The sequence below is a fragment of the Amblyomma americanum genome, chromosome 5 (genome assembly GCF_052857255.1).
Source record: "Amblyomma americanum isolate KBUSLIRL-KWMA chromosome 5, ASM5285725v1, whole genome shotgun sequence".
NCBI lineage: Eukaryota > Metazoa > Arthropoda > Arachnida > Ixodida > Ixodidae > Amblyomma > Amblyomma americanum.
Window position 1 is genome coordinate 29,351,274 of NC_135501.1, and position 72,089 is coordinate 29,423,362.

At 46.6% G+C, this 72,089-nt stretch overlaps 2 pseudogenes; both read right to left on the reverse strand.

Annotated features, from left to right (window-relative positions):
* Positions 1-8,375, reverse strand: part of LOC144133768 (uncharacterized) — a 9,666-nt pseudogene extending 1,291 nt beyond the window's left edge.
* Positions 8,376-28,179: 19,804 nt separating this feature from the next.
* Positions 28,180-35,554, reverse strand: LOC144133769 (uncharacterized; annotated as a pseudogene).
* Between the last annotated feature and the right edge of the window lie 36,535 nt (positions 35,555-72,089).

A 72,089-nucleotide genomic window follows, 5' to 3' on the forward strand; every position in this document is an offset into this window, starting at 1 on the left:
GGCGCAGAGCCCAGCGGCCAAGGCGACCCGATGGATCCTTCAACGATGACAGCCAGCACAAAGCGTGATGATCGGAGACTACGCCGAAGGGGTGGCCGTAGAGGTATGGTCGGAATTTGGTTATCGCCCACAAAATGGCCAAGCATTCTTTTTCTGTGACGGAGTAATTGATCTCGGCCTTGGACAGCGTGCGGCTCGCATAGGCGACAACGTATTCTGGAAATCCAGGTATTCGCTGGGTGAGCACAGCACCAATGCCCACGCCGCTAGCATCCGTGTGTACTTCTGTCGGGACGTTAGGGTCGTAATGGCGAAGGATGGGAGGTGAAGTAAGGAGTCGACGTAGGGTAAGAAAAGCTTCATCGCACTCAGAGGACCATGACGACAAGGAGTTCTGGCCTTGAAGCCGCGTCAAAGGCGAAATGATTGTAGCGAAATTTCGGATGAAGCGCCGAAAATAGGAACAGAGGCCAATGAAACTCCGCAGTTCTTTGAGAGTAGAGGGCTTTGGAAAGTCGGCAACAGCGCGAAGCTTTGCCGGATCCGGAAGAATGCCCGCTTTGGATACGACATGGCCGAGTACGGTCAGGTGGTGAGCGCCGAAGTGGCATTTCTTCAAATTTAGTTGCAGGCCGGCGGCGGTGAGGCAGGTCAACACTTGGCGCAGACGAGTCAGATGTGTGGAGAAGTCGGCCGAGAAAACAACGATGTCGTCGAGGTAGCAAAGACACGTCTTCCAGCGCAAGCCGCGCAAGACGTTATCCATCATGCGTTCGAATGTTGCGGGGGCATTGCAAAGACCAAATGGCATGACGTTAAATTCGTATAGTCCGTCGGGCGTGAAGAAAGCAGTTTTTTCACGATCGCATTTAGCCATGGGGATTTGCCAGTATCCAGAACGCAGATCCAGGGACGAAAAAAATTCCGCACCTTGCAGACAATCGAGGGCGTCATCGACGCCTGGTAGAGGATAAACGTCTTTCCTAGTTATTGTGTTTAGGCGGCGATAATCCACACAGAATCTTATGGAGCCATCTTTCTTTCGAACCAGCACGGCCGGGGATGACCAAGGGCTGTGCGACGGCTGTATAATCCCACGCTCGAGCATGTCGTCCACTTGCTCGTTGAGGACTCGACGCTCTGTCGCTGACACGCGATATGTGCGCTGTCGCAGAGGTGGATGGAAGCCGGTATCGATGGTATTGTGGACATGTGAAGAACGCCCGAGGGGAGACTGGCACGCGTCAAACGATGAACGAAATTGGCGTAACAGGTGGAACAGGTGGTCACGGTAGGGAGAAGTGAGATCTTGATCGATGGCGCTATGCAGAATGTCAGAGGGCGGTGGGGGTGACAGGGGAACAGGAGTAAGAGAGTCCAGCGATGGCGGGAGAGCAGTTCCTTGGTCGTCGTCAAGTTGCAGAAGTTCAACCGGTTCGACGCACCCAAGGCATTCACCATGAATCAGGGTTACTGGAGATGAGAGAGGGTTGCTGACGAGCATGGCTGTCGTTCCGGAGGTCACCGTGAGGACAGCGAAGGGTAGCGGCATGTTCTTGCGGCGAAGAAATAACTCCGAGGGGGTAAAGAGTACAGTCACAGCAGGTTGGTTGCGTGGTGAGGCGCACGAGAGGGATACAAGGACAGAGAAATTTGCTGGGAGCTCGACATCGTGAGACAGGTGTACTTTGGCCGGATATTCAGGAGACGGTGCGGCCGGGTAGGCGTTGAGCAGGGCAGAGAAAGTAACTTCGGCACGGGCACAATCGACGACGGCGGAGTGCTCAGAAAGAAGTTCCCATCCTAGAATTACGTCATGGGAGCAAGAGGAGAGGATCAGGAATTGAATGATGTACAAGACGTCTTGAATAACGACTCGCGCGGTGCAGGTTGCGAGCGGCTCGACCTGTTCGGCGGTAGCAGTGCGAAGAGAAACCCCCGAAAACTGCGTCATGACTTTCTTCAGTTTTAGACAAAATTTCGCGTCCATAATTGAGACAGCAGCTCCGGTGTCCACGAGAGCACAGGCTGCAACACCTTCGATAAAAACGCCAATAACGTTTGTTGGTGAGAGCAGAGGCCTTGTAGAGTTCCCAGGGGACGCAGCTCTTGCCCCGGGAACTGCGCTCATTAGTTTTCCGCAGCGGAAGGGCTGGCCCGACGGCGCATAGGAGATAGGGAACTGCGCCGCGGAGAAGAGGAACGATGAGAGGTGGCAGCCTGGCGGTTGGTGGAGAAGGCAGGAGGCAATGGGTCCGCTTGCACGCGGGGCGGCTGTATGTAAGACCCATACGCAGATGGTGGCAGGACGTCAGCAGGCGAAGAAGGGCGTCTGCGGCAGTAGCGGGCTACATGGCCGGCGAAGCCGCAGGCAAAGCAAATAGGCCTATTGTCGCAAGTACGCCACAAACAACCGTAGTGCGAGACTGCCGGCGTGAAGCGAGGCGACGGTTGTGCCACCTGAGCCCGATACGAGAAATCAGGCGAGGGCGTCGAAAGTGGCGGCGCTTGAGTAGCGTCTTGAAAAGGGCTCAAGGGATGGGATGGTGGTCTGGCAAGAACGGCGGCGTACGTAAGAGGGGCAGCCACAGGTTGCTGGGGCAGGGGTGGCAGGGCCTCCGCGACTTGGACTCGGATCGTCTGCTGAAGGGTGGGAGACAGCGCTGGTTCCGAACTCCAGAGATGAGCGCTAGTTGGCGTGCGATCTCCTCTCGAATGAACTTCTGAATGTCATGCCTGAGCTGCTGCCCTCTTGCGGTCTCGATATCAGCGGACAGGACGTCGGCAGGCTGTATGGTGCGACGAGTGAGGACGCGTTGCTTGCGGAGCTCCTCGTAGCTCTGGCACAAGCTGATGACGGAGGCCACGGTGGCCGGCTGCTTGGCTAGAAGCATTTGGAACGCATCTTCATCGATACCCTTCATGATATTTTGGATCTTATCAGCCTCGGTCATATCGCTGTTCACGCGCTTGCAAAGATCCACCACGTCCTCAATATAACTAGTAAATGTCTCGCCAGGCTGCTGAGCCCGTTCGCGTAAGCGCTGTTCGGCGCGAAGTTTGCGCACGCCAGGACGGCCAAATACCTCAGTGAAGCTCGTCTTGAACGTGGATCATGTGGCGATATCGGCTTCGTGGTTACGGAACCAGAGGTTGGCGACATCAGCCAGGTAAAAGATGACGTTGTTTAGTTTCATGGCGTCTTCCCAGCGGTTTTGCGTGCTGACCCGCTCGTAGGAAGCCAGCCAGTCCTCGACGTCAGAGTCGCCGAGCCCACTGAAGACAGCCGGGTCCCTTTGTCGAGGTGTGCCAGGGGAAGCCAGGGGAAGCCAGGGGGGCGTTATTCGGCATTGCTGACGTTACAGTGCCGCTGCGGAGCTCCAGGACGGAATCAGGAGCAACCGCCACCACTTGGAAGGGGGTTTAATAGCTCAGGCACCACCAGAACCAGGAAGGCAGAACCAGGCGCAGAACGAGTCCTTCTAGGCGTCCGCGGTTATTCTAGAGCCCAGCAGAAGCACGCGCTCAGCGATAGCACTGCCGCTACCTCGTTGTCACATCTTCGTCTTTACACATCATTTGCTTCCTTTTCCAGTTCCCCGCTGTCTCCTCGATAAGCTGCTTTATTCCGTATGTGATCAGGTTATTTCTCCTGCCTCTGTTTTCAAAACCGTCTATCTGGTTCCTAACTACTAAGCTGCTCTCGAAGTTCCGATATTGCCGATTCCATGTCTTTTACCTTCGTGGCTAAGACATTTAGGCCCGACAACTGCTTCTTAGTGCCATCATTTCGCTGGGCTAAACCGGAAAGTTTATTCTCAGTTATGTTTTGACACGCCTGCAGGCCCTCCATTGTTGAATTAATCTTGCTCTGGCCTTCTAGCAATTTCGATAGCATTTGATTTTCAATCGGGCCACGATTTGTTTCAACCCCACCACAAGACAACAGATCTTTTGATAATGCAATCACGCAAGAGAGGAAATGCGGAACACGCAATGGGTAGCGAAGTAGCACTATAAAGCGATCGTAACTCCTGTAGCAATCTGCTGGTTTGAAATCACTGATCTGCATTGCAAAGCAAAAAGGATTGCTTACCTTGCGGCCTCGTTTGCTGCTTCCGTGCCCACTGTGCTAAAATAGGCTGCTAAAATCATTCAGGGCGTTTTTCTGTCTGTTCACCGAAACTAATGTATGCCAATAGTATTTAGAAAACAATTAAGTAGCGTTTACCACGATAACTACAATAAGTGCTAAGCACAGAACAGACTCTGTGCAAGGAAATGTTGTAAGTCACTTAATTACCATTACCCGATGACATTTGCGATTGCAAACCGCCATTTCGTGCGGTTTGCTACATGCTCGTCTTATGACGCTTCCACGCGTACGGATGGAAGGTGATGAAGACCACGCTTTCAAACTACAGCGTGAGAGACTGGCACTTTCAGCAACTACTCTCGTGAACGCGGCTACGTGACGAAGACGACGACATTGAAAGCACAGCACGAGATATTGGCAGTTCGTACAGGCAGGGTGTTGGGATTTCTGCCAACTGATTGTTAAATTTAGGGAAATGTATGAACCGACTGACTTAAAACCGGAGTGGCAATCCTTCTTGGTGATGCGCTCAGCCTATACCTGGCGTCTACTGCACTGTTGCTGTCTTTTTGCGATGTGTTTCGGGGCGTATCCTAAAAGGTTTGTAATTATTTCAGTCAATGTAAATAGAATAAATTTTTAATCTTATAAATGTCATACCTAAAAAAACTGGGCGACGGCGTAGTGGTCTGAAGTAGCGGACAGCGGAGCTCATTTTTTAGTGCCACCGCAAGGTCGGATCCAACTCCCCCAGCTTAAAAATTTTATAATTCTTTAGTGCCTTCCCCTGTGCGGTGCCGCTTTCCTGTTGCAGTGAGGCTATTATGCGGTCGCTTAAAATAAAACATTATTGTGGCCACTAGAAAACCAAACGCTGGCCAAAATGCAGCATTTTGGCTGAATAATAGTAATCACTAACTCCCCGAGTCTGGAGGATTCCTGTGGCTGCCATTTGAGTGCTCTAGCGCTTCCAATCCGACGAAAGTGGTTGTCTGTCTGTCCGAAGCCTGCTTCTAGCACGTGGGCCACCTTGATCACGTGGCGTTGTGACGCCATCACAAGCTGCCCACCGGATTGTGAGAAAACTGCCCACCCTGGCAGTTCAATTTAATGATTAGTCGCGAGAGATTCCTCAGGAACAGCATAGGTCTCACAAGCCCCACCGATGGCAGCATCTGCCATCGCAGGGCAGTGTCGCGTAGCCTAACCGCTATGCGCCACTCCCAGGTATCTGTGAATGTAGAGAATGACCAATTCTGCCTCAGTACAAGTCTAAAATGATGCAATAACACGCAAACTTACATCACATGACATATCAACCAAAGTAAGCATGTTCAGGGGAAGCAACAGCATAGAAAGTCAAGATAAACCATGCGAAATAGGAATAACGGTGCTAGCACACGATTATTCATGGTTAACCCCAAGCGCAACCGCCCGTGTTTTTTTTACTTCCACATCTACGCCCTAGTCAAACGCTGAGTGCCAATTACCTACCATGCCTGCTAGAAATTTGGTTCATAAAATCAGGCGCGCGATTACGCGGTCACAGGTCTTACCAGGGACAGAAATAAACCAAGAGATGCCGATGTTATTTGGAGAGCAGTAAAACTTTTTCTTTTTTAGCACACCGTACAATGCAAGGCGGAGCGAGCGGTGATTCAGACCAAGGTGGTTAAGGTGCTGCTCTATTTTCATAGTAAGACTACATTGGTCGGCTTTGCCCACCACATTGCGGCACCACTTTCCTATACCGCAGTTCCACAGAAAATATAGAAATAAGATATGACTGTACTGAACTACTCACAGAGTGAATAAAAAAAAATTCCACACCAACGCCGCCAAAAGGCTTTGATTTGACAGTGGAATTTTGTAAAAACATTTTTTTTGCACTGCAGCCAATTCTTTGAAGCCTCACTGATCTGAGATCGGACTTCATTCCGGCAAAGAAGGCCTACAACTTGGGAACTGAACAGCCGTACTAGGTATAATTTCTACGTGTTTTACTCTACACTTCCGCTTTCACATGTTGGTAGACTGAAATCAGAGGTCGAATGCATGGGAGCTCAACAGTGACAGCCGTGGGGGCCAGAGATAGGCATCCTCACGAGGGCGAACCCTCATTGGACAGACTCGGGGCTCCTAATGAAAATTTTGACTACGGTACCATGGTTCCCGTTGGACTGGCAGCCACCCGCATGGTCCGGTCAGTGACCTCTCGTTATCGCATATACAGCGTGTTTCACTAAATACTTGAAACAATTAAAAAAAGTTTTTCGAGTTATAAGAGTGCTTTTTTTTGGCGCTGTAGTGCCACGGCGACGGAGAAGGTGTGCTGCACCCGCGTTTCGTGCTCGCCTCGTGTACCTCCAGAGTGCTGAAACTACGTCTTCCCCGGGGTCTTTCATTTCATTTTATTTATTTTTTCCCTTAAAGGCCCGAAGGCATAACATAAGGGGGGAGAAAAATCAAGGTCAAAAGAGAAAGAATAAACTGACAAAACAGAACAATAACAAAACAAAAAAGAGTATGTAACAGATAAATGATCTTGTCACGCGTATACAATGCAAAGTAAAATTCACGGGTTTGAAAAACAAGACAAATATACATGCATTTGCGGTTAGTGCATGATGCGATGGTATTTGGCAGGCCATTCCATAGTGCTATCGCGTCCGGAAAAAATGAAGACTTTAGAGCTAAGGTGCGACAGTTGATGCGTGCGGTGCTATGGTCATGGGTTAGGCGGCTAGATGTCCTGTGCGGGGGTTGCAGCTTTTCGTGTCTCGTGCGTGGGTTATAGTATAAATGATGAAGACAGAGGCGAGATATAACGCGGCGTGACTCGAGTCAAGGGATGGCCAGGGAATCTTTCAGTGCGGTGATACTGGTTTTCCTTGAATAGCAAGATGATATAAATCGGACGGCGCGATTCTGTATGGCTTCATGGTCAGCGGCGAGGTACGTTTGTGATGGGTGCAAAATGGATGAATAATTGGTTTTTTTGGAGGACAGGAAATGACGCAGTATCTGTCTCATATATCGTTGGACACCTGAACCGCGCCTTAAGGGAAGGGATAAAGGAGGGAGTGAAAGAAGAAAGGAAGAGATAGGTGCCGTAGTGGAGGGCTGCGGAATAATTTCGACCACCTGGGGATCTTTAACGTGCACTGACATCGCACAGCACACAGGCGCCTTAGCGTTTTTCCTCCATAAAAACGCAGCCGCCGCGCTCGGGTTCGAACCCGGGAACTCCGGATCAGTAGTCGAGCGCCCTAACCACTGAGCCACCGCGGCGGGTCCAAATGGATGAGGCATATTCTAGTTTTGGGCGAATTAATGTTATATATGCTACCTTCTTTATGTTGGGGGATGCAGCATTCAAGTTACGGCGCAGGTATCCGAGTGTGCGAGAGGCTGCAGCGCAGATGTTTTGAACGTGAGTTACCCATGATAGCGATGGCGTTAGATGGAGGCCAAGATATCTCTAGGATAATGCGGGATCAATGGAAAATGAGCCAATACTGTATTGATGCAGATTCACGGTGCGTTTTCTGGTAAACGGCATGGATTTGCGTTTGTTAATGTTTAAGGAGAGGAGGGATTTATCGCACCAAGAGGAGAGTGTCAAGATCGGACTGAAGCAAAGACGAATCGTTGGTTGCCCTAATCACCCTAAGAAGTAGCGCTTTAAAATGGGAGATCATAACAGGCGGCACAGACAAAAGCGTTAGACCGAAGAACGGTTCGGGCCACCACCCTCGCCCTCAAACAGTGAATTCTGCCCTCTCTCACCCTCACCTCATCATGTCTTTCCTCCCTCGCCCTGACCTGATCATGTCTTCCCTTCCTCGCCCTAACCTCAACATTTCTTCCCTCCCTCACCCTCACCTCACCATCTCTTTCCTCCCTCACCCTCGTCCTCACGTATTTTCATCCGCCCATCCTCTCTCACCCTCACCTCACGAAGTGAAATCCTCATGAGGTGAGGGTGGGCACGCCCTCATGAGGGTTCGCCCTCGTGAGGATGCCCATCTCTGGCCACCACGGCTGTCACTGTTGAGCTCCCATGCATTCGACCTCCGATTGCAGTCTACCAGCATGTGAAATCGGAAGTTACCAGGTAGAAAGTCCTCTGATCAGTGTCACTGCAGAGTGGGCAGTCCCCGGAGCTTTGCACGCGGTGTCACTCTCACTGGCCGAGAGCGGCAAAGTTGTACGCAGCGAGCGCCTTGTCGTAGAGGTAGGGTGGCTCGTAGAGGGGCCAGCGAGGCTTCGCGGGCATCGAGGCCGCTGTGAGACTGAGGTGCGCCTGCAACAGCGGCGGCAACGCGTGCCAGTATCTGAGAGCGCCGAGCCACGCCCGGAGGAAGGGCTGGCGCACGTCTCGCAGCGGCCACAAGAGGTCGTCCGTGGGCCTCCCCTCCGGGTAGAGCGTCAGTCTCGGAAACAAGGCAGAGAGCGCTGCGATCTGCTGGCAATGATCGGCTGAGGTCGGGAACACAGAGGCCAGGGTGCTTTGAATGTGCGTCGATACGCGAGTCGTCTCCGAGATGCGTGACGTGGGGAGGACTCCTGGGAGCATTCAATAACGCATGACCGACTAGAAACTGCCACGGACAGCTTCGAAAAAAAAATTAGCTGCGGTTTAGCTACTGCTGAACCTGGTTAAAGAGCGAAAGCTGTGGCGTATCGGGTAAGTAGACGCGGCTTGGCGTCTGTAAGGTTGAGTGCGCTCCGCACACTGGATAGGCAGCGCGTTCATCCTGCCACCCTGGCAGTTAAGTTAATGCGAGAGGTTGGTCACCCAATGAACGCTGCGGCCTAATACTGCAGTGCCGCGTGTCTGCCACAACGTTGCAAGCGCTAATGCATGCAGCTCACATTTCTCTCTTCCATCCCACGTATGTCAAGCGCGATTGGGTCGTCTATTGACCAGGGGGGCAAGTTATGCACTCTTCCTTTCCTCAACTTTTTATAAAACGTTGTCAACCCCAACGCCAATGAACACCATGAATGCCGACAGCCTATAACTTCAGTGGCGCGTTTCTGCCACTACGTTGTCAATGCAAATACATGAAGCACACAGAAAGAGAGAGAGAAGAAAAAATTTATTTTCAGGAAGGCGGTGATCATCTCGGATTGCTTCAGCCGCTCCAGGTGGCCGGCAGTTAAGTCTGTCGGCGACCTCGAGCGCTCTTTCCGTGGTCCGGGACTGAACTTCCAGGTCCGGCCTGGCGAGAACAACTTCCGATTTTTCAAGCGTGGGAGATGTGACTAGATCTGCCAGAGGCGCACCCTCCGTGCAGTCCAGATTATGTGGTCTAAGGTGGCAGGCTAGCCGCACAGCTGATTATACAGATTTACCAAATCGGGAAAGATATTGTAATACGTCCACGAATTTGACTGCGACCGTGTTTGCAGCCGCCTCCACGTGGTAGCCTGTTCGCGGCGGAGCGAAACATGCGGAGGAGGCAGGCTCGCTCTGAGCTCTCTGTAATAGTTGGTTATGGGACATCCGGGTCTGAGACCCCCTCACCTGGGGTCTCGAGCATACTGATGAGTGGCCTCGTTCACAGAAACACCCGCGTGGGCCGGGACCCTTACCAGATCAACTTCATTGCTATATTTTAGCATCGTACGAAGAGTTTTGTAACCAGTGGCGCAGATACGTCCCTTCGCGAAGTTGCGAAGGGACGTATTCATTTCATTTCATTTATTTTCTCCTTAAGGGCCCGAGGGCATTACATAAGGGGGGGCGAATTAACATGATGTAGAAAATCTTGAACGTGGAAAAATGTGAAGAGCAAAATACAAAATACAATGAAGGCAAGCAAAAACAAAAGCAAAGAAAAAATACAGTAAAAAATGCAGACATACATCTAAGTCAAATAACAGCAAACAAGCAAGCGCAAAAAAAAATTACACCAAGGCGCAGAAATGGAACCAAACTAAGTAACAAAAGAGTACAAAGGGGACAGTCTATTCAGAATGGCTGAAGTTTTAGTTTATTGCGGAATTGTTTTCTGTCTGTGCATTCGGCTATGTTATCGGGTAAGGAATTCCATAAGACTATTGCATGGGGGAAAAAGGAGGTACTCATTGCAAGGGTACGGGTGGAAATTCGTGCTAGAGACTGGCTGTGGCTTAAACGGGAAGATCATCTTAGTGGTGGTGTTAGTAGCTCATGTCTGGACCGTGGGTGATAATAGAATGTGTGAAGAAGGCACAAACGAGATATGATGCGGCGTGATGCGAGGGACGGCAAGTCGAGGTCTCTTTTCATTGAGGTGACGCTGGAATTTCTTGAATAGTTCGAGGTGATAAATCGTGCTGCGCGGTTTTGAATGGCTTCGAGATTAGCGGCGAGGTATGATTGTGACGGGTTCCAGATGGCTGATGCGTATTCAAGCTTTGGTCTGACGAATGTGAGATATGCTAGTTTTTTAATGTCTGAGGATGAGTCGGAGAGACTACGCCGCATGTAGCCGAGAACGCGTGAGGCTTCGGAGCAAATGGTTTCAATATGTGTAACCCATGATAGCGATGGTGTCATGTGCAGGCCAAGATATTTGTATGATGATGTGTAGGCAACGGGTGTAGAGTTGAGGTAGTAGGGTGTCTTAATCTGGTTGCGAAGGCGGGAAAATGTCATGACTTTACATTTGGTCGTGTTTAAAGGCATGAGCCATGTTTCACACCAAAGTGAGATAGCATTTAGGTCTTGTTGGAGGGAGCACGTGTCGTCTTGGTTAGTTATGGCGCGGTATACGATGCAATCATCGGCGAACAACCTCAGTTTAGATTTGATGTTAGAGGGCAGATCATTGATGTAAATTAAGAACAGTAATGGGGACAACACGGCGCCCTGAGGAACACCGTATGTCACGCTCGAGAGAGGAGATGTGTAATTGTTAGCGCATGTGCACTGAACACGTCCTTTCAAGTAGTGCTCTAACCATAATAACAGTTTTTGTGTTAAACCAAGGCCGGACAAATTTAGCAACAAGTGATTATGAGGGACACGATCAAACGCCTTCGAAAAATCTAAAAGATGGAATCGATCTGGTAATGGTCATCCATGTACTGCAATATATCATGGGTAAATTCGGCTAGTTGCGTTTCGCATGAATATAGTTTCCTGAAACCATGCTGTTGAGGATAGAAGAAGTTAATTGATTCAAGGTGTGCCATAAGGTTAGATGCTATAATGTGTTCAAAGAGTTTTGAAGGAATACTAGTCAGGGATATTGGGCGATAGTTAAATGGGCTTGAACGGTCACCTGATTTAAAAACCGGTATTATTCGCGCTTTTTTCCAGTCGTCAGGTATGTTCCCAGAGTCCAGTGATTGGGAAAAGATTAGGCAGAGTATGCGGCTCGACAATGATGCAGTGTTTTTTAACAATTTGCTGTTGATTTCGTCGCAGCCACCTGATACTGACAGCGGAAGTGAGCTAATGAGGTTTGATATGCCCTGTGCATTAATTTCTATTTCTGTCATGGGGTGCGAACGAATGATAGGTGTGTGATTGACAGGGGTGATGTTAGCGGGCGTGAAAACAGAAACAAAGTAGTCGTTTAGTGCGGATGCGCATTTCTCAGGGTCAAGAGTGTCGCCACCGGGATCTGCGAGTTCGATTTGGCTAGGACGGGATTTGTTCAATAGAAGACGCCAGAATTTGTTCGGGTTGGATCTCAGAATTAAAAGCAAGTCAGATGTTTGGAATTTCTTCTTAGCCTCAGTTAGCTCCTTTAGGTACTGTTTTACGCATAAGTGGTACTGGTTCCATGGTACTGAGAACTGTGATGGTGCCTTCCTGAAAGGTCCCTAGCGCTATTGCAGCTTCTTTGGCCTCTTTCACTCGGTCCGTGACCACTGTAGCCGCTACCCTGCGGGAGATGCGGTGATGCAGCGCACATCTTTCACTGCCGCCATGTAGCTTAAAGCGCGACTGAGGTGTCCACTTTCCCAGGGAGCCACTTATTCGCCTTTCATTTGCTTTCAAAAGCTCCCGCTCTTTATCGGTTTCGGCGCAGCTACACACGCCACGCGCTGAAGGTCACTGAATGTCAAATGTGCGGTGCGAGCGGCGAAATTCGCGGAACAGGCCGTAGTAAAGCTTGCTCTTTAAAAAATGAGAACGTTTGCGGTGCGCAGCCAGCTAGTTTTTCTCCCTGTAATCAAATCTGTGCCCAGGGCCTGTTTGCTTAAACGCCTTTGCGCAGCGTTCATGTAACATTAAAGAAGCGTAGCTTGTTGGGCCAGTTGCCGGTTAGTGCATGGTGAAAGCAAAACCAGCGGAAAGGATGCCTTCACAAGCAGAAGTACACAGGAAAACGCTGGACACAATTCGTAACACAATGTAACACAACGGGCACATGTAACACAACGCCGCTCCCTATCAAAATCTTTCGGATTAGACTAACTGTAAGCACGATTCGAACATCTCTTGACGTAGGCGGAAATAAATTAAGCTCGTCTGACGTGCAAGTCAAGGCTGTTCTGCGTCTCATCCGGCAAAATGCGAAGTTCCCGTCATTGCTTGTGCGCAGCATGATGCAGCATGTTGCTGCCTCTTTGGACATAATTTCAGCAGTGCCTGTAGTCTAACAACGTCCACCTAGTGGGTGAGGCACAGCGAGCGTCGTGTGGCCAATGGATCGCTGTGAATGAATTTCCACGCGCCCTTTATATATGTATATAAAATCCACTTCGCATTCTTCACACGGCAGTGCTGCGCACGCGTGCCTCTTCCCTTTGGCCCCAAAAATCCATCACTTAGCCCTCAGCTTGTACCGCGCATGCGCAACACGCGCTGGAGACAGAGGAAGATGGCGACAGCTGCAAGCACATATCTACCACTTCGCATACGCAGCTGGCGTTCGTGTAATCAGATGGTGCACGCGGTACCCAAGTGGGTTTTTTTTTCAACCAGCTTTCTGTGTAGCAGGCGGATTTGCGCGCACATCATCAAGGAGGCAATATATAGTGAAAAACGCGAACTGCGGAGCGCCAGGTGACGTCTGCTGCGGCGTTAGGCTCAACACTTCTTTAAAGAGACCAAATGTCTCTGGCCTGCTTTCGAGGCAACACAGTCCAGGATCATTGCTGCATGGTCTCCTCTTCTATATCACGACCTCACGCCGTTTCACGTGTTTCACTGCAGCGCAATCAGACCTCAAAAATATCTCATGTTAGCCTCCACGGTAGAATGGTCGGATTGAAGGCGATCACCTTTGACGGCAGTCCGTTTAGTTTGGTTTGTAACATAGCGGAGGTTCCGGCAGTAATGAAGGGTTGCAAACGAAACCCCAAAGCTTCCGGACACGAATGGTCTTCGCCAAGCACACGCGGAGATGAAGCGATGTCTTCTGCTTGCTGCGTGCAGAGCATTTATTCGCTCCTGAAGAAAGAACCAAGTTGTTCCTGAAATGTCGGGATTTCATTTTAAGCACTTAGCTGGAGCAGGAGCCTCCTCAATAAACCAGTTAATATGAACAAATAATGAGAGCATGTTCTCGTTGATAACGTTTCCGAATACGATAACGGATCATGTCTTGCAGTCAGGGATCATCAAGCGTACTGTCTCACCTTTTAAGAGTTGTTCAGGCACGAAAGCCCTACAGTTCAGCTTCTGGGTCAATCTCTTGCACTTCGCTTCAAGGAGGGGGTGCATGAAACCAAGACAAGGCTGCATGAAAACAAGTCTCACCGATCTACTGTCATGTGCAATTTGAATTCATGAGTGATTTAGCTTTACATCAAATATACGTGGCTGCAATGAGAGGCAAGGACCATTGACGGTAGGGCTGGCCGCTACAGCATTCCAAAGAATTGGGTTCACATGTGAGCTTGAACCCCCTCCCCCCCCAAAAATACGGATAATTTAGCAGAGTTAGGCCAAATGTGAATTAGGCGCGCCAGCCCATCGGTTTTAACTGCGGTTTCGGTGTTTAGCTTTCATTAGAGCGGCACTTAAGCTCCGCCTGCAGGGTATCTCGAGATTGCGTAACGGGTATATGAATAATTGGTCGTTCTGTACTATACATTCATAGACCAGCGGGAGTCCCCATACTACTCCTGGAGCAGTTATGCAGCGGTTAAGCGATGCGCCACTGCCCTGCGATGGCAGGTGCTTCCACCGGTGAGGCTTGCGAGACCCAGGTTGCGAGCAGCCTCTAGCGACCAATCATTAATTGAACTGTCACCTGCAACAGTGGGCAGTTTGTTCTCAACTCGGTGGGCAGGTAGTGATGACGTCAAAAGGTTGCGTGACCTAAGTGGCCTACCTGCCAACTAGATGGGGCCAGCTAGGTGGCAGGTTGGCCATATAGGGCAGGTTTCATACCTGTGTGCCCACAACTCGGTGGGCACACAGAGGGACTAGTGAAGCGCATTGAAGCTCAAGCGCATAAGCATAGTACGTTCCCGCCCTTTAGCACCGTATACGCTTGATCTGTCCTTCTAACCAAGCCCTAAAATATCGCATTTAATATCCACTAGTTTATTTAACAGCACTACTAGGCTAGCCTCATAGGGATTCTAGCGTTAAACGTTACCATGTTCAGTTTCCAATGGCGGTCGGTCTGGAGCCAGAGGTTTCTAGCACCCTCCGTTGCGTCACAGGTCTGACCGCCGTCTTGTTCAGTTGCTCCGCAGCCGCTGGGCACAGAGGGCTGAGGGTTAATTGGTTTCATCATAGAAGGTTGTGGCTATGTACTAAACCAGGGTGGCCAAATCCGGTTATGGTGAGGGGGTGCGTTGTCGGCCTAGTCACAGAGGTCACGCTGCACTCCAAGACTGGTTATGCAATTCCATCACCATGCTGAATATTTTTATCTGGTGGAGAATTGTGTGGCACCGGTACTCGAGCCCCGGTCCTCTTGCACGCGAGGCTGATGTTCTACCTCTACTTCATCGATGCATCTATAAGAGTGTTAATTAATATTAATTATAACATCATTTCACGTGCATTCGTTACCAGTCACGAATGAGTGAAGCTCAATCGCTTTGTTAAAGCACTGCTCCGTCGTTTTCCCTGCCGCCGTAAGATGAAAGAATGTCGCCGGGACAGGAGGAAACCGACATTACGGCTTCTACACAGCACTAAATCGGCAGAGAGGTGGGTTAATAGAAGGCTACGTCGTTCTCGCATTTGGAAGACACGGCTAGCGCGAGGCGCCGTCGTTTCAACCAACCCCCACCACAGCAGCTCTCACGGGCATCCCACACTATGTAGTGCAGACGCAGAAACCACGGAATTTCTCTCAGCCTGAACAAAAATATTTTCGGCGGAAGCCCGTCTTGTTGGGTTCTTGAGATAGTTGAGAGTAAAAAAAAAGCTGCCGCCAACCAATACTTTTAACTTTTCCTAACGTTTCGGGACCAACTCGGTCCTTTCTTCAGGGGTGACTAGTGTGCCAGCAGCAGCAGTGGGTTGCTGCCTTCGCTCTCCCTTTGTTAGAACGTGGCGCAGTCCACTAACGTACGCGGAGGGGAGCGTTCCATGAGTCCTACTCATCGCCGCCTTTGTGAGCCAGATGTGCCATGACTCCACATGTCACCTCTTGAACAGGTTTGGTCCCACGGCCAAGAGGCTCACCTCCTCGAAGGCTATCCGGTGGTCGGCGCGCTCGCAGTGTTCGGCGAGGAGGTTGGATTCTGAATTCATTAGCCGGATGTCATTTTTATGTTGCCTTATTCTTTGGTGGAGGTTTTTTGTTTCGCCGATGTAAGAAGCCGGGCACTCTGAGCATAGGATTTTGTAGACTGATGTCGTTCCAAGATATCGTTCCAAAGAACTGATGTCGTTCCAAGATATCGCTCCAAAGCACTGATGTCGTCCCAAGAAAAACCAAAAGTTTTCATTCGTTACATTGACGACTGTTTCTGCATTCTGAAGACATCGCAGGTCAAAAATTTCCTTGCACACCTCAACTCAGTCGAGCCTTCTATTCAGTTCACAATGGAACGAGAAGTGAACATCACTTTGCCATTCCTGGACGTCTTCATCAGAAGAAAAGGGGCAGATCTAAAGTTCGGTGTCTATAGGAAGCCAACCCATACCGGCCGCTACTTAAATTTTAATTCCAACCATCCCACTGGCCACAAGGGATCCGTCGTCTCCTCTCTCCTGACAAGAGCAAACTTAATCTGCTACTTGGGAACGGAGAAAAAAGCAGAAGTCACCGTTCTTGTCGACTTGCAGATGGATGACTACGCAGGTGGCTTTATTCAGCGCGTTGGTCGCCGTCAAGCTCAGAGGAGAGGGGGACCGGCCAACAATGAAACAACAAAACGCGCGTGCGTTGTGCTTCTATATGTGAGGGGAAGCAGCGAGGCACACGCACGCATTTTCAGAAAACATGGAATCCATGTGGCTCACAAACCTGTTTCGACAATAAGCCGCTTCTTACCACGACAGAAAGATCGCGTCCCCAGAGAAAAACAACCGGCTGTCGTCTACAAAATCCCACGCTCAGAGTGGCCGGGTTCATACATCGGCGAAACAAAAAACCTCTACCAAAGAATAAGGCAACACAAAAAATGACATCCGGCTAATGAATTCAGAACCCAATCCCATCGCCGACTACTGCGAGCGCGCCAACCACCGGGTAGCCTTCGAGGAGGTGAGCGCTTTGGCCGTGGAACCAAACCTGTTCAAGAGGCGACATGTGGAGTGATGGCACATCCGGCTCACAAAGGAGGCGATGAAAAGGACTCCAGGAACGCTCCCCTCCGCGCACGTTAGTGGACTGCCTGCGCCACGTGCTAACAAAAGGAGAGCGAAGGCAGCAACCCGATGCTGCTGCTGCTGGCACACTTTAGTCACCCCTCAAAAAGGGACCGAATTGGTCCCGAAACTTTAGGTGAAGTTAAAAATATTGGTTGGCGTCAGCTTTTTTTTTCTCAACTTTCTCCCAGCTTGCCAGCTAACCCCTGGATGAGGTGTAGCTGCGAGTTTTGTGTCAGGTGAACTGCATGGCACCGTAGAGCGTGGTGAATAGTGTAACATCTGGTTCAAACAGAATGGAACCTTACTATAGACAACATAACCAAGCACACGCATGTAGAAGAAGCGAACTGCTGTTCTCTCCTCGTCGTGTGACAGCGGGAAACCAATGCAACACTGCACCTCATCGTAAATACTAACTCCTGATGTTCTTCGCCTACTGTCTTGGTATTTTAACCAACAATTGGAATGTGTTCGCGTTTAGAAAAACGAAAGGAAATCCATGCAGCAACCGCAGCGGTGGCCAAGTGGTTGAGCATCTGCCTCGCATGTAGAAGGTGCGGGGTTCGATCCCCAGTGCCGCCGGGTACCCCCCGGTGTTAAAATGGGTACAAGCTTTCCACTGGTCTTGTGCTCGGCTTATTTAGGGTGAATTGCTTGGGAAATGGGCCTTTGACCTCTCCTTGAGAAGTCGAAAATACCTTGTGCCATGGCGCTCTTTAGTCGTAACGCCCTTGAGCCATGAAAATTCAAGTTCATCATCATCATCAAAGCCATGCAGCAATGCAAATGGAAGTGCTATAATTTTTGTAATTTCAGGAGCTGTTATGTGACCCATATTCTCCTCAATGAGGAGTTTTTGCAGCTGGAAGGCCACAGTTAACGAATTCAATGCAACTTCGTGCCCATTTTCGCGACTATGGGGCACAGCAGTATCAAGAAAGTAGACAGAATCCAAGCTCTTCTAACAGCCCACGTGACCACTCGAGGTGTTCAAGTCTTCGTGGGGAATTGGCAGTTTATCCATCAACATTTCCTCTTTGAACGCTAATTTCGTATTGCGCCGTACCTGGTTTGAGCAGGCGAAACCACAAAGTCGCCTATACATTGCGCTTCGCGGTGCAATGGATCAACCCAGCGTTGGAACTGGTGGCGGGAAACGGCAGAAAAATACACATGCATCTGGGGAGCCGCCGCGGCGGCTCAGTGGTTACGGCGCTCAGCTGATGGCCCGGAAGGGGCGGTTTCGGTCCTGGCCGCGGCGGTCGAATTTCGATGGAGGCAAAATTCTGAGAGGCCCGTGTACTGTGCGATGTCAGTGCACGCTAAAGAACCCCAGGTGGTCAAAATTTCCGGATCCCTTCACTACGGCGTCCCTCATAGCCTGTGTCGCCTTGGGACGATAAACCCCCATAAAAAATAAACCACATCTTTGGTGTTCCAGCAATCTTTGTAATCAGACTTTCTCCCTACAGACTGTAAAATTGCGAAGAATATACCTATGTTTAAAAACGCAAAAAAAACTTGTCGGAAACTACCGCCCGGTTTCACTAACATGTGTTTAATGTACTGGAGCACATTATTACTTCTTACATTTACTGCCACCTGGAACTAAATTGTTTCTTTCTCCCTAGGCAGCACGGTTTCCGGATAAGATTTGCTTCAGACATGCAACTAATAGAATTCATGACTGACGCATTTCAGCATGGACACTAACCTACAGACTGCCTCTTTTTAAGATTTTAGGGAAGCTCTCTACCTCGTTGCACTTCATGTTTGATCTTGCAATTATTTTCTCCGTGCATAGATTCTTTAACACTATCATGGCTTCGTAACTTTCTTTTCCTCAGCAGTTCACGAAATTTATCAGTTTTACATCCTCATCCGTGACGTAGCATCAGGTGTACTTCAAGGTAATGTTCTTTGCCGTTTATTGTTTCTAATTGCATTAACGACTTGCCCACTGATATGTTTTCTTGCCTACGGCGTTTTACTGACGACTCCATCCTTTATCGCTCAATTAATTCTATGGATGACAACCTCGATGTTCAAAGATCCCACAGAAATACCTCATAGATACCACAGCAGTGTCTTGGGCATCATCATACAGATATTTAGATATTCAACTCACGCACAATCTTTTATGGACCACGCATATCCATGCCATTTGTGCAATGGCTTCCAGATCATTAGGGAACCTGCGCCGGAGCTTGCGAAACTGCCGTAAAAATGTGAAACTAGCTTATCTATAAATTCTGTGGTTGCACATGGCATTTAAATCCTCTGTATGATCGCCATATGAAAACTACCTAATCAGCGTGCTAGAATACGTGCAACATAGAGCCGCTCGTGTTATGACACGAAACTACAGTCCCAGTTTCAGCATAACAAAGCCGTTCAGCATAACAAAGCACGAGCCATTAGACATTCATCGTTCGATCGCTCTTTTATGCTCGTTTCATAAACATCTTTACAGCACGAGACCATGTCCCTCTTCCCTCGAATCACCCTCACGCCATTCACGCCGCCTACATGATAAGTTCAGCATCAAGCACATACACGGATGAACCCAAGCTTTCAATTCGTCTGAACTTCCGCGTGCCATCACTATTTGTAATGATCTTCCCTACATTATCGCATCCACCTGCAATCATCAACCATTTCAACATCAACTGCGCAAACGTTTTCTCGAATAACGTCGTGACTTCCTAAATATCTGTTCTATCTCATAATGCCTTTTTCCCTCGTTTTGATTTTGTTATGTTTTGTTTTCTTGTACATCTTGGAAATATTCGCCCATCCGGTATAACCACTACTTTTTCTTAGATGTGTATGTGCCATATGCGTTGTATCCATGCTGCTTCTCAAGTTAAGTATCTTGCACGCATGCGTGTTTTGCTATGTTTTTCCTGCACCATATATTTAATCATCCTTTTCGCCTTACTTTTAACCTCGTATTCTTTAAATATTGCACTTCTGGTGCTTTTTGTCCCTCTTACTCAATATTCTTCTGGGCCTTCTTAAGGTATTATGAATGAATGAATGAATGATAGGTATTGTCTGTAGCCATGAAAGACCATACCACTGCTGCAAGGAAGCGGCCAGAGGCAACTAAGCATAGACGAACGCTGGCGTCAGCAGGCATTGGCAGCAGGCATGGAACTCGAAAGGTAGACTTGTAGATGGCCGTTCGGCCAGGTGCGGAACGCGTTATAGTAATTGTTTTTACTGGCTAATTACTGTAATGCATCTGTAAGTAGGCACCGAAGTGATCTGTCGTCGTCTACAGCCCCCGGTAAGCGAAGATGCAAGTTAGCCGTCACTTGTAAGATCGCTGGCCGTACTCGGACCAAGTCTGTAGCAAAAACTATCCATTTTTCTTAAGGAAACGAACACGTGCAATAGCAAACAGAAAACATTGTGCACGATTCGACCCCAAAGTCGTTTTGTCAACTCCGATGAGGGTCTGCATCGCTTGCTGCTGCCTTGCGGACACCAGTGCATTGGGCAGACAGGCAGATCCATACACACTAGACTAGAAAAGCACAACAAGCATATAGATGACGATAACAAGGGTCAGCTTAGCTTCCACTGCCGCAAATGTGGAGAAGAATCTGCACGTCGTCGCACCTACGTTCAAAAGAATCGCAATTCTTGCTCGACACAAAGATAAATGTGTTAGAGAGTTAATCGAAGTGGTTAAGGTTGGTCGTGTAGGAGAGGGTTATGTAGGCATGCCGTCACTTACAATGACCAAGAAAGAGGTAAGGTTTTTAGATAGATGGTGGTTGGGACCTTCGTGCTGTCATCCTGTGTCATGCATGCTGGTGGTTTGTTTTTATTTCCTTCCATTTCCTGCTGCCGCTTCTTATTTATATGTACATTTGTATGACATCTTCTGCAGAAAAAACATTTTGTTGTTGTTGTTGTTGACCTCACAACATTTGGAAGTCAGCGCTCTTTTCTCTCCGTCTTTGTCGTCGCTTCTTCCTTAAAGTTATTCGCGCTGTCACATAAGTTATCTCGACCAGTATCTCGAGGAGTTATTGGTGTGGTTTTTGGAGACATCGAACTTTCCATCAGGTCCCAACTTAGCAATCAGCAACAAAAGGCCACGCAATGCAGAAAACTCTGCAACGTAATCACCGGCCCACAGCAAGTGATGGTCTGCGCAGCAGGGCCACTCAGGCTGCCTTTGTTCAAGTTGGCAATGTCGTGTCTGAAAAACCCATCTTCGTAAGTCGTTATATTTTTAAAACAATCTTCGAAAGTTTATTCGCCTTGAGTGAACGACTAAGCTGGCGGGCCCTACCGTGCCACCGGCGCCAAGTGAGCGCTGCCCAGCGGAGTAGTAGGCCTGCAGCACGTCTTCCTTAGCACTGATGAGGCGGCGCAGCAGGTGCCAGGCCACGAACCTGCGAGTCGACAGCCGCCGTTCTTCACGCGCCAAGTGCCTGACCAAAGAAAGGACGGGCTCCCTCGCGGTGACGGCGTCCTCCGGGCTGACGTCGAAGCGACCGTACAGCGCCAACAGTCTCGTCCACCGACCTGAACGAGCCTAGGTGGCACGTTGTAGCATCCACGGCACTCAGCAGTTAGCAGTCTAGCCCAGTGCTCATCATTAAACCCCGGCCCACATAGAACCACAGCTAGACATTGTTCAGTGCCTTCAGACTCTAAATATGAAAGAGTAAAAAGTCAGAGAGAGACTCTCTTAAGGGAGTTGCGTCAGAGGAGAGCTTTTTACTTTCATTTTTACTTTTCACTTTCATTTTTACTTTCATATAGACGTATTCGTGCTTAGAGTCTAGAATACAATGAACAGACTGCTTCGTTGATCGTGTATCGACTGAGTGGCCCAATTGCCTACCTATTTGCGAAATTCCAGGTTTATTAAAAGGTTAACACGGTAGTTGGACGACGGACTTCCCCAGGATTTATGACGTCATGAGCGTCGTGAACACGTGGGCTTATGCCCACGTGTTGACGAATGCTCGCGTTGCCATAGCAATCACGGAGGACGGAATACGTCTGGATCAGGACCATGAACGCTACATGAGCAGAAGATTGGGTTTTGGCGTCCCCACACTTGTCTGGAGCGCTGGATAAGGCGTGGTGTGTTGCGCACTTATAACAATCGCTGCTTCCTGTCGGACCCAATAAAAGCTGTTTTTAAAGACATAAGAAGTCGGACCCGGTTTATGGGAATGTGTATGCACTATAGGGGGCCTTATTATACAGGGTTGAAATGAACTGGGCCCTCCGGACTTAGGGACTCTCCGAGGACTGGAAAAAATGGCCGACTGCGAGGGTTGGCTCGAAGAACAGCTAAATCAGCTTCCTTCTCATATCCCATTATTGTACCAGTGTTATCTGTTTCAATATTTATTGCCACAGAATACATCCAATAAGCGGTTCGTCGCAATATATGCTTAATCATACAGGCTGATCATAGTTGGCCAGTGGAAAGATTTTACTTTGTTTCCGCTCCTCGTGAAGCCGTCGGGTAATTGAGAGCGTTGAAAATATATAAATACATTGAAATATATATATATTTTATACCTTCGCTGCCATAAGATTTCCAGTATGCACAGTGCAAGAAAATGTCCTGACATGGCGTAACTTGTAATAACAACGTGCACGTACGTATTCTTCGACCTCCTCGGTGGCTTGCACGAGTCCGACATCGTCCGGATCTCGGCGAAACATCGCCCGCTCGTTTCGCTTCTCCCCAAGACTCGTATTCGTTTCTATTGAAGCATCAGCTATTATATACCCCCCCCCCCCCCCCTTCCATAACTCCCTAAATCTCGTAGCTGCTGACGTTTTCTAAAGATCTGCTATCCAGCTTAGGCACCCGACAGAATCCGATCACATAACTAGGTCAAGTAACGCGCACCGGTTGTGTGCGGCTTGTGAGCCAAGTCATGTGATTCATTGGTGCGATTAATGGGTCATGCGAGTAATCAACTGTCTCTCCAATATATTGAGGAGAAACCCCTCAAGGCGGAGTAATGCTTAATTAGAGAGTAATTGCTCCCTGATTAATAAATTGGCAATGGGCCGTGCGTAACATTGCAGATTAAACCATTGACATGTGATCCTTATAACACCTGACGAAAACTAGAGTCACATTAACTGAGTGCCATTTCGACTCCCTTTTTACCTTCGCCCTCGTACCTTCCATGTCCCTGAAGAAAGGGGACGCGAGGACTATAAGCAGGATACTCCAGACACCCATTGAAAATTGGTTTTGGGGAAAGGAAATGCGCATTATCTGTCTCCCTTATCGGCTGAACCTGAACGGCACCCCAAGGGTTGGGATAAGGAAGGACTGAGAAAAGGAAGGAAGAATGGGGTGCCGTAGTAGTGGGCTCTGGAATAATTTCGACCACCTGGAGATCTTTAACGTGCACTGACATCGAACAGCACATGGGCGCCTTTGAGTTTCGCCTGTATCGAAACGCGGCCGCCGCGGTCGGGTTCGAACCCGGGAAATCCGGATCAGTAGCCGAGCGGCCTAACCGCTGAGCCACCGCGGCGGGTTTCAGGCATCCATCAGGAATGTTCTAAGGGCAACCCAGTAAACTGCGTGAATATAAAGGAGTGCATTACACACCTGTTTCGAGTCCAGTATGCCTTGACAGATCAGCGACGGTCATTTGGGCAAGGGCCAGAGACGCCCGCGTTGCGTTGAGCACTTCCGAAGCTGGTGGGAAAAAAAGGCACCGCGTCTTATCGTGCACGTATCTCCGTGAAAGTGTGTGTCTGATCAAAACTGGGTGTTTCTGGTATTATTTTTCCCTAACGGGTGGTTGTATGAAAGCTCCGTGGCAATTTTGTAATAGCCTCGATGAACTTTGCGGTAGCTGGCGAGGAGACCTTTTTGGGATAAATGGCGACACTACAGACTACCAGCCATAAACTCGGCGTGTGTTTCTTGGCAGGACACTTACTATATTCTAGACCTATGAGCCACCTAGCCGGTCTAAAAGTTAAGGTAAACTGCCTTCTACACGCAAAACCGCTTCAAGTAATCCACCAAGCAGGGGTGAGGTGAAGGGTTCGATCTCCACTGCCGGGTACCCACCGGTGATCAAATGGGGACCTGCCTGGTGCTCGGCTTCCTGGGGGTGAATTGCTCAAGAAATGGGTCTGAGTCCACCCTGAGCTGATGAAAACACCTATTGTAATGGCGCTTTTGGGCACAGATGCCCTTGCGCCATAAAATTCATCATCATCAATTGCTTCGATTGCTAGCTAATAGAATGCAACGAAGATTCGTATAGGCTGCATTTTTCTACCTTGTTGGTCGGTGTTGACGAGATCATCCGCGACTTCCTCAGCATGGTTTTCCTTCGCAGCAAAGGCGTAGTTTTTAAGACAAAAAGTGTAGAACGCCTTCCGACTGTTTACGTCAATGCCATCCCAAGAGGCAAAGAAGTTCTGCACGTCAGGGCGAAGGTCAGCCTGGAAGGAGGATCGTTCATTAGCCACAAAAAGGTGAAGCTGCTTTTGCGCATTTTATTTGTCCAGAAATACCGCGCACGTCACTCTGCGGCGCACGGGCTAATTGAACTTCCCTTCCCCACAATGGCTGGGGCAGCGAGCAGCGGCGACCGCCACAGCGCGCGCTGTGCACACGAAGAGCTGGTCAAGTAGCACGTGCGCCCCGGAGTGACGTGACGCGCACTGAAGGGCGTCACTTGCTATCCGCTCTTCTCAGTCACGCGATTTCCGAACGGCGTGCCAGATGGCCAAAGTTCGTGAGCAACAGTGCCGTTTCAAATTTCAATAACTGATGTGAATCTGATTGGCAGCAGGGGCGGCTACTGGAACGTCGACTGTAAAGTATTGCTGTTTTACGCAGGACCCCGCTGCTATCCGCTGACCGGCAAACCGCATATCAGCAAATACATTCACCGCTTCGTGCCGCACAGAACCACGGCTGCGACACCTGACGGCCAGCCTGCTCTACATAAGCCCTGGAGAAGAGCAACCCTCCCTTCATTGGCAGCAGCGGCGGCTACCGGAACGTCGACTAAAGTATTACTGCTTTAAGAAGGACCCCGCTGCTTCTCTGCTGACAGGTAAACCGAATATCAGCAAATACATTCACCTTTTCGTGCCGCACGGAACCACAGCTGCGACACCTGACGGCCAACCTGCCCTACATAAGCCCTGGCGAAGAGCAGCCCTCCCTTCATTGGCAGCAGCGGCGGCTACCGGAATGTCCACTGTAAAGTATTGCTGTTTTACGCAGGTTAGTTGTTATCCACTGTTAATACTGTGTGTCGAACTTGTACCTTCCGCTGCTGCTTCCGTCAATTTAGATTTGGAGTTTTGCTCTTTTTGCCTAGCGTGATAATGCCGGACCACAATTGTGCGTCCTACCTGCCTTAAAACCTGAGCTTCAGATGGCTCATCATTTGCGCGCAGCGCATGCACTAGCGTCTTTCATTCTGGAACGTGTTGGAAGTAACAAACCGAGCGCTTCGCTCTAAATCTGAGTCTGTTCACAAAAACTTGAAGTGCGCATCATGTCGGGAAAAGACAACGACCGGCAGTAAGGCTGAAAAACCGAAGCAAAACTTTTCACCGGGCGATGTAGCACTGCAGCGTGCGCTGAATAATGAAAAAACTAGAGCAACTTCTGCCAATTAAAGATATGGTTCTTGATATAGAAACATCTTTGGAACACGTCGCACAAGTTCGATGATATGATCACTCCTCTGGACCAACAGGAAAGGGAAATACATTCCCTTCAGAAAAGATTTGATAAGGTTTACAAAGGGCGCGTCTTGGAAACCCAGACACAGCTGCTGGGAGATGTAAATGAACTAGAGTGGCGCTGCAGGCATATTGAAAAATGTGACAAAACAAAACCGCGAGGTGCTGCGGAAAGTCAAAGATTGGGCCACAGTAAACAAGTTCCGCTTTCCGCGAAAGACCTTGGGGATGCAGCGATTGTCGTAAGGTCAGAAATGACTTCACGAACTCGATGTGTACGCTAGATTATGCAATTTAATTTCAACATGGTGGTTGTACCTTCGTATGTTTCTCAGAGAAATAAAATACACATACAGCACCTTTCATTTCTGAATCTTAACCGTCGCTGTGCGGAAAACAACATATTTAGAAATATTTTTGACACCCTCAATTTCACCTTTTCGGTTATCATATTAACTGAAATCAGGCACGATGATGATTCAGAAATGTATTCACCATAAGACTACTCCAATTTTTTTGTCACTTGAAACACGAGACGACGTGGGGGTGAGTCTATACGCGTGAGAAAATCTTTTTAGTCTTATGTTGAAAACAACTTCACCACTGTAACAGATGACTGTGTAGCTGTAGCTGTTTACTGCAAGGATCAATTGTTCGTTGGTATAAATAGACCACCTAATGGAAGTTTTGACCACTGCATGTTGTACCTGTTTCGAAACACTTGTGTTTTGCATCAGAAAAATGCCTGAAGCTTCTCGTTGTTCGTGATTTCAGTTTTAATTTGCTTTAATGTGCTTCAAGACAGGCATTGCTAAGTAGTGTCATTAGCATGTACGGCAGTGAAGTTGTTGACACAACTACGACAAGACACTACGGCGTCACTCATAGCCTGAGTTGCTTTGGAAAGTTAAACCCCTGTGAACCAAACCAAACAACTACGACAAGAGTCACTGATACGTCATCGGCTTTGCTGGATTTTTTTGAAATGAACCGCTCATCCCCAGGTGAAAATCTGAAGAGGTAACCTAAGTGCTCCCACTTGTTTTTCAAGTGGTCCCACTTGAAGGCAAGTAGGAATTCAAATAATCCGACTTGAAGGCTAGTTGGAATTCAAATGGTCCCACTTGAAGGCCAGTGGTCCCACTTGAAGGCAAGTGGGAATTCAAGTGGTCCCACTTGAGAGCTGGTGGTTTTGCTATTGGGACCATTTGACAGCAAGTGGGGCTGTTTGAAAGCAAGTAACTTTTACAAATGGTCCCATTTGCTTTCTCTCTTGAAAGGAAGTGGTTTTTTTCCGTCAGTACCATTGGAAAGAAAGTGGGACCATTTGAAAACAAGTGGCTTTTGCAAATGGCATCTCATTTGAAAGCACGTGGGCCAAAGATCAGTTGTGCCAATTTGAAATACAAGTGGCTTGTAAAGTGGGCGCACTACTGCAAGTGGCCTCTGGCGGACATGGAGTAGAACGACGCTTAACGTGTTTATTTTAATTTAGCTGGATATTCTCTTTGGCTCAAGCAGGAGGGGCTTACAAATGCAAACCTACAACAAAAAGAACACATACAGCGTGAGAAACAGCACATAGAAAACAACACACTTGTGGAAAAAAATTGTTAGGCAGTAAATAGCAACAACAGATCTCTTGTATGAAAAGAACGCAAATTGCATGACAAATAGCTCTTTTTTAAAGAAAACAGAATACAGTAAGGCTGATCTGGCTGTTTACTCTTTGTGCAACTTTTGGGTACGGCTGCTCACCCAAATAATGCTGGACTAATTAGCGAACTTTAATTACTTAATATATATATATATATATATATATATATATATATATATATATATATATATATATATATATATATATATATATATATATATATATATATATATATATAACACGTCTGTGCTTCAGTATGGTCGGATTGCTAAACTGCTGAAAGCATAGCTATAGTCTGAACTTAAGGACCCGCGGAAATGAGGAAGCATGGCTCAAACAATATTTTTGTTTAAAGTTAGGGGGGCAAAATTCATGCAGTCTTGCTTCCGAGTGCAACTTGTCCTTATATCGTCATGTTGACACACCAAGATGCTAACTTCCTCTTCATGCTTCCCAGAAGACGACAAAACAGTGCAAGAGCAGTGCTGCCAAACACTGCGAGCCACATTGCATCTTGTGCTCTTGGTCGTTCTCATCTGTCCCCGCAAGCTTGTTCAGTTTTTGTCGCTAGCAAACGACTAGCCAAATTATGTTTGACCCTACCTTTAATTGCATCTGATTTGGATGCGGCTATAAATTATTCACGGGAACCTAATGAGCAATAGGTTAGTCAGTATTTTAATTTGGCCTCATTTATGCAAGGATACTATATGTTGAGGAAATATTTGGGATGTTGCAAAAACATTTCTCACGCTAAAAATTACACGTTTTTATACATGAGAATGTTTATTAGACTCCCCCAGGAGCGCAGCTTCATTATGACCAAATTCTACAGTTTGGGACCAACATGAACACTGACAATGAGCAAACAGCAAGCAGAACGTTGAAACTGAACAAGACAAAATAAATTGACAGAGATGAACGGAATTACAACTACCTACGTACAAAAAAGTTTGTCATCTGCAGTTAAAATGACCCATAACAGTTGCACAATGCAGCAAAATATAGCATGCCTTCTATATTCAAGAACATGCATGGCCGGCCAACATGAGTGAGTGGGAGTGTTTCTTGACGTAGTTTTGCGGTCTATCTTCAAGTGCCCAGCACTCCAAAATTTTGCACATCATATACATGAGACATAATGAACAACTCAGCACTCCCACTACACCTAGAAATATTCAATATGCGGTCCACTACTCCATAACTATCACCCAGCTGCACAGCTGATGAATCATGTTTCAAAGAAGGCTTCCATTGCTTGCTGTGTACAATAACTCCATCAATACTCACTCCTCTATACTCCTCAATATTTTTACTTCCCCTCCACTTTCTAGAACAAAGCTTGTCAAGCCTGGCGAAGGTGGCTGGGGCCTACCAAGCAGCCTAATTCCTGCATGCTTGTTGGGTGTTTTCAGGCACATCTACCTCACTTCTTGCAATGCCATGGACTGCAACTGATGAATGTTTCTCCTGAATAGAATGCGAGAAAGGATCTGGCACGGAATTCCATTTGATGATGATCACCGTTACAGGAGATCTCCCATGTTGTTTTGAAATTCGTAGCAAGACAGTGCTCAAAGTGGCCCATATCACAGTACACTCTTTGGAGGTGCAGCAAAGTGTGAACGTTTGAATTCATTTGGGCTCCCCATAGTGATACTGCATCATTACCACTTATGTCATCATCCTCTCCGTGCTGTTGTCTTCTACCGTGATATGGCTCTTCAGAAGAAACACTGAAGGTACCAGCAGCGGGAAGTGCTCAAGGCATCGGGCAAGATATCCTAGATGGAAGGAAGACTGTAATACAGGAGCCACGACTCCAAATCTGCTGCCTTCCAGTACTTGCGAAACTTGACTGATCTCGGTGTTTGATTGAACGAAAAGTGTGGCCTTTGGCTTTGAAGCCGGTGGTCTACTACTGTTATTTTCTGAAGGGCTCCAGAGTAGTGTCCTTCCGCTTTGTCTGAGAACCATGCATCGGTAGGTGGGCGGGCAACACGCAGCAGTACACTGTTCATGTAGTCTGGCCGAAAGCTCCAGACGATGTCAAAACCTGGAATGTTGATAAGCGGTGATGGCCCTTTGACTCCGTTGGTGCTCTGTTTACGCAATGCTGCAGCTTTCATGTCATCCAACATAGTAGCTTCGGACTTGTCTCCAACAGCAACAGCCACAGGGTACCTGACAGAGCCTGCGCAAGATGTGTATACTCACGCCATGGTTAGAATCCACCATGTCATGGTTGTGTAATAGTTAATGAATCTTCATGCTCAGTGTAAGTGCTTAAGTTTTTGGGTGAATGCAATAGAGGACACTTGTGAAAAGGTATGCTGGTGCAAACCATGTGCCCCAATGCGGGCGAGAAAAACTTTGATCATTCCATTATAAAATCTTTTATGTCTCATTAATTCGTTCTAGATTAAATACTGCAGTGAACAAACCCACAATAAGTGTTTCAAAATGTGAGCGTAACTACACGCACCTTCAATGAACTCTCCAGGATGAGGACACCAAGCACAGCCATAATAGCCATTAAACTGTACCATATTTTGCATTATCGTCTTTGTCGGTGCATCTGCAATGCCTGCAATGCAGTAGACCTAAAGAAAGAAGACATCCGAGAATGAGCCTTCTCTGTTACAAATAAAACTTGAAATAAAAAATTTCTCTCAAGGACCTTGAGCAGACCCTTAAAACTTAAAAGCAATCCTCTAAACTCCTGCCGGATTAGTCACAATTCTCCTCCCATATTGCTCACACTGGCAGACATCCTTCTTGTTTAGATTAATGCTATAGCATAAAATAAACTTCCTACCAGAAACATTTTGCACCAAAATAGTTATAACCATGTAGCTTAGTGGTAGTGGTATGCAGAGTTTAACATACTGATGCAACACTGGCTATGGGGGACGTCATAGTGGAGGGCTCTGAATTAATTCCGACCACCTGAGCATCTTTAATGCGCACCGTCACCACAGCAAATGGGCGCCTTTTGCGTTATGCCTCCATTGAAACAAGACTGCCGCAGTAGGGTTCACTAATGTAGCCAAAAGGCAATTTTCATGTTTAATGAATATACCTTTGAATGAAGTTCTTAACCTCCTCCATTCCAAAATACTCTAGTTAAAGATAGCTCTTTTATTTGATAGGCAAAAGGTTCAAAAATAAGAGTCATGTTCGGGTGCTTGGTGCCAGACCACAGAAGAGAACACACAACGTTGCTCCAGCGAAGGTGTGGTGGCAACTGGTTGACGGTGAGGTGTACAGGCCAGATAGAATAATTGGATGACTTGAACGTTGGACTTCCATCTGAACTTCAAGCCACTGTCAGGTCATGCTATTCGCAGCCATGCTTCTTCCTTTGTTACTTGTAGAAAGCACGATGGCACCGCCACTGCGATCCCACGCTCACCACTGATGTATCTACAGGTGCTGCTGCTGATTTTCCTGGGCCGGCCATGGACGATGCACAAGACGGAATGCCTCAACGATACAAGCTCCCAGCTCGGCGCGTGTACGTCAACCGACTGCGGCCTATCAACATGTTTTTTGCCTGCGTCACCTATTCTGGATGCTCCGCCACTTCTGGACGCAGTGCTCGATTCCGTCTGGCAACGTGGGACTCTGACTGCTGATCGGGCGGTACAAAAGTGCGCGCCTTTCGACGCCCCTCTGGGCCACGGCACCGCCACTGCGATCCCACGCTCACCACTGATGTATCTACAGGTTGGTTACTATGACGCTTATTCTTACCGTGACGATGACGTCTGTCTTTTAGCGGTGTCGTGGCCACCTCATGTTTTAAAAAGTTTCCGCGCTGGTGTATCCTATTTATGGTGTCTGCTAGTTTTGGGAGGCGATGTCGAGCTAAACCCGGGACCCATGACTAAGGCTCAAGAGGAAAAGCTGGACCTTGTGGCTGGTTCCATCTTACGCCTTGAAACCAGCAATGCAGTCCTTCAAGACTCTGTCAACAAAGTGCTTCAGATTCACGCAGACTTAAAAATTGACTTAGAAAAACTAACAAAGCGAGTTCACGATCTAGAGCAAAAATTTGCAACCGCACCATCTGCTGAGCTCGTGGGGAACAGTGACAAGGGTCTCGCAAATGTACAGGCAAAAATTGACGACCTTGAAAATCGCTCTAGGTGATCCAATGTTCTATTTTACGGTATAGATGATCCAGAGAAGTCGGAAACTTGGGAGGAGTCTGAACGTCTCGTAAATGACTTTTGTAAAGAAAAACTTGGGCTTACTGTTGAATCTGTTTCCAGAGCACATCGCGTGGGCCGCTTTTCTTCCGAGAAAAAGCGGCCTATCATAGCCAAATTTTTTAATAAAAGGGAAGTTGACACTGTCATGAGCCGCGGCTATAAGTTAAAAAACACTAATTTAAGCATCTCGCGCGATTACTCCGAAGCCGTTCGCGAAAAGCGACGGAAGCTTCTCCAGTTTTCAAAATCTATTAAGAAAGACGGGGATAAAGTGCGACTCGTTTTCAACAAGCTCTTCGTTAACGATGATCTTTACATGTGGAACACCAACGAAAGTCGAGCCATTCTTGTATCAGGGCGCGAGGATGGCGAATGACGTCCTCCCTCCGTTTCCGTTAACCTGCGTTCATCGACCACCTCACCTGCCAAATTACATTGTGGTAATGATAACGAATGGCTGTTTTTGTACACCAACATTAGAAGTGTTGTAGCTAACGGTTTTGCACTATCATCTTTCATCGATTCATGTCAAGCTTCTTTAGTGGTACTAACTGAGACGTGGCTGAACGACACTATTCATGATGTCAACATCTTTACCAGTGCATGCAATTTCAAATTTTTTCGCTGCGATAGACAATTGCGAAGGGGGGGCGGTGTTCTCATCGCGATAAAGGAGGATTTCATTGCCACACCTATCGTTATCGATTCTTTCCTTGAATGTGTTTGGGTTTCTTTGAATGATGATGCATTTCGTGTCATCATCGGCGTTTTCTACCGTCCTCCCGACATGTCTGGTGCGTTTTCAGATGAATATCATCGGGTGCTCAGTGAAATGTATGCGCGTTTTCCCAATTCCGCTGTTATTATATTTGGAGATTTCAATTTTCCAAGAATTAATTGGTCAACACTTTCCGTAGTGGACACAGATGCAGAAGCACATTTTCTCAGCACTTGCCTTGATTTTTCACTAACACAGCTCATTAACCAACCAACACGATCAACTAAAGCCTCTTCCAATGTACTTGACTTAGTTCTCACAAACAAACCTGATATATTTTCAGGCATAACTCATGAGGAACGCATCTCTGACCACGATGTTATCACTGGGTACATTAAATTTCGCACTAGTAAAAAGATTACTAAAAAGAACATAAGATGTTACGGCAAAGCAAATTTTGATGCAATTAATGCAGAATTATTAATGTTTTCTGATAAATTTTTGCATGATTTCTGCTCTCGCTCTATAGAGCAGAACTGGATCCTTTTTAAAACTGCCCTCAATGATCTCATCAACCAGTTCATTCCCATGTTAACCATTACCTGTGATAGCAGTTCTCCTTGGTTTACCAACCGTCTTCGGCGGCTGAACAACAAAAAGAAAAAACTATACAGACAGGCAAAACTGAATGGTCTTGTGAGTTCACATGACAAATACAGAGCATGTGAAAAGGATTATAAGGCACTATTAAAATCTACTAGGCGCAACTTTTTTTTCTCATGACTTGTCTTCCATGCTGAAAAATAATATTCGCCGTTTTTGGCGTGTGGTAAACCCAGTAATTCGACCTGACATCACTCTTACAGATTCTGTTGGTGTTCCCATCTCTGATTCAGAGTGCGCTCAACTTCTTAACGATGCGTTTGTAACTGTGTTCACAGATGAAGACATTACATCCTTGCCTACATTAAGCGCACTAGTGGAACTAACTATGGACGAGATAGTCATCAGTGAGCCTGGTGTTTTATCTCTACTAAACAATCTCAAAACATCTTCTAGCGCTGATCATATGGGCTTCAATAATAAAATTTTAAGGAATACATCACATAGCATTTGTTCCATGTTAACCGCATTATTTTCCCAGTCGCTATCAACTGGCACCATTCCTAACGACTGGCGCATAGCTAAGATAATACCCATTTTCAAATCAGGTGATCGTGCTTCTCCGCTTAACTATCGTCCCATCTCCTTAACAAGTACAGTTTGTAAATTACTGGAGCATATTATACATACTCAGGTCATCAACTACCTTGAAGATCATAACATTATCTTCGATCATCAGCACGGTTTTCGCAAGGGCTACTCATGCGACACCCAACTTGCCGGTTTTATTAACAATATTTATGCACAGATTGACGCTGGTTTCCAAGTTGACGCAATATTTTTAGATTTTTCTAAAGCATTTGACCGCATTCCACACCAAAGGTTGTTGCTTAAACTTTCCCAACTGAACATTCACCCTAATATTATTGAATGGATAGCAGATTTTCTCTCATCTAGAATTCAGTTCACATCAGTTAACAACTCTAACTCATGTTACGCTAATGTTACGTCTGGAGTTCCACAAGGCAGTGTACTGGGACCTTTACTTTTCCTTATCTATATTAATGACTTACCCAATTGCGTGACGTCCAGAATCAGACTATTTGCTGACGATTGTGTGGTTTATCGACGTATAACCTGTAACACTGACAGCCAGCCACTGCAGTCTGATCTTGAAGCGATAAGCACATGGTGTTCTAATTGGTTAATGCCTTTAAATCTTTCCAAAACTAAGCTCATGTCTTTCACTAACAAGCCACGTATTCCTACCGCCTACTTTCTTGATAACAATAGTGTAGAATTCACCACAAGTTACAAGTATCTTGGCATTAACCTACAATCCGACTTATCATGGAATCATCATATTAATCTCACTCTTGCCTCCGCTAACCGTACTTTCGGACTTCTCAAACATAATTTAAAAGAGGCCGCGACACATGTAAAAAAACTAGCGTACACCACATTAATCCGTCTGAAACTCGAATACGCGTCTGCCATTTGGGATCCTCATCAGAATTATATCATCAGTAACATCGAAGCCCTGCAAAACCGTGCTGCGCGATTCATCTTTTCTGATTATTCATGTTACACCAGTGTCACCTCATTGAAGACTAAAGCCGAGTTAGATAACTTAGCACTGCGCCGAAAAATTTCCCGTCTGTCACTTTTCCACAAGCTTTATCACCATCCTTCCCTTCATGATGAATTCTTTCAGCCACCGCCAGTTATCTTTCCACGTCGCGATCATCCTTACAAAGTTAAACGCATTAACTGCCAGTCATTCCATTATGCCTATTCTTTTTTACCACGCACAATAACCGAATGGAACGCTTTGCCATCAGAAATTGCCACTGAACCTGATCTAAATAAATTCCAACATCTTATGCACTCATGTTTCAACAACTAAAAAGGTATTTTTTGAGCGTTCTTTTCTTCCGCCTTGTCTTCTTTTTATTTTATATTTTTTTGTACTTCAGCGCACCTTTTCCAGTGTTGTCTTTTTCTTTTTCTAGCGGTGCTGTTATTTATGCTCAAATTTTGCTGTTATGTGCATTGTTGCGACCCTTTCTGTGAATGCCTATTTATGATTAATATTTTGTGATTTCTATTTTATTTTAGTGCAATATCTTTAACCTTATAACAATGCTTTGTACTTACTCCCCCCCCCCCCATGTAATACCCTCAAATGAGGGCCTTTGGGGGTATTTTGAATAAATAAATAAATAAATAAATAAATATTGTTTCCGGACTGCTCTCTGCGGCTCAAGGATTCAAAGAGCAGCTCTTAGAGAATGCAATCTGCATGAAGAGACTCGAATTGCTTCCTCAGAGGCAAGCAAACGAAGAAGTCTCCGTTCGTCTTTACCTGGGGACCGAAATACTGCTTTTCACAATTTGAACACATCGCAGATACACTGTTGCGCTCCCGTAGGCTTCCACTTCTTTTTGCCAAGGGGTTCTCACAAGTAGGGAAGTAGAGGTGTTGCTCCATATCATCTGGTGAAGCACCAGGAAATTTTCTGAAGAGAGACTTGCTGTCTGGAAGAAGGTTCCTTCCGAACCGCAAATTTCCAAATTTTAAAATATCTTCTATCGCATTCCATCCCAAGCCATATTTTTTAGCCATGTCCATAACGAGGATGACGACGACCCCTACTGACATGGAGCTTCCATTGCCTATGGGAGTCAAATATTCTAAAAAAGATGGGCTGCCAGAAGAACGGGTTGACGGCCAAGTTTCTGCTGAAGAATGAGGCTCGTCCTCATCTTCTGCAGCTGCGGGATCACTGCCCTCAGCACTCATGTAGTCATTCGGTTCGTCGTTTTCAGCTGTGGCCGATGACGCACACTCTTCATTTCAGCTACTCACCGATAGCTCATCTCCACCGCTGCCATTGTCGAAAGCAGCACTTCAATCAGAAACTGAGTTTTGGTGAGGAATAACTGAAAACGCCAGTGCCCGTTTTCTGATTTCAATCTGTGTTAACCTTGGCACACACTCATCCCTTGCGTTGGGATCGAGATATCGCTTACCAGTCCTGTATTTCGTCGCGCTCTTGTTCTAACACAAGCAGCAGAGGGTGCTAGCAGTTAAAACCGGCGGTGAAAATATGTAACTGATGTGAACTAAACCACTGACTGACGGGGAACCGAATGAAAACAAAACAACAAAGATCCGAATAGTCCGGACTGGATTGGATTGGATTACATCAAAATCCAGGATACGAAGCTGGATGATGACACCGCTTTAAACAATAAAACAATTGAAATTTTAAGAAAAATGTTTTTATTACTGTAGCAATTTCCGCCTCACTTTGATAGACAAATGTCTTGTACACGACACAAAACAGTTGTTGCTCTTAGGGCTTATTATTCGTTTTCCTGTAATCCAACCCAATCCGATGCAAGCCCTAGCCTTAGGAGGTTATGAATTTTTTTTGTAGGTGACCGAGGCTTCCATGCACGTGCGCCAACAGCTTTGTGAGAATTTTTGCGCTTGTGCGTCTCGAAAATGAGTTTGAGAGTAACTTTTACGAAGATACAAAGTCCACCATTAAAGATTTTAATCCTGTTGATGAGAACGATTTCCAAAAAGGCGCCGTGTATACAACTATGTGGGTTGACCGGGGGAATCTGGACAATTCCGCCCTTATCCATCGCAAGCACTCATGCTACGCGTACCAAATAAGTAAACAAAACCTTCTTTTCTTATTTCCGCTTGTTACATCGGTTTTTATTGCCAAAGAGAGCAGCATGCCCGGCGGCGAACCGCTGTGCGATTACCGACTTCCGTACCTTAATTGTGGTAATTGCTTGATGGTGCCTTTAGGTCTTGAAATGCTGCGGACAACGTTATTTTTAGACCGAAAACCGACCGTGCATGTCGCCGTGGAGTGTGCGTCAAACTCTCCTGCGCACGAAATCGATGCCCCCCCCCCCCCTCCCACCTCCGGATAGGACTCCTAGATCCTCATCTGCACGCACTTCTAGAGCACGCTGGGAAACAGATTGTCTTGCTTGTGTTTTTTTTGGAGGCGACCTGTTTAATGAACTTTGTCTTTGCACAGTCCATTCTAAAGCAGTTTTATGCACCAATTTTCTTGATCACACAGAAAGATTTTAAAAAAGAACTGCAAAAAAGCCAGTCAAAAAGAGTGCACAAAACACTTATTAATGTGTCAAGACTTGGAAAGTGGAAAAGCACAAATCCAGAGATTCATAGAGATAGGTATATTTGCGTGGCTGTCACTTTTTGGAACTGTGTAATGCATTTTCATATTTGTCATTTGTAGCAGGTAGCTAACAGGCAGAAAATGGCCTCGAAAAGCTTGCATACCAAGCAATTTTCAAGGAGCAGCTGACTGCTGCGAAGAATAAAAATGAGGCCTTATTTTCTGCTGTCCAGTTATGTTCAGGATTAATAGCTTCGTGCTCTATGCTCTCAGTATATGTTGCACGAATGCATAATTTGCTAAGCAGGCACCCACATAAAGAAAACGCGATTTGAAGTATTCATCGAGGAGAAGCGACAGCGACAATGACGACCAAATCGTCTCCTTTTCTAAACTAAAGCGCGTCAAGGCAGAAGCGCGGTAGTGGCATCACCGATGTGATGAACTCTCGTAAGAGAACACCAAACTCACAAGCATCATAAGCACCATGACGCGAAACATAAACGGCAAGCTGGAAGAAAGTGAGTATTATTGCTGCCACCTCTTATGATGCTCCGAGTATTATCTGCCTCTTCATTGGATATATATTCAGAATATATTGATTGCCTTACATTTCTGATATGCTATCTGCAGTGGTATAGTTCGGGCAAGACAGGAATGTCAAAATTTATTATTGCCGTTCAAAATTTTGGCTTAGTGGGCTAACATTTACCTACAAAGCTGAATATGATCATGTAAGCCGTAAGGTACTGAAAAGTGTGATCAAAAGACATGGCATGTCATTATGACAAGACACTACACGAAATGAAAGGAGAACAGGTCATGTAATCTGCAGCTGTTTGCCTGTAGAGTCTTAGTTCCCTCTCCTATTTCAGTGCTAAATTAATCAAACAAGCCAAGCCTCTTAAGCATATTTTGCGAGCCGTGTATGGGCATTCACTGACTGGTGATACAAGCAACACCACTTGAAAGAAAGAACACCCTTTATTTCATACACTTGCACTCTTCCTTGGATTTATGCGTAATAAATTGTGACACTTATTTGTCTGAAAAGGTGCATAAGTGTTCAAGAAGGTTTTCTATGAAAACAGTACAATTGATAATAAGGAAAGCATAATTTGTTTAGTTGCACAGATGCTGAATAAGAAAACAGCAGCTCAAGATATGCAAGACCATCACCCAGGTGAGGATCACATGGGCTTGCACTGTTTTTTTTTTTTTTGCCTACAAATCAGGGAACATTTTGTTGCGCAGCATATATTAAACACAGGGGTACAGACCAAACCTGAGGTGAAAGAAAAGACATCACTAGTTGTGCTTGTGACAAATGTAATTTCTCAGAATGTCATTTTGCCTTTCCCTTAATACTCCACAATTTGCAGAAACTGGTGAGTGTTCAACGGGTGTGGCAAGGCACTGGGATAATCATTCTAATTTGCTTACGCAGTTCTAGCACAATGTTTGCTTTTGGCAGAGTACTTTCATTGCTGCCAGTGAGAAACTCAATCCCCTGAGTCAGTATCAAGTGTATTGTGATTATCTATTGAGATGAGGTAAACAGATATTAAAGTTATAAGCGAACAAACATCGTATACTTATTCAACCGTTCTAGTATCATTCTTTTTGTACATGTACATGCATCGTTATCTCTCTAACACTGTTTCAGTGTTTTAAATACTTTAGCATGTACTGTCTGTTTCTAATGTTTACAAAACTCCACCTTGCTATTTGGGGGAATGACAGTGCACTAAAAATGTTTGCAACAGATGGCCATATATGCTCCTCGCTGCACATCATCTCAGCCCATCCTTTATGCTGTTGTGCAAAGTCTCCTTGGAAGTCCCTCAAATTCTTCCCATGCTATGGTTTCTGAAAGCCCCCCCCCCCCCCCGCCCTCCTCCCTGTGAGAGGCTGGCAACAATACAGAAGGAAGCAGTAGTTTCCAGAGCCGACCTCCCAACACAGAGAATGGGAATACAAGCAGCAATACGTAAAAGCAGATACAGAATGTTGGCACATTATGTATTTTTCAGCGAATAACTTGCGAGCGGCAGGGCATGCTCCTTTCACGAACATTGGTGATGGCACGGTAGGCATAAAATGATTATTAGTTTTTTAATGCTGCATCAAAGTTGTGCTCGCACTTTTCATTGCACTGTTTCATGTGAAAGGTGGCCTCAATATCAGCAGCATGAAGGCTGAAAAATAATGCGGCGTACGAAGCCCGCACTGGTTGCAAAAGATATAGCCCTAGCGTTATGGGGTTTTGAGGGGCTAGCAGAACGCACGCACGGCGGCAAGGTAGCCCCCAAGGACTACCACAAAGGTGGCGTCACACGGAAGCAGCTCACTCCTGAGAAGGTCGCCCTTAGTGTTGGTAGGCGACATCTGCCTCTAGTTATATTTGTGGATATGACTTTTCCTAATTGTTTCTTTGTTTTTCTCCTTGCCTTTTCACAGAAACATTGATATACTGGAGACCAAAGACGGGCGTCTGCACACAAGAAACAATCAGGAAGCTGCCAACGATACTTTCCCAAAAAATTGAGGATGTGCACAAGAGTGTGAAGCGGCAGCTTCTTTCCAGTATAAGCAAAGAATAAGTGGCGCACATATGACTGGAGCCGTGAAACTACAAAGTAGCTGCTAGCTGTAATGCCTCATTGGCGATGCAGGTGCTGAATAAAATCAAAAACCTGACTCTAGTCAAGCCGGCTAGGGCAGAGTAACACAGCAATGAGACAACAAATTATCTGCACCGCCAATAAGGCAGGACAGAGCAGCTGGGTACCACTATTTATTCCATCACACTCAGAATAATGGACGGTGTCAAATAAACTATTAAAGAAAGTTTTGAACTATGCATCAGTTTTAGTGAACACTACAAACTGTCCCTCAGAGACAGTGTAGTCGCATGACAAGTGGTCTCTCTTGCCGAGCGAGACCACTTGCAAGTGGTCCCTCTTGCAAGTGGTCCCACCTTCAAGTGGTCCCTAACCAGTAAACCACTTCAAGTGGTCCCACTTGTGAAATTTCCACCTAGATATTCACTGATATTTTCAGATACTATAGTTGCTGAAATAAGTGATCGATTTCCAGTTTATATGATTGTGAAATCAACGACTCCGTCGAAAAAGAGGAAAAACAGACACTCCAAGATATTTATGAGCTGAATTTAGAGCGCTTTTAAAAAAAAAACCTTGCAGAATATTACATGGAAACATTTATACACAATGACAGATACATAGGGGGCCTATGAAATTTTTCTGGCTACAGTAATGACTGCTTATACTGAAGGTCTTCCTCTTCTTAAAACTGTCAAGCAGGCAAATAGAATCCGAAAGCCTTGGAAAACGACAGATATTGAAGTAAAAATTCATCACAAAAATCGTCTTTTTGAACAGTTTCTTGGAAGAAAAAATCAATATATTCTTATTGATGCTCAATATCTTAGAAAAAGGCTTGTCAACATAATCCGAGAAGCTAAATGTTATTTTTACATGGTGCTGAGCGCACTGATTTAACCTGCAAGAAATTAGATGCTGTGCTGTGTCGTACCCATAGCTCCAATGAAATCTAAGCGATCTCTCATGAGGATACAAATGTTTCAGAATCCAGTCAACCAAACCTTTTTGATGACTTCTTACAAGCCAGTTTTCAGCTTCAAATGCTTCTTTGGAAGAATCAGATATTGGACTGGCAGATATTTCACCAAACGTTAGTACCATGTTTTTGAGTCATACATATGAAGACGAGGTCGCTGCCACAATAATGAATTTAATTAACAGCAACATGTGCGACGCTGAAAATTTAGAAATAAAGTCTATAAAGTACGTGGTTGGAATTACAAAAGCTGCATTAGCGCACACTTTCAACTTAGCCTTGTAAACCGGTGTTTTTCCTAAGTCAATGCAAAATGCTAAAGTGACTCTAGTCTTCAAAAGTGCGGGTACAAACATAATGAAAAAATACAGTGTAATAAGAAATGTCTTGAAAGGCGCTGCATCGCGAACAACTAGCGGTGCAGTCCAGGTATAGACCAGAGGCAGCGGTCAGTCCAGAGCACGCACGAGGGACGGAGCATTCAGCACTTGTCGTTCTCTTCTTCGTTAAGCGCCAGCCTCTGAAGATTCCGGAGCTGAAGGCCAGTCTTACAACTCCCCACTGGCGAAAATGCGCCATTCTGGCGGCCCAGGGCGATGTGACGACTTTTGGGTCGTAGTATGGTTTGAGGAGGGCCACGTGGAACATTTCACGGCCTCGGCGACGATGATCAGGGGAAGGCATAAGGGGTTTGATGAGGCAATTGACGGGGTATGTCTGTTTAAATATGCGGCAGGGTCCCTGGAACTTGCTAATAAGTTTGGAGAAAAGGCCGGGACCTGAGAAGGGTACCCATAGCCAGACCAAACAGTCATGAATGTAAGCGGGAGGAGGTGCAGAGTGAGCACGGGTGTTTTTTTTTTTGTGCTGCTGCTGGGTGTGAGAAGTGAAGGACCCGCAAGCTGTCGGCATTCTTCGGCATAAGTTGCGGCTTGAGAAATAGTCGTAAAGCCGGTACGGTAGAATGGCGTCCATTGTGTAAGAAGACTCACGGCCGTACAGATGAAAGTACGGAGAGAATCCGGTGGTGGCTTGAACAGTATACTTATAAGTGTAGGTGACAAAAGGGAGAACGTGGTTCCAGTTGCAGTGAGCGGAAGCAGCATACAAGCCAGCATGTATGGCATGGTTAAAACGCTCAACCATGCCATTTGTCTGCGGATGGTAAGCGGAAGTGGTGCGGTGAACGATGTTGCATTCCTGAAGAAGAGCTTCTTCCGCAGCCAGTACGTATTGAGCGGGTCCTACGGGATCTGCTGACCTATCAAAGCCAGGCAGATTTAGCGACCCGCCTTGCGAATCCAAACTCATCACCACCTCGGCTCCTTCATTTGGACAATTTTACCCTCCTTTCATCAAGAAAGGAACTCCTCCGACGCCGCACACGTGCTCTCATCCCTCCGTTTGCGGTAACCCTCCCCGCGGTCTTACCCGTGCAGAGGAGGTTGCGCTTAGGAGGATCCTGGTCGGGGTTGCCCTCACACCAGCCGTCACTCGGAAGTGGCCTCAGTACCGTGATTTGTTTCCTCGGCCAGCGTGTCCGATATGTAAACACGTGAACATTGAAGCCGACATACATGTCTTACTGTGGGGGACTGCCCAGCTTTCAAGCCTACAAGAATCCGGCACCTGATTGTAGCAGGTCTTTCACCAAGCAACCCTGCTTCATACATTGCCTTGACGCAGGGACCGTACCATCGTTCTCTACTGGACTTCATCAAATAAGCTAACCTTTTTCCATTCATTCAATCTCTACTACATCATTCATCACACCTTCACCCATCATTGATGCCCTGGGGCAATAAATTTCGCTTAAAAAATGAGCTTCTACAACTTGAGGGAGGAGGGCCGGACCTCTATCACTGAGCAACTCTTTGGGAGCACCATGGCGAAAAGTGGTGCGACGGAGGATTAAGGATGCAATGTCGTGGGCTGTAGCAGATGGTAAAGGCGACGTTTCGGCGTAGCGTGTAAGGTGGTCGATGGCAACGACGATCCAGCGGTTGTCGGTCGATGTTCTAGGAAGAGGGCAGTAGAGCTAAATGCCAGCACGCTCGAAGGGCTTCGCTGGGCAAGCCAGCGGCTACATAGGAGCGGCTGGTCGGCGAGGTGGGTTTTTTCGGCGCTGGCATGCGGTGCAGGACTTAACGAGCTGGCGAACATAATGGTACATCCCATGTCAGTAGTACCGATGTCGTAGTCTTCAAGAAGCCGGCATGGACACACTGGAGATCATCGTGGTAGGAAGAGGAAATGAAGGTGCGCAGATGGGTCGGAATGACAAGCAGCCATTTGCGATCACACAGAAGGTAGTTTCGGTGGTAAAGAAGCTCGTCTCAGATGGCGAAAGGGGGGCTGACGACGGAGAGCACGAGGAGGAGGCTGGGACGATTGGACAGATAAGAAATCTAAGATGCAAGCGATCCATGCGTCTCGGCGTTGCTCGGAAGCCATATCAGCGGACTCAAACGTCAAAGAATGCAGGGCAGGTATACAAGGCACTGCCTCATATGGTACAGGGGAACGTGAGAGGGCATCAGCATCGGCATATTTGCCGCCGGAACGATAGATAACGCGAATGTCGTACTCTTGGAGTCGCAGAGCCCAGCGGGCCAGTCGACCAGAGGGATCTTTCAAAGAGCACCACCTGTAGAGGACGTGGTGATCGGTTACAACGTCAAAAGCGCGCCCGTATAAGTAGGAGCGAAATTTGACGATCCCCCAAAGGTTGGCTAAACACTCCTTCTCGGTGTCAGAATGGCTGGCTTCAGCTTTTATGAGTGTCCGGCTGGCGTAAGCGACAACGTATTCGTCAAAGCTAGGCTTGCGCTGAGCGAGTACTGCACTGAGGCCGACGCCACTGGCATTGGTGTGGAGTTCCGTCGAAGAACGAGGGTCATTTATTTTTTTATATATTTATTTGGACGCTAAATGCGCGCACGGCATAAAACGTGATGTTATTAACGAACGTTATGATACGTTACAAAAAGGCATGAAGTCCGGTTATGTATAAAAAGTCACGTAATCTTCGGGTGTAAATATTTTTCATTAGCCACAACTGGAAATCGGAGTCATTGTTTGAGGACAAGCCTGTCTTTTGAGGAACGCAAGCGCGCACCGACGAAGTTCCTGGGCATGCCCACAATAGGTGGTAGAGAGTGGTGTCAGAAGCGGGTGTTCCGCAGTGAGGGCATTTTTCCGGCGCAGGAATCTTCTCACTTTGTCCGAACTGCAGGCGTAAGGCCCACTCCGACCTGCAGCCGCCTCAGAGAGACCTCCTCCACCCGTGATGGGCTGGGGGAAGGGGGTAGGTACACGGGGGAATAAGAGCACGTGTACGCTGCCTGAGGGAGGCTGAAGATGTTTAATGTGTCAGAAGTGGACCTGGTGGCAAAGAGGCAGGGGGAGTTTGTGGAACGTCCGTTAAACGTGATATCATGTCAGGTGCGATGCTATTGACATCTGTGCGCGCTTGAGCCCAGTGGATGAGTATAGGCACCGTGTTAGATTTACAAGCAGCATGTATGGCCTGGTAAACCTGAAAGGTACCACGGACTTTCTTTAGATGCTTCGGAGCTTCTTGAGAATGAGTAAATAGGTGCACCTGGTTATCAGGAGATCGTCAAGTAAAGCTGCTAGGGCATTTAAAATCGCTTGCAGCTCCAAGGGACGATGTGATGAAGTATCAGCACAGTAGGTTTGTCGTCTGTAGAGTTGAGGGTGTGTCGGGCTTATAAAAACAGGTGATCCCCCGTTAAGGTTATGGCGACATCTGTGTAAGGATACAGGCATCATCTTGCGTAGAAAAATTTGGTGGTAACGGCGGAAAGGAGAACTCCGACTTCTTATGACGAGTAAGCTTGTTTGATGTAATGTGACAGTAGTCTCATGGAAGTAGTTGAGGCTCGAACATCGAATGAAAATAAATTTTCACCTCTCTATTGGTTTGTCGCTGGGTAAGTCAACCTTCCAGTGTGTTGAGCTGCGCATACGCCTGCAGCAGACAAATAGGAGTTGCTCGGGGTAGGCCAGTAATGACTCGCATGACTTCGAGGCTGAGGGCTTCAAGTGTGTACCGCTGCCGTTTCGTAAGTTGTTGAAACTGAGCCTGGTATAGGAGCTGAGGTTGAAAGACAGCACGAACAACTCGACGAGCTGTATCTGATCGGCAACCTCCAAAGCGATTCTAATAATAATATTAATTGGTTTTTTGGGGAAAGGAAATGGCGCAGTATCTGTCTCATATATCTTTGGACACCTGAACCGCGCCGTAAGAGAAGGGATAAAGGAGGGAGTGAAAGAAGAAAGGAAGAATAGGTGCCGTAGTTGAGGGCTCCGGAATAATTTCGACCACCTGGGGATCTTTAACGTGCACTGACAAAGCACAGCACACGGGCGCCTTAGCGTTTTTCCTCCATAAAAACGCTATTCTGCGGATGAGGCCGAGTGTGTTTATAGTACTCTTGCGCATAGCTGACAACCAAGCCGTGCCTTTGCCTGAAGCATGAACGTGCAGGCCCTGCAGCGGGTAGACGACGACGACGACATTGAGTGAGTGAACGAGTGGACGAGAACTCATCTCTGGCTGCGTTCTGAGTGCCGCCCGTAGCTGTTCATTCATTTTTGTAAATAACTGTAAATATATTCTTTCCCGCAACATATTTGGTGGAGGTGCGGCTTTCCTCTACGTCTACCGCCTCAAGCCGCAATTTACATTTCCTTCTCATCTGTTCCCCCTGTCCCTGATGGCCTCTACGTAGTCACTCCGGACCTTGACGTTGCCCTCACGCGAAGTATTGCGCTTGCGCACACTGTCTTTACAATGTCGGCAAACCGTGCGTACCTTCCGGTTCTGAACTTTGGCTCGTCTATCCAACCGCTCCCGCAAGGCATCTCACTCGCCATGCTGTGCGCTGCTGCCGAATGTGTCATATCAGTGGTGGACAGCTGCTTACCTTCCACTCATCAATGCCTGTTGCCTGCGGCAACATCACCAGAGAAACCAACGGATGACTACGCCGACATGATCTGTTCTGACCTACCAGCGATGCTAGCTCACGATCTTAGGTGCCTCTTATCATCTTTTCGCGACATCTTCGACTTTAATGCCCGTGTTTTGACTCGTACCTCTGTGGTGACGCATCGGATAAACACCCGTGATGCCGCTCCTCTCCACAGACGTCCGTACCGCGTGTCCAGCGCTGAACGCACCGTCATAAATCAAGAGGTCGATAAGATGCTCGCAAAAGACATCATCGAGCCCTCGTCAAGCCCTTGGGCTTCTCCAGTTGTCATGGTAAAAAAGAAGGACGGCAGCTGGCGCTTCTGCGTTGATTACCGCACCTAAACCGCATCACAAAAAAGACGTATATCCTCTCCCGAGGATCGATGATGCATTAGATTGCCTCCATGGCGCCAAATATTTCTCTTCAATTGATCTTCGATCAGGGTACTGGCAAATTGCCGTAGATGAAAAGGACCGTGAAAAGACCGCCTTCGTGACGCCTGATGGCTTATAACCAATTTAAAGTCATGCCATTCGGACTCTGTAACGCGCCGGTTACCTTTGAACGAATGAAAAGCTACGGGCGGCACTCAGAACACAGCCAGAGATGAGTTCTCGTCTTCTTCCTCGTCCACTCGTTCACTCGCTCAATGTCGTCGTCGTCGTCTACCCGCTGCGATATGTTCCACTTCAGGAAGCGGTGCATTGTCAATGGTGAGCACAAACCGAGCGACTTTGAAAATACGGCGGCCAGCTTTATTGCCCACATGGACATAGCAAGATTTGGAGAGGTTGAGGGAGAGGCTAGTGTTGGCAAGGAAGTTGTGAAGAAGATTGAGGACATTTTGCAGTGAGTCTTGCTGCACGCACCTGAGCTGAGTGGTTTGTGGACCAGAGAGTGATGTCGTCTGCATACGCTAGAGCTTTAACATTCGGAAGGGTGCAAAGACTGTGAATCAGAGGAATGAATGCGATGTTAGAGTTGGGGCTAAAACTGACCCCTGCGGTACTCCGCGATTAGAAATGAAGTGGCCTGTGGGTTTACCATTAACGCGGATAGCAAATGCCCGTTGTGAAAGAAAAACATGAATTCCTCGACATAGCTGCAAGGGCATGCCAAATGATGACATATTGTTGAGAATGGCTTTGTGGAGAATGTTGTCGTAGGCATTCGTGATATCTGTTGCTACGACTGTGCGAATGAGACGGCTGTAAGGTGAGCGACTTTTCACGTCATTGGCAAAGTGGTCAAGACCTTCCTCAGCTCAGTATCCTTGTCGGAAATTAATTTTGGAAGACGAATATTTCTGATGATGGTCGAGCCACCAGGAGAGTCGGGTGGTAAGCAGTTTTTCATACAGCTTAAAAATATTTGAGGTAAGAGAAATCGGTCGTAGGGCCCCAAGAGTTGTGGGTGATTATCCGGGCTTTGGTATCGGAACTACCATTGAGTGTTTCCAATCGGGTGGCATTTCAATGGATGTCCAGATTTCGGTAAAAATTCTGAGAAGTGAAGTCAATGCTTCACTGTCCAGATTCCGGAATAGGGCATAAGGTACACCGCCATGGCCAGGTGCAGCGTTAGGGTGGATGTCTTCAATGGCTGCTATAAGCTCAGCCATGGTGAACGGGCATGCGATCTTATCCTGTGGCTCATATTTGGGACTGTCAGGAACAGGCGCAGGTGAGCAGTCATAATTCGGAAAGAACTGAAGGGCAGCTTGCGAAGCGAATTCATTTCGAGAAAGACGAAGGGCAAGGCGAATACTCTCGGCGTATTCTTTGGCGGATGGCTTGCGATCCATAGAATGAAATACACGCCACAAGTGGCGATTACCGACAGGAGTACTGAGTTGAGAACACCACTCTGCCCAGCGCTTGTGCAGAAGACGTTTAGAATAGCGGCGGGCTTTAGCGGTGTCTCTATGAAGTTCCGTTCGTGCATTTTGATCTGACGGATGCTGAGGGATGTGTACGCCTAGCTGCTTGCGCCTTGCCCCAAGATTAAGGAGGTGAAAGTCAAGATTTGGTTGGTCTTCGTTAACAGTGGAAGAAATTGTGTTCTGAGTTAAGAAAAGCATGAATGTAGAAAGGGCTGAGGCAGGAGTTATTGAGACGAGGTGACTATCCGTGCGACGACTGTCCCAAGAAGTGGCATGGATGTTGCGGCGAATTTACATAATGTACTTGAGGCAAAGCCAATTAGAATGGGGAGTGATCACTGCCCCAGGTGTCTGCTTAGCAAGACCAGTGAGGATTGCCGGGACCCAGCCACCACGTAAGGTCCGGAGTTGATGGAGGAGCACGCGGGTGGGTATACTTAGAAGAGTTGTTCAGAAGTGTAAACGACTGGTCGCAAAACGTGTCGTAAATCTGATCTCCACGTTTAGAGTTCTGAGTGTATCTCCAGGGTAAGAGGTGCGATGATTTGTAAGCCATCCAAAGTTGAGTACAGAGGTTTGGTGCCGACCATAAAAAGAGACTAATATTGCTAGAGTGCGTTGCGGCTTTAACGTCGGCGCAAAGGGGCATGGGTTCCAGGGTCAATACAGTGTGTAACGGTGGTTTAGCGGCCCAAGGAAGGTTGCCGGTAGTCAAACGAAGCTTTAAAACGGTGCAGGACGGTGACAAGTGGGTCTCGTTGGGTAGACGTCAGGGCGGCGTCACCGGAACGGTGAAAAATATGGAGTGAAGATGGATTGGCGACGGGAAAAGGTGTAATGGCGCTGACGTCGAAATCGGCCGTGCTATCGACGAAGGGGTATGCTGAGGCGGTATCGAGCAAGGCAACACTACCAAGCGATTGGCCACGGAATAAAGTGGTGAAGCAGAAGAACGGGTTTGCCACATAAATAACGCTTGAACCACAAATAATTGTCCCTACGGCATGAGGCAGCAAAAGAGATTTCTGGTCAACGCATCATAAAGAGGGCGTATAAGTGACAGTTGCGTCAGAGAGGGCAGCACAAAAAGAGGCACCAGCACTGAAGAGAAAGGCGCAGCGTCTGTGTCTTCTGAGACGGCTACAGTAGCAGCAGCAGCACCGGGTATGTCGAAGGGAGCCTCAATGCTGGGCGATAACTCAAGCTGAGCAGGGGCGCAGTCAATAACGGCATGACGTGTGGAGAGGAAATCCCTAACAAGGATGACGTCGTGATATGAGCGGGCGAGGACGATGAACTCAATAGTATTGTGTAGGGAACGTTCTCGATAAGCAGGCGGGCGGTGCAGGCGGCTATCGGTCGAATGTCCTGAGCGCTGGCGGTGCGTAGAGAAACGCCAGGAAGACGCGCCGTCACTTTTTTTAGTCTGCGACCGAGGGTGTGACTGAGAACGGAAACGGCTGCGCCAGTACCAACAAGTGCTTCGACGGCGACTGCCCCAACGAACACGGTAAAAATATTGGCAAGCACAGAAACAGGTCTTGAGTGAGTAGCTGTGACGCAGTTCTTGCCTCCGGAACTGCGGCCGTTAGTTTTCTGCGTGGAAGGTGGGTTGGCGGTTGAGCATTGGAGAACAGGAACGTCGGCCAGGAGACGGCGAGCGGTGGGAGTGGAGGTGGTAACCAGGATAACAAGAATCCGGAGGCGGCGCATGTGATGCAGGCGAGGACGACGGCGGAACGTCGTACGTCGGCTCACGCCTATAATCGTACGGACGGTGGTCGCGACACAAACGAGCCACATGGCCAGCGACGGCAAAGGAGTGGCAAATAGGGCGGTTGTCTTGCGTGCGCCAGTGGTTGAGTGGCTGCGGCTGTGATCGGGGGTGGGCAACCGGACGATAAGGTGAGGTCACAGGTCACTGGGGCTCTAACATTCGGTTAGGTAGCCTGTAGACAAGGGCAGCAGGTGAGGGCCGCGACTGCACCACGGCATCGGCGTACGTCAGAGGAGCCGCGATAAGGGGTGGCTGAGGAGGAAGTGGCAGGATTTCAGCGATTCGCTCCTTGATGACACGCCGTAGGTTGGGAGTGAGCGGCGGCGCAGGCGTAGGCGGGCAGGTAGACAAGCACAGTTGGTGTGCCACTTCCTCACGGACTGGAAGAGCAACTCGACTGTTGGTCCAGAGCACCGTCCCCTGGAAGAATTAAGCTGGAAAGTGTGGCCTCCTGAAAGCCAGCACACCGGCTGGAAAGGCGCTGTTTGCGCAGCTCATCGAAGCTTTGGCAATAACCGATGACACCGAGGACAGTCTGGGGATCCTTGGTGACGAGCATCTGGAAGGTATCATCCTCAATACCTTTCATAATATGTCCGATATTGTCGGCCTCGCTCAGAGAAGGGTTGACATGGTTGCAGACGTCGACATCTTCTATATCACTGGTGAAGTTTTCACCGGTTTGCTGGGCCCGACTTCGCAAGAGTTGCTCGGCGCGAAGCTCACGCACTCTGGGACGGCCAAAGACTTCTTTCAGGCTGCTTTTTAGAGCTTCCCAGCTTGAGATATCAGCCTTGTGGTTTCGAAACCGGAGATTGGCTATGTCGCTCAAATAAAATATAACGTTGGTGAGCTTGACGGTATCGCCCCACTTAGTTTATGCGCTTACGCGTTCATAGGAGGCCAACCAATCCTCCAAATCCGTGTCATCTGTGCCGCTGAAGATGATCGGGTTACGCTGAGGCGCGGCGCCGGTACAGAAAACAGCCGACCGAAGCGGTGATGCAGTTTGTGTGACGGTCTCGGGCGTTGCAGAGGCGGTAGGCAATGTGCGATTGCGAAGATCCAGGGTGAGGGGATCGTTGGCACCTCCACCACTTGTAATAAGGAACGTCTTGCAAGGCGCTGCGTCGCGAACAACTAGCGGTAAAGTCCAGGCACAGACCTGAGGCAGCGGTCAGTCCAGAGCACGCACGAGGGTCGGAGCGTTCGGCACTTGTTGTCCTCTTCTTTAGGCGCCAGCCTATGAAGATTCCGGAACCGAAGGCCAGTCTTACAAAATGCCTATCTCAATTTTGCCTATTTTTTCCAAGGCGTTGGAAAAGCTTTTATACTCGAGATTATCCAGCTACTTCACTAACCATTCAGTGGTTCATGATTTCCAGCTTGGGTTTCGCAGGTATCGCTCTGCCGAAACAGCGCTATTGATGTAAAAGGAAGTAATATTAAATAAATTTTTGGAAAATAATTTAACACTTGGAATATACATAGACCTTTCTATGGCTTTCGATTCCTTGCGGCATGAAAACTAAGATAATACGCTGTCTGTGGTGTTTCGCATCAGTTACTAGCTTCTTAAAACGTAAGCAGTTTGTGTCAATTGCCAATTTTGTTTCAGACATTAAAGACATAAAAACAGGAGTTCCTCAGAGAAGTATTTTAGGGCGACTTTTATTCAGCTTGTATGTCAGTTTATTTATTTTTTTACTTTTTTAGGGCGACTTTAATTCAGCTTGTATGTCAGTTTATTTATTTTTTACTTATTTATTTATTATCATACCCACAGCGCCATTGTCTGGCATTACAGTGGGGGGTTTACAAAGAAAAACTACACAAATACCACCGCGTGCAGGTGGTTACAAAAAAAAAGATAACATTCAGGTAGAAAGAACAGGGAATTATTATACATAAAAAATAAAGAAACTGTCACAGCATGGAAGAAAATGAACCATTTGATAGTATGGATACTACTTCCTCGGGCAGCTTGTTCCATTTATAAATTGTTTGGGGAAAAAATGACATTTTAATAAGGTCAGTCCGGCATCTGCATTGTTTAACATTTAGTGAATGATCTATCCGTAAAGACACATAATCAGGGTGTACTATATATTTCTTTCTGTCTATTCCAGTTCTTGAATGAAATATATTATGAAACAATTTTAAACGCAGAACGTCCCTGCATTGTTGAAGTGTGTCCCAACCCAAAGCTTTTTTAACGCTGGTTACACATAAATATCGCCCATATTTATCAAAAACAAAACGAAGGGCCAAATTCTGAACTCTTTCTAGCTTTTGAATGTCAAGCAAGGATTTCTGGTCCCAGACTGTGCAAACGTATTCAAGTATGCTTCTAACATTTGTATTATATAGTAGTTCTTTTGTCTTCAAAGACAAAAGTTTTGCGTTACGCCGCAGGAAGCCCATAACGCGGCAGGCTTTGGCAGTATCAAAATCCACGTGCCGGCGCCAAGACAATGCACTGGTTAAGTATACACTAAGATATTTAAACTGCAACACTGAAAACAGTCTACTATTACTAATACTTTAAGTGAAATTGTGGGGAAACTTCTTTTTAGTGAAACACGTATGAACAGATTTTTGTAAATTAACATGCATTCCGCAATTTTCACTCCACTGGGCTACTTTACACAAGTCCTGTTGTAATGCATTGCAGTCACTCTGATTGTTAATGATTCTATACAACACACAATCAACCGCAAAAAGACGCATGCATGGACAAATACCTGAAAAGATATGTCATTCATGTAAATTATGAACAATAAAGGGCATAAGACGGATCCCTGTGGCACCCCTGATGTTACAGAAACCTCATGCCACTGCTTACCGTTGAAAACAACACACTGACGCCTAATGCTCAAATATTCTTTTATCCATCTAATCACATTTTAATTGATGTTGTACCAAGATAATTTTGAATAATAAGAAATGTGTTACGACGTCAAAGTCCTTCCTAAAATCTAGAAATATACAGTCGACAGAATTGGCTTTATCTAATGCACTTGACAGGTCACGAACAAATTCGGTTAGCTGGGTAACACATGAGTAACCACTGCGAAAGCCACGCTGATTGGTATTTAATAATGAGTGTGTACTAAGATGATCCATAATATTAGTAAAAAACACGTGTTCTAAAACTTTACACGCCACAATGGTCAAAGACACTGGTCCATAATTTGAAATAACATTCCTAGGTCCCGATTTATGTATAGGTACAACATTTGCAAGTTTCCGTTCATCAGGCAAAGAGCCGTCCTGTAATGACTTAGTGAAAAGAATTTGAAGGTACCTTGATAAAGAAAGAGCGCAAGAAGAGGGCAGGACCGTGGGTAAGCCGTCTGGTCCGGTCGCACTGTTTTCATTTAAGCGTTCTAAGAGCGACACAATTCCTTGCTGGTCGAAATCAATGTTCGCCATAGGTTCGGTACTGATAAAGTCTGGCCGAAAATCGGCAGGGCTGTGGTTGACCACAGCAGAAAACACCGAGCTGAAAAACGTGTTAATGCATTGCAATAATTTGCATTGCTTGTTTCCTAACCCAAATGTTTCTTTGATCTGTTTTGCCGATAACGCAAGTTTATTAATCACAGGAAACACTACTCAAGACATAGAAACCGTCAGTAATGAGTCACTACGGTGGTTCGCAACATGGACGAAACCAAATTGACTATATGTATATACAGAAAAAACTGAGGCGGTCGTACTCCGGCCGAAAAACAAAATTGTTTCTTCACCTAAAATAGCGCGTGGTAACAGTCCGGTTAAAATTGTAGAGAGTATGAAGGTTTGGGTGTTCATTTTTCAAGTAACTAACTTGGGGTCAACATGCTGGTGGCATCTACAAGAAAGTTTGCAGAGCTATTGGCATAATAAATAAATGTCGGCATGTGTTATCTCAGAAGATTAAGCTACTATTGTTTAATTTGCTAATTCATACCCAACTGATATGGGGAACTACAACCAAAGCGATCTTAAACAAATTACTGTTGTTACAAAACAAAGTAATAAAAATTATAGCTAACGTAAAGTACGATTCCTACACAGAACTTTTAAACTGTTTGCAGTTATAAAGGTTTCTGAATATTATAACTACCGTCTTACCGTATCGTCCACTACAGCTATAAAAAACAATGGTTTCTACAACAACATCGCCACACTGAAGCAAACTGTTCAGAAATATACCACACGTCACCCATATATGTGTTCGATATACCAACCCCGACAAACAACTATACATTTCAGCCATTAACCTTTAGCGTGCAAGTTCTCCTCAACAATTATGCTCATCAGTCCGTCGCTATTACTACGCTTTCCAAAAATGTTTGAAACAGGTGTTCTTGTGGTGAATATTTTTCAACAATGTGAAATGTGAGCTCAGCGTGATCATCCTCTTCATCCTGTCTCATCCCATGTTTCCTTCTTGTGACACTGTATTTGTTGTTTCGTACGATAATATATTTATAACGCTCCTTTGTTATCTTGAGAAAAAGGTTTTTTCATATTATGCCTCTGCTGCTGTCATGAGTTGAAGCAGTTGCCTCGTCAAGCTGTAGGTAGAAGTAACTTTTTGCGGCCGCTCCATCCTTGTACTTTGTGCAAAGTAGAAACATAATTTGATTTGATTTGACTTGTGGCCAGCCACAAATCTTTATTTTCAACGAGACACCTGCCTGATATTGCTTAAAAATTAACTACCGAAATCAGTTACCCTGGTTAGATAAATTGGTCATTTGTACCTACTGTCCTGTTTTAATGCTTCGGCGATACAGGATGGGCTGTAAACAAAATAATAATAAATCTCTTCGCTGACGTCCACTGGCACCGGTATTTTTATGCCCCAGAAGCCACAATTCAAAAAGCAAAAGGCTTGCTTATCAAAATTTAAGAGGTGCGTTTGGCTGAAACAGCCCTACATAGGGCCGTCGGTGTATATATTTTGGATATCACATTATACCATTCGGCTGCATACACTCTCTTAAAACACTACACACAACGATCTAAATGGATTCAATCAATATTTAACCACTCCACAAAACAAATACTTCAGACTAAGATCGACAGACAGCTATTTACGTGCTCACGAATAGAAAGCCGCAGCGGTATTGAAGTTTTCCTGGGATCGAAAAATGCGAGTTTTGCCGACTTAGTGCTCGAGGCACTGAATGGCCAGAGACTTAGGCAGAAAAATTCTTGTGGAAGCATCCATGGATCTTCGCGTTCTTCAAAGACCGTGTGGTTGTGGCTGACTGAACTACGGCAAAATTGGTCAGCTAAACTTGGATGTGGACAGGCAAGGGGTTTCAGGAGGCTTGGCACAGCGGGACATAAAAGTCTGCATGTTCGCCTGTAGGCGCCTGTAGGGCGTGTAGACGGCGCTGATATCAGATTCTTGGGGAGGAAAGCCCAAGTGGCAAAGCAAACAGAAGGATATTTCACTTATGGTAATCAACACGCGACGTCTGTGACAACGTGAAATTTCCGGTTGCACAAGTACAGAAAATTTTTTTGAAGCCCCCAAAGTATAACCAAATGCTGTTTGCCTCTTGCAGAGCAATTTGTTATTGGCTTTCATAAACTCCTGTCAACCTATGCGACGACGTACACTTCGACTCTAGCGGTTACAGTACCTGGTCCCACCGAACTGAAAATAGCTCAGAAATTAGCTCTCGGTTCTAAAGAATGAAATACTGGCAGGTATTTTAGCACGTGAATGCCTTATGTTTACGTGTGAATGTATTGCCTATTTTTAAAGTGAAGCCATACACTTCATTACTGATGCTGAAAAGTAGTGTCAAGAGAGCAGCGACAGAAACTATTTTCCGGACAAAAAGCCGAAAATATTGATTTCTAAGAAACAATGCCGCTGCTTCATAGCCAGCGGTATCGTTTAGAATTTCCTGGTGTACTTGTTACGAGAAAATGAAGAAGACTTGGCAACGCAAATGAGCACAAACGTACAACGGTCGGAAAAGGAACCTATGCGGTGGCCAACCTTTCTTTTTTTGGATTTCTCTACGTTTCAGTAAACGCTCAAAAGTTGTTCCCGGCTAAGTTCCTGCTCGGTTTTCCGCCATTTGTTTGTGGGCATTTTGGCTTCATAATGTCAGCCACGAAATATGTCGAAGGCAACTTTAGAGTTTTAGTTTTATTTCGTTAACTTTAACAAAAACGGTTCATTGCATGACTAAATGAAAGAAGCTCAATGCGTGACATCTTTTTCTGTTTTTACATATCGCTGGACATGTCACGAAGGCTGTTCGACGCAGGACTATTGACTCAGCAAGCTAAGGTGTTGCAGGGTATACAGTGTGATAATGTGCCTATAATGCATGTCTGCATACAAGTTTACCGTACTATATTTCGGACTCGTCTCATAGGTAAAAATCCAGAAAAAGAAAATTATACTGACCCGTCCGGAACGGAAAACTACTCTATGGAACCGACAGTTGAATGAGGCTTTTCTGTATTGCAGCAAGACTGGAGAAAACAAAACTACCGAACTGCGGCAGAGGTCATAGTACACGTACGGTGCATCGTCTCGCATTTTATGCGCTTGACATCATTTTCTTGAATTACTTTCGCCAGATTTTTCTGGTGTCATATTGGACTGTGTTAACTTGAAATATTTTGCAGTCTGCATAATAAATTTCACACTCTGTTAATTTGCTCTTGTTAGGCCCACTGAGTCGCTATGTAGACCGCGCACAAAGATGCTCATCAGAAGAAAGCTTCAAACGTTTCTCGAGGCTCGTTACGCTTGTTGGTAACAAAAAGAACCAAATCTGCCGCATTATTGATTTGAAAAATGCTTTCGAGGTATGTGCTGTTTGAAGAGAGTGCTCTTTGTCACGTTGAAAGCTCGTTTTTCCTTCATTACACATTTTGCGAATTAGCAATATCTTTGGTGCATAACTTTGAGCATAATTTGATTAGCATAATTTTGGTTCAAACCAAGGAAGTGTAATGCGGCTGGCAATGTGCAAGGCGGTTTCGCAGGACAGCGTTCAGGCCTTCTGATTATTTTTACAACGGCACCATCTGAGCGCCTTGAAATAAATCTACATACACTGAAACGCTTCACTCTGCAGCTGTACCAAAAAAACTCAACAGGCTTCCCCACCTGGAGTGTCACGGATTTGGACGCTTCGCCAGTCACGTTGAACCTCCTCGTGAAGGACACCGGTACGTCCAGGCCGAATTCCAGGGAAAGTTCAAGCATCCGACCAAGAACGTCATACTTTGGGTCCTCATTATCTGTCCGTAGATCAAGGCCGAAGGAAGACAGGATGAGGTGAATGTCTTCTGCGCCGACGGTAGGCTTTCTTGCGTATTCTAAGCAAGAAGAAAGGAGGTCCACTTGGTTGGCGTCGTCTGCGGTCGGTGACGTCTGCTGTCTCGCTACCCTACTAGCTGGACGCCGTGCAGGTATCTGTACGAAGCACATGGGGGGCAGTTGGTTCAGCACTTTTAAATTATTCTAAATTTTGGTCAGGTAATTATGAAGCTCTTCATCCTAAAATCTCTATTCTCACAGTGGGCTGGTTTAAGAGATTTGTTCTGAAATATACGGTTTTCTGAGAGCACGTCCATAATGCATATCACTTCTGCTGTACCTGACCTTCAGCCGTCTCAACGCTTTTATGTTTACAATGCTTCCATGAGCGCAGCGAATTGTTCTTATGACGTGATCTTTTGTGCACAGTTGCAAATAATTCTTGAAGTACGATACAAGACGCATCAAAGGTTCCTAACCCACAGGGTATGCTTTTGAACCCTGCAGCGCGCCATTTACGATGCCCCTGCCCGTTAACATCAAACCATCTGTAGGGTATAGAACTACTATTCTCACCTTTGAGAATCTTGGTAGCTTCATTGGGGCCTTAAGTGCTGGAAGGCGTATTGAGGGCTTTATAAGTGCCAGAAAATACACTGCTGAAAAGCAGGACATGGAGCATGGGGACTTTTCACACATCCTGTGCTCCAGCGATCACTGTGTTGCTAAAAATGACGCATTTTGTGAACACTGATTCGGCCATCTGCTAATCCGGATGAAATTTGGTAATATAGGCAGGGAAGAGCGAAGAAAATTTCCACACTGCCTCGCAAGCGAAAATTAACTGTCGTGCATGGTAACAACCTTCAGCGATGCCACAGTCGTCGAGGAGCTTGAAACTAGAGAAAACTCGCAAGGGATCCAATATTCATTACCTACAATGAATCAGTATAGCGGCAGACACGAACGCGAAAACAGAATGTGAACAATGAACAGTCGCAGCCTGACGTTCACAAGCGGTTAGTGGAAAGCCGCTCCATGCGATTCACCGACGCTTGTGCACACGCCGTCTAATGTCCCCTTTTTTTGCCAGCCTTGTTCGCACATGAACACTGCGCCCTATATGTAACTCTACAAAAGCCTTTGTGCTCGGTAATGACGTGTTGAAAAGCGGTTCAGGCCACCGGAACACTTTAGTGTGTGCTTGCGACTGCCATGCCCGGCTTCTTCAATCCAAAGGCAACAGCGGAAAGTGAATCCTATTTGTTTCGTTTGCATTTTTCGCTTTGCCCTCATGGTGTCTTCTGCAGGAGTCGTCGATCCTAAGCTCTCGGTATAAAGGTCTACCCAACTTGAGCACTGCGCTGGAAATTGAGCGACTGCATGGTTACCTTCTCAAACGATTATATACCCAGCGCATATAAGATTAAGGTAGTCAAGTGTCGGAATAAGAACCATGGGGCGGGATGCACACAGTCTAAGGTGGCCGCTGGGATCAGTGGGGTTGAAGAATTAATATTGGCCCACTAAGGTCACTTCCTGTAGCTGAGCGAATGGTGAGGTTTATTATATGCAGCTTTGCGAAAAATCGCACATGATGTGGCTGGGATGATGCCTTATGTCACCAGGATGGATAACAACGCTAAGCAGGCTAAGAACAAAAGGCAAGAAGATGCCAGAAATAGTGTCCTGTGTCATCCCAACGCTCTTTTTTATTCTTAAAAATTCAAATGCTCTTGCTATCTTTCCTATATTTCTGAGACATGTCACCTGTCCGGCCCCTAACCGTCCACATCAATGTCATCAATGCATCGTCACCAAGCGTGGACCGACCGTTCTTTAACTCTGTCCAGCATTGTTTGGCTTTATCTAAATGGGTTCGGTGTCGTTTACACCTGATAAAGCATATGATCCAGAAGCACTCAGTGTTATTCAGAGAAAGCCGTTATTCTCTTGCGACGGCGATAATCTCGGCTAAGTGATCGCCCGGTGACTCACTGTATGGGTGAATGTATTCTTGGTATCAGCATTTACCGTCCAGAACTTCCTCACGGGCGAGGTGGTTTACGGGTAGACAGTACCTGTGCGCTGCGACATGCTTTATGTTCTTGCCCTCTCCTGAGTGTTTGCGATTTGGCTAATCATTTTGCACTTAATCAGTCGCACTATCATCATTGCTTATTTTTCATTGCTTCTGCTGTGCCGCATGCATGTATTGGCAAAGAAATGCGGACTCGTTCCACGCTCAGCTTTTATGCCACTTACACAGGCAACGAAGAAGTATGCTCGTGAACTTTTTCGATGCTCATACTGGCTGGTTGGTCACAGCGGGGCGGAGCACAGGCCCCCCCAACAAGTCGTCATCCATGTAGCAGAGGAGTCTACCGTGAGCTGCATTATCTCGACGAATCGGCTTGCACGACATTCTGAGAACATTCGACAAGGTGACCCTCAAAAGCCAGTAACTGCCGGAGCTGTCGGTCGAGGAAGCATGGTAGGAATGCCGTAGTACTTTGCAACTCCCGTGTTCCAACGCAAAGCTGTAGGTTGTGTTAGATTCCAAATTCTCAAAGCCTAGCCAACTTTCTACTCAGCACGCGACTTGGCTTTACGCACTTCCGAAAGATTCTGCCTTGTTAAAGTCTAAGCTTTGTCCTAAGGGCTCTCATTTCGAAAGAACCCAAAAAAGCAATGTTAAAATTTCAACCAGGATTTCTGCTCGCAATGATCACAACGTCTTGAATTTAGAAAGAATAATAGACAAACAGGAAAACAGTATACCTCCAAAGGAAATCGTTACTGTGTTTCGCGTGCGATTACTTTTGAGGAAAGGACTACGGACACGTCAACTGCGCTGTCAGGAACGGCAGAAAAGGACGACAGCGAAAGAAGCCTCCGTAGTTTAGGGATCAGTATTAAATGTAAACGTGTCGTTAAACCATTTTTCAGGTAAGCATAGAAGCCGCCCTTCTTAGAAGACACAAAACCATCTGAACCCGCGCATGAGACATGAACGCAAAAAAAAAAATTAATATGGACGTCTCTGCATTTTCGGGTGTGGCTCTGTGGGAAGTGTGCGTTTTCGCTTGCTTATTTTGCAAGCAAGAACGATATAAAAAGCAAAAATGTGATGATTTGTATTGACAACGACTTCTTACGACTGAAATCGCTTTTGATTTCTGATGACTATAGTCCAAAAGTACTAATTAGACCTGAAAGGAACGTTCAGTCAGGATATGGACACATGACGGCCCGACAGAAAATACGTAGTAAATCTTCTGCTAGGGAGGAAATTTTTCCCCTGTAATCTTAGAATTATGCTTACAAAATATTGAAAACTTCAAACATCCTTTTCTCGGTTATGGTATTTATTGGAAGGCCGAAGGGTAATTGCAAGCATTTCAAAAGACAACAAACGCAGAACTTCCAGAAAGACATGTTATTCGATGATATACCGGGAAGTTTACGGGGATTGGCCAGCCACAGTTGGCCCAGGACAGGGTTAGTTCAAGGATAACGGAAGAGGCCTTTATCCTTTATGATATTAGGCAGGGGCCGCATCCAGCTAGCACACGCAGTCCCGTCGCAATGCTGCACTCACCTCGGGGAATCCCACTTCCGCGCGGCAAGCGAAGCGATGAGTCTTCTCGCACGGATCCGTCTGCGCAGCCAGCGCCTGTTCCAGCCAGCGGCCAATGTGCACGCACTGCTCGCTGCGGCAGGCAGCACTGGACCACGCAGGCGGAGGACCGGCAGCCAAAGGACGCGGAGAGCGGTACGCTGCTGTCGTGGTGTTGCCATCGTCAGAAGCGTGGCGGCAAGTGGCCACCGAGGTGAGTGTCCAGTCCTCGGCCGTCTCAAACTGTGGCACACAAATACTTTGACGCAGCTTCGCTGCCGCGCAGACTAGAAAGACTTAAGAGTAATTAAAACGATTCAGCACTTCTCAAACAAAGCGTTAATGGACTCTGTACGAAGCACCCAGTAGGAAAGACGAAAACCGCTTTGAAATCTGCGTACAAGGCGGCGTCATCATCCTCCGCTAAATGGCGAAATTGAGGACGCCAGAGCTACCGCAATCGTGTGCAGCGGCGCGCGCTTCGCTCTTAGGCTGTGAAAAGCACGCTAACCTCGGGCCTATACACGAGGGTATGCACCAGGACGCAGCACTGCTCAGACACGCTCAAACGCACTCACTACCCAATGACTTCACCTTACACAGAATACAACAGGACGACGTACACTCCACTGCCAAGTTGAGTATATTGCAATATTGCACTGGAACTGCCCAATAGCCAACACCACGCAACGTCACTCCCTCTCTCACACAACCTGTCGACCTGGTTGCCCACCTCGGCAAAACGGCCTCTTCGTGGGGCAACCTCCTGCAACACTTGGACACTGTCCTGGGGGAAAACTTTAGCTCCCTTTCCCAAAGGAACACGGACATGGGTCGTTTAAATAAATGATTTTCTCTCTCTCTTTGGGTCACTTTCACAGCAACAGCTGTAAATGGCACGTTCATCGGTTCCGCGGCGTCGACGTTAAAGGGGTAGAGACCAAATTTCAAACGCAAACAAACGGCATGATTTGTTTCTTGGGTGTAAGGAGATGCCTTGTAGCAGGATTCAGTTACACGCGTTGAGTAGAACGTAATTTCATATGATTTTTAATGTTGTCGAGGAGCCACTCGGCATTTCCACCCGCACTAAGTGACGTCAAGGTGCACCTGCCCCAATTATTGTTACGTCACCGAACCCAGTGGTTGTTCCCAAGAACAACCAGTGCTTGCGGGCGACGCCGACACCTGTACGGTGATAGTCTAGGTTTGCCGGTTGGACGTGACGGGAAGCTTCACTTCAGCGCTGGCCTAGACAGAAACTGCCGGTACAAAATCTTTTCATTAATTATTCACATTGCGCGCTGGTGTTTAGAGCTCGTTTTATTGATTACTAGGCTGGCAGACCTGTTTGAAAGAAAAAAAAACGGATACCCAAACACTTTGTGTACCTCTTTCAGTATGACATTATGGTTTGAAATTACCAGAAAAACTTGCCAATATATTGGAGCTCGCTTGGGTTATTTTGTCCTACACAGTTCGGCTCCGCACATCAAATGGTACTAACATTCGCCAACTTTTGGCACCTAGTCCCCCCCTTACATACTGATCGCTAAAGCATAGGCATGCGGAGATTAGTGCTAGGAAGAGTTCTATCGGCGGGTTGAAAAATTAAATTGATTTTGAGCAGATCAATATGCATTAAGCGTCTCAATTCTCGGTGGGCACCCCAACCACGCCGGAAAGAAAGGAAGGAAAATGTGAATGAAAGAAGACAGAGAGAGAAAGGTTTCGTAATGGAGAGCTCCGGAATAATTTCGACCAATCGGGAATCTTTAGAGTGCATGATATCATATAACATACGGGTGCCATCGAAATGCGGCTGCCGCGGTTAGGTTCGAACCCGGGTACTGCGTCTCAGTAGCCGAGTGCCCAACCACTGAGCTACTGCAGCGGGTTGGCGCTTTCGTTGGTTAGTGGAATAACACGAAGGACAAATCAGGAGGGAAGCGGAACAGCTCGGTGACGTGCGCCGCGCCACAGAACGGCGCATTCAGCACCGCAGATCGCTGCCGCTGAAACTCGCGTTACACAGGCGTAGTAACCGTCGGTAAGACTTTTTTTTCCCTGTACCGACTGAATAAGATTTGTCGTTACCGACAGAAATGAGAGAAAAGGGACTTTATATGAGGCTAAACAATAAGTATTTCTGAAATAGGACAAATAATGGACGATTGAAGCAAGAATACAAGCACTATCCTCTACTCTTGGCCTAAGGGTCCTTCCTCCTGCCCTTCAGTGTCGGCTGAGTGTGTGCAGAGCGGGTATATGCCACCACCAATAGTTCCTTCCACATTCCAACTCCAACCCCGGAGCCCCGGTGCTCACCTCGAGCGACGACGGCGTTTCTACCAGGGTGAAGTTAGTCGCTTCCGCATGGCTGTCGTACTCTTGCCCTCCGCTTTCCTGTAGTGGCGGTAAACAGGGAATCAATGAAGTGTTGTTGCCACCTCCTAGTGTTTCAAAAAGGAACGGAGAGCAGAAGAAAGGTCGGATGGCTTGATAGTACTGCAGCGTGGAAAGATGAAATCGTCGTCCTATTTTTGTCATTTGGCTCTTCGCACTATAGTATAATGGTTCGGGGGGATACTTACGCTCCGCCTTAAAGGGCTCTGAAGCACCTTCAGAGGAAGGAAAGCGCATGAACTCGCTCAATCACTGCACTGTGTTGTCAAACAAGTGAGCCAAATAGTACAATAATAGTACACCCAGCAGAGGACCTACAATCACGCGCGAAAGTTGGCGAGCCCTTTCCGGCGACATATTTGTGCACGCACCTGCGTATACGAGTTGGGAGATGGCTATTGGTTAGATTCTTTCAGACGTCAGGCAGCTACCATGGCCGCAGCCAGTAAGCAACGTAGCTCCGATGGGTCAGGGAGCTCCCCCTCTCCCGCCCCGGATGTTGGGCCGCATTCAGATTTTGACGACAGATAACTCAGCTTCTACAAAGCAGATTGGAATAATTCGTTAACAATATTCGTAAAGTCAGGTGCTTTAACATCTCAGGCCTACCGCAACTTCAATAGGGTTCCTTGCTGGGTACCTTTAAGGGTATGACGATATAGCGGTAGTGGGTTCCTTCAGTGGCCTAGCGTCCTCTTTTCATGCCACTTCACTGACATGGACAGTTATTTTATTTCACCTTCACATTATGCTTTATCACTCCCCCCGTCTAAGTACACTCATTTCAGCTTCTCTGCCTCACATCTTTTGTAATAAAATCGCACCCCTTTATACTCTTCTGCTTGAAATCCTCACCTCCCTTTACAGGTGCAGGCTGCACCTCGTGCCCCATCTCTTGGCGCTGCGGCGTAGTTCCTGTGGCCGCCGCATGCCGGTGCCACTGCGACATGCCAAGACGCTTTCGGTTGCTCGTACAGCCTTTGTTCATCGGGGATATTAATTCGTTGCTCCAATCGGTAATATCTTAATTAACTAGATGCTGTAGCCTACTTTGTAGCCTACTCTGCTACTCGAGGCGCTCACACAACACCTGCTTTTACCCCACTCAACACCATTCCTGTGTGGTTGAGAGGCAGCGGTTGGAGAGCCAACTAGACCTCTTTTGTTTTCAGCCTACTTGCTTTTCTTTTTTCAGACGCACTACATAATTGTGGTTCAGTGACGTCATGACCCTGTAGACCTATGAGGAATTTTGTAGTGTCGCCATCATTGTTGTAATGTGTGATTGTTGTAGGGTGTTTGAATTACCCGCGGGAGGTCATGTAGTCGTGACGTCAATCCCTCTAGACCAATCCAGATTTTCGTCACAAGATATTAGGGTTTGCTTCGACCGTCCACTGTAACGCTATCACGTTAAAATAATCGTAAGATAGGTTTCAGAGGATTCAAGAAAGTACAGTTTCGCGGCCTCCAAACTGCAGCTCGAACAGTCAGTGCTTCAGATAGATAGATAAAGAGGAGGAGGGAAAGGCAGGGATGTTAACCAGAAAGGGGTTCCGGTTGGCTACCCTGAACTGGGGAAGAGGGATTAGGGGACTAAAAGGAGGAAGAGAGAAGGGAAAAAGGCATAACATACACACGCACAACGCTGTCACAATTTGTCACTCAATCCAGTCGCTCTCAAGTAAGCAAAGAGTGCCTTGTATGCAAGCAACCAGATAAGTGAATTTCATGGAATAAGCATCACGGAAGTCTGAGAAGCATTTGGCCGCTATAATGCAGATTTGAAGGCGCAGGCACTGCCCACAAAATGATCGAGTCGTCCCAGGAAGTACTTGAGCTCGTTTAAAGTTTACCAGGGGCAATTATTCGCGAAATTCGTGCAAAAGTGACTTCGGAACAAAACATGGGCTCAAAAACACCCGAATAACTGTGCAACCACACTGTAAGTACCGGTCAAAATGCAATGGCAACTGCCGTCAAAGCGCGCACCAGCCTGCGGTCCCAGAGGGCGACGATTAGGACAGCGAAGAGCACGAAGACCACGACGAGGAAGTAGGCGAGCAGCTCTTGCCATCGGCGATGGTCGCCACGGAAACTGTCGGTCGCCTCAGCTGTCCTGCGCACCAGTGGAGGATCGGGTACCAGCTACTGTGGGGAGTTCTCGGCCGACGAAGAGCGCCTGCGCACCAGCAGCCGCTGGTCGCCCTTCCGGTGTCGGTGCGGGGACCGGCCGAAGGACACGCTGCGCCGGTGCTGCTCGTCGGTGCTGTGCCGGCTGCTCGTGCTACGGCCCTCCCTGGTCGCAGGAGCAGCCAAGCTTTGTAGTTACACTCGAAATCAGAAAATACTTGTAAATGGCTTGGGATTTCCGCCCGGTGCTCCCAGTAACGCTCGCAATAGGTTGCCTGTCAGGTGCGCGAAACAGCCCAGCAAGAAATATGGCGCCGCACAAAAAGCCCTTGCTATAAAATTTCGGTCAGAAGCGGTGTCTAAATGGGGAAGAAAATGCTTGTGACACTATATGACTCGGCGGCTGAGCGACCTAACAACAAATGTCAACGCAACGACACAACTGTCATGTGAATGTGAGGAAAATGACCAACGATTTATGTGGTTACACCGGATGCGAAATAGGTAGTTTCGGCTTTAATTCTCTCATTAGTCATTCTCTACGTTGCATTCATAGATGACTCGGAGTTTTCATACCACCACTGGCACAGTGGCGCAGCGGTTAAGCGATGCGCAACTGCAATGCGATGGCAGGTGCTGCCACTAGTGGTGCTTGTGAGTACCAGGTTGCTCTTTTCGAGCAACCTCTAGCGACTAATCATTAAAGGTGCCCTGAAGAGTGATCTAGACAAACTCAGTCTCGCTTTTCTTCTTTTTTTGCGTTCCGGGTTTCCGTCAATAAATTATTTATGTCGCAGACGACAGAGCCACAAATTAAGCCCACTGAATAAATACACGCGAGAACAATTTTCTTTCGCGAGAGCAGACCTCATCATTCCGCGATGGCCAAAAAATAGTGTAACCATATAGCGCGGGAAGAACGAAGGACAAAGACGAGACGGGACAAGCGCTAACTTTCAACACAGCGGATCTATTGCAAACCAGGAGCATATATACGCAACTGACACAGCCGATAGAAAGCTGAAAAAAAAACATAATAAAAGTGCCACATGCCTCATGCCATCCATCGAGCTCTTTCCTTGATAATGCCACATACGGCCTGCTGACACATTGATCTCCTGCCCATGCGATCTCCCACGCTTCCTTGATTTCTCTAGTCAAGTCGTTATGGTGCCGATACAAAATGACGGTCTTGTCGAACAGGGCATGGCAAGGCGGTTCTGCGTCACATTGTTTCCAATGGACCGCCAGATGGCCGTCTGTGTTGATGTTTCCAATTTTTAGTGTTGTGCTCTAGGAGGCGCACATTCAAACACCTGCCATTTTGCCCTATGTAGAGCCTACCACATAAAAGTGGAATTTTATATACCACTCCCTATCTGCGAGGCACGTCGGGATTTCTGTGCTTAATTCTGCACCGCGGTTCGCGCGTTCGGGTAGGCAGTTCTTGAATTACCAACCTGCCCAAGCCTATTCCATTCCAAAAAATACTATGATCTCTGAAGACGCTGAATATAAATTTATTAATCTTTTGGGCCCAACACAACGTTGAATTCGTTGCCACTGTTTGAGTAGCAGCTGCAGTAGTTGGTGATTTTCAGAGGGCTAATCTACTTGGTGATTTGAAGTGGTTCACTCAATTGCTTAAGTATATTCTATTATACACTTATGGCGGATAGCACCACTGTGGTGTCGTTTTCTAACATTTGAACAATGTTGTAGTATGGTGTAGTAATTTCACTTTTGGTGACGCCTTGCCTCTTGTATTTTTCATCTTCTTGATTTATTATATTGTACAAATTTATGTATACGCACCAACCATGTTCTTAATTTTAAGAGGGCAGTATATAGAAATGAAAATAAAATAGTAGTTTGTTAAAACCGCTATATATTTGTGGTTCAGAGCACATATATCAGCGAAATAATCTCGAAGCAAGCTGTTTTCAAATCGTCTGCTGCCGCAGGAGTGGTGTGTGATGTGTGCAACCGTCTTCTCTGGCTGAGCTAGTCCAACCCGCAATCGGAACGTTTTTGAAGATAATTAGCTGTATTACTCCACCAATGGCAGAGCGCCAAGCCGCCGAGCGATTGGCTGAAAGGCACTCCGTGAGTGCTTTTTGTTTGAAAAGTTTGTTTGAAAAGTATTTATTTGAAGTGTGTTTCATACACTTCAGGAAGGAGGCCAAAAGGCGTGGTGCCTGACGAGGGCCTTCCTCCCTGGGGGTAAGCAAACTGCACTCGGCACATACACACACAAAATAAACAAATACAATAAATGTAGCGGTCGCCATTACACTTGCTGGCATGTTAAAAGAAAAACAAAGGAAAAACTGTACAACAATGTTAAGGTATCTTCGAAGTTGTTAAGATGCGTGCTGTTGGGTTACAGGGAATTATAAAAAGGAAAAAAAATATATATACAATCATGTTGACTGTTATCAATTTATAATATGTCACAGGATGTACCGGTTAGTCATGAAGTCAACAGTGCAATCACTTTTCTCTTGTATATTTTTTGAGTTCTGCATTGATGGAGGAGGTCATGAAAATTTCTGTTTTCATTCAAAAAGGTAGTCATCTGATATCTAATCGTTTGGAATCCGTAATTTGTTCTTGATTTTGGTGCTCTTATTGTCATGTGTCGAAGGGGATATGGGTTTTGCGGTAGTTCTGGTGTTGCACAAAAATTAGTTTCAAGATGAAATCTGTTATATGTTTCAAGTGCTAGCCGAAGAGTTTTTAATTGAAAAATTGTCAGTAACCCCAAGCTGTTCCACCACGAGTTAGTGCTATCCAAGTAGCCTAGATTAGCAATTGCTCGTATGGCCTTTTTCTGTAGTAAAAAACAAAGCATTTAAATTAGTCTGTGTTGAGTCTCCGCATATCAGTAAACAATAGTGAAGATGTGAATGAATTAAACTGAAATAAAGTTGCTTTTTGAGCCATACTGGCAATAGAAGTCTAAATTTATTTAGAAGGCCCACTGATCGCGAAATTTTTTTTCTTGATTAATATGGTCAGTCCACAACAGGTGTTCATTAAATATAACTCCAAGGAATTTTATTGACTGTACTCGTTGTAAAATATTCGAATTGTATAATATGATTGGCTCATTATCTATTACTTTATTTTTAGCTCTGAATATTACATACTTCGTCTTCGTGATGTTTAGTTCTAACCTGTTGGCCCTCAACCATAATGTAAGGTTTTCTAGCCAGAGATTAGCTCTACATTCTATTGCTTGTAAACTCGCGTCATGAAAGAAAATATTTGTGTCGTCAGCGTATAAAACTGTTTCGGAGGAAGGAAGAATATTAACAATGTCATTTATGTGAACTAGGAGTAGAATAGGACCCAGTATTGAGCCCTGTGGCACACCAGTGCGTATAAGGCCGTGGCTTGAAGGTATGTCGTTAATCATTGTGAATTGTACTCTGGATGATAAGTAGCTCTGAATAAGATTAAGTGCGGAACCTCGTATCCCATAGAATTGTAATTTGCGCAGTAAAATTTTGTGACAGACCGAGTCGAAGGCTTTTCTAAAGTCTAAGAATAGTCCAAGTGTAAAAATTCTGTTTTCTATATTGTTAATTATTTTATCCTTTATGTGAAGTAAAGCTTTTTCCGTAGATTTCCCTTTCTGAAAGCCATATTGTTCTTTCGCAATAGCTCCGATCTTAATGAAGTACGAAGTAAGGCGGGTATTGATGACTTGTTCAGCAATTTTTGAGAAGACCGGTAAAACGGATATTGGGCGATAATTGTTAGGATCATTATAGCTTCCTGTCTTATGTACCACACAAACTCTTGCTATCTTTAATTTATCTGGAAACCTGCCTTCTTTGAGCATTTGGTTGCATATATGGGACAACAAAGGTGCGATAATATCAGATACGGCTTTTACTACCTCACCCTTGATGTTATCAGCTCCAACGGAGCAGTTATTTTTTAGACGTATTATATACGAAGAGATTTCGGCTGTAGTTGTTGGGGAAAGAAATATCGAAGGCTTTGGTATGCCTTTAAGATATGACATTGGATCAGTGCATGTTGTTTGCGCAGACTGATTGTCACCAACCGTCAGGAAGTGTTCGTTAAACATGTCTGATAAGGGACGACCTCTGAGTGGAACGCCATCTACCACAATCTCTACTGGAGTTGGCTCGGTTCGTTTTGATACTAAATTGTTGTATGACCTCCATATCTGATTAGGGGCAAGTTTATTAGCGAACGCTTTTGCGTAATATTCCTGTTTTGCGGTTTTTAGATCAGTGTTGAGCTTATTCCTTACAGCTTTATGCAAGTTTAGTATATTGATGTCCTTGTGCTTCAAAAAATCAGCAAAGAGATTGTGTTTTTTCCTTATTCTTTTGTACAGCTCTTTCGTAACCCACGGTTTCTTAGACTTTTTGTACCTAGAGCGGCGGACTAGAGGAAAGGCTTCATAATAGGCATCTTGAAATTTTTTTTCAAAGACATCGTAACAGCGACTAGGATCTTCTTCATTAAAAACGAGTGACCAGTCCACCTCTGAAATCATGCGTCGAAAGCAATATATAGTTTCGTCATTAACTTTCCGATAGAAAGTGTTAGCTGTGCTATTAGAAAAAGTTTTCCTCGAATGGGGCAAAAAGACAAAAAATGGAAGATGGTCGCTAACATCGCAGGCCATCACACCCGACTGTACATCATTTGGTAAGAAATCAGTGAAACATAAATCGAGAGCAGTTCTGCTACTTGTGGTAATTCTTGTTGGCAGGTTTATAACATTTGCACAGCTGTAGGAAGACATCATACCAATAAAACTCTTAGAAACTGTATTCTCAGTCAATATATCTATGTTAAAATCACCCAGCACGACAACAGATTGGCTATGTCCTGTAAACGAGTGAAGTACACTGTCAAGGTAGGAAAAAAAGCGTTCAACTTTACCAGACGGGGGTCTATAAACAAGAATTATAATAACACCACAAGATTCGGCAACAAGTACCTCAAAATCACAATCAACAACGGAAAACGACTCTAGGGAGGCGTGTGATACGCCATCACGAAAATACAGAGAGACACCGCCCCCTTTTTTGTTGTCTCTGAACAAAGACACATGAGAATAGTCTTCAAATTGAGCAACGTCAGAGGAATCAGTGAACCAGGTTTCTGTAAATGCTAGAACATCAAATTTATGGTGAAGTAAGTTCAGATAAGCGCCAACGGCATCTCCTTTGTTTCGAAGACTTTGTGAGTTTAAACAAAACATAGAAAGAGGCTTATTTGAATGAGAAGGTAATCCCATTACTGTCTCGTTAAATTCATGTATCGCATAGTAACTGCGGTTTTGTGAAGATGCTTCGTAATCCATACTGCTAGAAAAGATAAAGAAACCCAGAAAAAAAAAACTAAGTTGATGGACGCTCACGCCTCAGAATCATCACTTTCAGCCTGCTTAGTTTCCTTGATATTACACAGATCTGCCTCACACGAAATCCGCAGAATTGGTTCACCTGGGCCCTTGCGGACCATCACCTTTCCATTCTTTTGCCACGTGAAGCAGTAACCCATCTGCTGTGCCCTTGTGCGTGCCAGCCACAAAAGATGCTTGTTTCGACTGGTAAGGTTATCGTAGAAGCGGACTTCTGATTCACTGTCAACCAGTTGCTTATTCTTGCTCTTCCAGTTCTCTTTTGTTTTTCGAGAAACGAACCGCACTAGAATGGGAGCCTTTCGACCTTTTCTTGTGGAAAGACGGTGAATGCCATCAATGTCGCCTTCAGCAAGCGATCGAAGGCCCTGGTAACCATTTTGGCTGACTCCTCCTACGTTCCGCTGTGAGGTGAAAAAAAAGTGTGGGTGACCATTTGGACTTACGCGGAAGAAATGCGATAGCATTCGGCTTTTGGCTCCCTTTATATGGTAATGAGAGGCACATGAAAGATGTTTTTAAAGCATGTTCCTACCGGGAGAACTTCGATCGTGGTTAAAGCGTGGTGGTGGTGATGGTGCCTTAAATATCCAAGTGGGATTAGCCTTACAGACGCCTGTCGGCAATTTCCCCACCCGAGTCACTGATTGCGTCCCTACCACTGACCCATAAAACCAGTGTCCTCTAAAAACTTCAGCAGTAATCGTGACACCAATCGTCGCTCAGGTCGGGAGCCCCTTAACGATTCAAGCACACAGAATTTCCTATTCGGCCACTTCATTTCATCTATCGCTGAGGCATTCTTCATCCTCATTTCTGCTCAGCCATTCTTACTCGGACGTCTTTCACCGAACAGGTAGTGAGGCGGAGGAGAGGAGGGGGGGGGGGCGGTTCCCCGACGCCAACGGGGCCGGACAGTTTCCGCTGTCATGACCCTCCTAATGATGTCACATTAAAAAAAAACAAGGCGGGAGCCGAGGCGTTGAATCCGAGTTAAAAAGAAAACCGGCCACACAGTATAATAATTCGAAGGTTAAAAGAGTGGTAGGAGCGTGCAGATCGAGTCCCCGCGATAAGTCCCGTTCGATTCGCCTGCACTACGTGAACTGGTTCTCGAGGTGCTGCACTTCGCCATTCGTTTCAGCGGTGGAAGATGGTGCCGTCTGCACGTCGCCATTCGTTTAAAAAAAGTGCAGACGTTGTGCAGGTCTAGTTCAGGAAAGTGCAGGAAAACTGTGCACCTCCTCAATGGTCGGTGCCGAAACGGTGCAGCTGCAGCCGCCATGGAAGCAGAGGACGGCTTGCGCGACGATGGCTTGCGCTTTGCGATAAATGGCGGATATACTCAAATTATTTCACTCGTCGATGATAACAGTGCCTCACACGGGCCCGCCGACTCTCATGGAACGTGAGTGGCCACCCGAGAAGGCGGCGACGGAGGTGGGGACGGCAGCCCTCGCCAGCACCTTGCATCTCTCGAACATCGTGCTCTCCACGGACCCGTAACCGGCGTACGTCTTTCCTTTCTACTAATAAAGGTATATTCGTACTCGAAGCCGGTTATGTTAACTTAAAAGGAAACACGTGCATGCCGCGCATGATGCACGTTGTTGCAACAAAACCGCTTAGCACGCATGTCGGCGCGCGCACACCTCAGTCGTGTTCAGTAAAAGAACACACGTGCGTTTCGCTTAGCTGCCGCGAGGTTACATCGAAGCTGAGTCATGGCAACACTTCGCTGCGATGTGCTGTTTGAAAATTCTTCACGCGGTTCGGGATGTTGGCGGCCGTTGATTTGGGCGCCACGCTGCTGGCTGCAATTTGGTGGCGACGCCAAGGCTAGCATAAGTATGGTGGGGCAACCAGAAAAGGAAAGTAAACCAATAGGCCCCTGCTTGTGCCACTTAAGTATAACAGGCTTAACCCGATCGTAATATAAATGAAAAGGCCCGAAGGCAATGTTGTGCTTTTGCCACCCGTAGGTTGGAAAATAAAAAATGGGGTAATGCTACTAAGCGACCCACAGCCGGGGG